The sequence below is a fragment of the Seriola aureovittata genome, chromosome 19 (genome assembly GCF_021018895.1).
Source record: "Seriola aureovittata isolate HTS-2021-v1 ecotype China chromosome 19, ASM2101889v1, whole genome shotgun sequence".
In the NCBI taxonomy this organism is placed as follows: domain Eukaryota; kingdom Metazoa; phylum Chordata; class Actinopteri; order Carangiformes; family Carangidae; genus Seriola; species Seriola aureovittata.
In genome coordinates, this window is record NC_079382.1 from 13402368 (window position 1) to 13474456 (window position 72089).

The 72089-nt window shown below is 38.2% G+C and overlaps 3 protein-coding genes across 3 annotated transcripts; all 3 read left to right on the forward strand.

Annotated features, from left to right (window-relative positions):
- The first annotated feature begins 545 nt into the window (after positions 1–545).
- LOC130187512 (hydroperoxide isomerase ALOXE3-like) lies at positions 546–8114 on the forward strand. Its single transcript, XM_056405190.1, has 14 exons — positions 546–696; positions 1764–1964; positions 2103–2184; positions 2266–2388; positions 2504–2607; positions 4161–4333; positions 4432–4575; positions 4671–4874; positions 6495–6581; positions 6718–6884; positions 6974–7095; positions 7213–7313; positions 7647–7817; positions 7935–8114. The coding sequence occupies exons 1-14, from the start codon at positions 546–548 to the stop codon at positions 8112–8114; spliced, it is 2010 nt and encodes a 669-aa protein (XP_056261165.1).
- A 4233-nt stretch (positions 8115–12347) lies between these two features.
- On the forward strand, positions 12348–17745 carry LOC130160757 (hydroperoxide isomerase ALOXE3-like). The gene is made up of 14 exons (XM_056363454.1): positions 12348–12405; positions 12748–12948; positions 13064–13145; positions 13253–13375; positions 13462–13565; positions 14181–14353; positions 14784–14927; positions 15027–15230; positions 16191–16277; positions 16445–16611; positions 16691–16812; positions 16934–17034; positions 17269–17436; positions 17566–17745. Exons 1-14 carry the CDS (start codon positions 12348–12350, stop codon positions 17743–17745), a joined length of 1914 nt encoding a protein of 637 aa, XP_056219429.1.
- Positions 17746–18918: 1173 nt separating this feature from the next.
- Positions 18919–27608, forward strand: epm2a (EPM2A glucan phosphatase, laforin). The gene is made up of 4 exons (XM_056405191.1): positions 18919–19319; positions 20262–20436; positions 24626–24870; positions 26109–27608. The coding sequence occupies exons 1-4, from the start codon at positions 19067–19069 to the stop codon at positions 26390–26392; spliced, it is 957 nt and encodes a 318-aa protein (XP_056261166.1). The 5' UTR covers positions 18919–19066; the 3' UTR covers positions 26393–27608.
- The last annotated feature ends 44481 nt before the right edge of the window (positions 27609–72089 follow it).

Sequence of the window (72089 nt, forward strand, 5' to 3'; positions counted from 1 at the left end):
ATGAAAACATCTTTATAGCCTAGTAAAAAAAAAAAACGGTTTTGGTCTCTATAGCTAATTTCGGCCTCCATGGCAACTATATGGGGTTGAAATTTTATACAACTCACCTATCTAAATTTTATTAAGATTTATTAAGTTATGCACAATTGAGGGTGTGCCGCTTTGAGTGATGGGTGGGTGAGTGTATGCTTGCCGCAAACTGTCATGCACCGATGTCTTGGCTCCACACACGCCCCACCTCATGGGTGTGGTCACAGGTTGTCATGCTGATGATCAAACACTTTGTACATGTAATAATGAATGCAGGATAATACATGACAAAGTTAAGCATGAACAAGTTTTTTGCATGCCTGTGAATTAATATTTTTGCTTAGAAGAAAATGTTTTGTTAAATGAAATATTTGCCAATTAAAAGAATCGAGTTTTGTGAGAAGTAAATGATGAACACCGTGTCATTCTAATTTTCTTTTATAGGGTACGTGAGCATTCACCCCACAACTGACTTAATTTTTTTTCTTTTTCTAGACAGTATACACTGAGTAACCATGGCTGAGTACAAGCTAGAGGTGACAACAGGCGAAATGCCATATGCAGGAACATGGGATCATGTATTTATCACCTTATTTGGAAATGAAGGACAGAGTGAGCGAATTGAGTTGGACAACTATGGCCCTGACTTCACAAAAGCAGCAGTAAGTTGAATCCAGTTGTACATAGCTCATATAATTGTTTGTGCATAAATGTATGTTTGGGTAGTCTTTGCCTCTATCTAAGGACTTATTGGAATATATTACATTCACCTTTATTAGACAACATTAGCATTAACAGCTGTGTCCTTATCAGACTAAAAAAAAGGTTATGCGTTCAACTTCAAACTTCTTTCCTTTTCTTGCCAAGAGATGTCTCCAGCACTGGAGAGTGATGCTAGTGTTAACTCTTCCTTTGTTTGTGTTCATTTTTTTCTTCTACTGAAATTAGTTTGCTAACCAACTAGCCCCTGCCCATACCATCTCATAATACTACTTTGTGATAGTGAGTCACAATGGCGTTCAGTCAGCCGTCAGTTCATCATGAGAGGATGAAGAGGTAGTGCTGCCCAGAGGGCGTATTCTAATCTCTTGTTTTGTAAACACAATTATGGCTTTAGCTCTTGGTAAGTAAACAGCTGTTGATGCTAATGTTGGCTATATAGCGATATAAACGTTACAAATAGCACCTTTAATAATTAAAGAATAAAAAATAAAGGACCATGAGGTACAGAAGCACATTTCCAGAGTGTTTTGCTTTCTTTGTCTTTTTTGCAAAAAGTATTTTGGACAGTCTTTCAACAAATTTCCACACTTTTGTAAATTTAGTTTATAAAATACTTTTTACAGGCCACACTACTTTCTAATGAGTTGCCAAAGTCTTGTTCAAGGTGTGACTTTTTTTTCACCAGCCAGCTGTTATGATTATCTATCACTAAATGTACTTTAGTGCACATCCAGGTTTTTACATTTATTATTATAATAACAATTTTCCATTAAATGTTTTGGGTTAAATGCTAGACAGTAACATACAGTACACGTTGAACTGTACTATATTGTGTTTTTAAATCTATTTTCTGTTTTTCTGACATGCTGATTGATTTTCCCACATAGAAGCCTTTACATGACTAGCTCGGCTCCAACATGTACAAATGACAGTGTGTGACTGAAGCATATAAAAGAAATGCCCCTTTCAAAACATGTTGACATGACATGTCAACTTTAATTCCCAGATAGGAACCTACATCATAAAAACCTGTTCATCCCTGGGGAAACTTCTGCTGGTCAAGGTGGAGAAAGATCCCTATTTGGTTCTCTCAGAGGATGCATGGTACTGCTCCAAAATAGTGATGACGACTCCAGAGGAAGATGTCATTCTCTTCCCCTGTTACAGATGGATCTCCAGGGGAGAACTGGTGGAGCTGAGAGGAGGGAGAGGTCTGCTTCAAATTCCCCAAATAATATATTATAAATAATTCAAATCTATATTTTTTATCTATATTTTTTTTCATATCCTTTCTTTTAACAGAAGTTTTTGACAGTTCTGATTCTGATTTTGTCCTTTTCACCTCTCAGCCATGAAGGTTTTTGAGGAGGACCATCCCCTGTTGACTGACCACCGGAAAAGAGAGTTAACACTTAAAAAGAACTTGTACCAGTAAGTCTGCAGTACAATATGCACTTATGCTCTCAGACAATTTCAGTGTTTTTCTGTAACTTTGTTTGTTTGTTTTTACAGATGGAAGATCATGGCTGAAGGACTACCCCACATCAACAGTTTCAATAATGAGTCTGAGCTCCCAGATGAAATCCGCTACTCTGACTCCAAATCAAACGAAACACTTAATACGGAAATGATAATGTGGGTCTATATAAATATTTATTATTGACATAATCAGGTTCCAATATAGTCACGTTCCCCTTTTCCTCCTTTTTTTTTAACCTTTTCTTGTTTTTTGTTTTTTTATCCTGTTCAGTGGTGTTGAACTCAAGCTTAAGGGTCTGTACGGCTCAGTGGAAAAATGGAAAAGCATTGAAGACATGAAACAAATCTTCTGGTACAAAAAGACAACAATTTCAGGTACATTTCATTTCCAGTTTTCCAGTTCTGCTGCTTCACCACTGCAATGTCACTGTCTGGTGCCATAGTAACAGGTGACTGCATTTGGCAGACACAGACACACCATCATCAGTTCTCTGCAACAACAGTTCTTTAGTAGTTCACTGATAAGTGATCTAACAGCCCAATCAGACATTGGCAGATTATTAGGACTGTTCTTAGTGAATAATATTATAAGGTTTAGCACTTTGGGGAACTGGAAAAACATCATTGCAGGTGACATTCAAACTGATTAGTTATCAGCACATCATCAAAACCAATGCATCCATGGTGTGACATACATTTTGGTGGTATCTTTCAAACCATGTTACTGAGCTCTCTGGATAACGTTGCCGTCTTAAATCTACATTCAAGCCCTTGCCAAATGAGTTTGCACAATGCTGATTAAGCCTATCAGCAGCAAGTAAATCTCTCTATATTTCGTAGAATAAGTTTTAAATCTGATGTCTGTGGTAACATTACTGTGCTGCTACACTGGTAGCAAATTATTTTATGTCAACCAGCAATGATAGCTTTGCTGAAGATTGGAGAAACCATAGCGATGGAGAGAAAGTGGGCAACAGCAACTAAGAGTATGGCAGGAAAAAACAGAAAGTTTCTATTGCTCCAGATAAACTAGAATTACTGCTTTGGGGTTGTATGCCTCCACCACTCAGACTAGTTTCAGGTTCCATCCCTGTTTATCCAGAGTCATACAAAACATTAACCATTTGTGTATTTTCAGAGGTCATCGTGACCTTGACCTTTGACCTTTGGCCACCAAAGTCTAATCAGTTTGTCCTTGAATCCAAGTGAACATTTGTACCAAATTTGAAGAAGTTACCTCAAGGTGTTACAGAGATATTGCATTCACAAAACCAAAACCATGTTTTGTGATGTCACCACGCATTTGACCTTTGACCCCCAAAATCTAATCAGTTCATTTTTAAGTCCAAGTGAACGACTGTACCAAATTTAAAGAAGTTCCTTCAAAGCATTTCGGATATATTGCATAGAGGCATAAAAAATAAACTGGAATGATTAAAGTCCACAAAAGAAAGCGATTGATGGCGAAGACATACACAGACTACTCATGTAGCTTTTTTCGTTGGAGAGGGGGGACTGACTGCGGATAAAAAATATTTGGAGGAGGCAATGTAGCTATTTACTAAATAAATTCCTAAATAATGGATTATTGTCTTAAAACACAATAGTTACTCTCACTGCCATGGGAGACAAACATTTTGCATGTTTAACACCTTACTACAAAATAATAATTGCAAAGCCACAAGCCCTGTGTGAGAGCACCATTTCCATGTCGAATTATATTACATTTTTTAGACTTTTCTTCTTCTTGTCACATAAAAGATGCTGCCCTGGTGGCTACAATGCTTATGCAAAGTAAAAACCTTTGAAGAACAAACACACAATCTTGTTTTTCATTAAATGACCATGATCATCATGTTGTACTTAAAACCTGACCCAAGAAAAACATTTAGACATTTTATCATAGTTGCCAATTGCTTTTCTTCCAGAGTATGTTACAGAGCACTGGATGGAAGACGACTTTTATGGATACCAGTTTCTGAACGGAATCAACCCCAATGTGATCAAGAAATGCTCAGAGCTTCCCCCAAACTTTCTAGTCACAGAGGAGATGGTGAGGCCGTTTCTGGAAGAGGATAGCTCTCTGGAGGAAGAAATGGAGGTATGAAAGGAGAGTGGCTTTAAATGGCTGTTAATATTTTCTTTGGGAGACAATTTGTATTTGTAGTAATGTCTGTACTGTCTTTCCTCCACATGCAGGACGGCAAGATATTCCTCTATGACCAAAAGAAGATGGATGGAATACCTGCTAGAGACTACAATGGTGAACCTCTGGATGTGACCGCTGGTCTCTGTCTGTTCTACTTGAACCCAGAAGACAAACTGATGCCAATTGCAATACAGGTATTTCACTGATACATTGAATCAGAAGTTTTCAGAAGTCCTGTCACACTACTTTAACATATAACAATTAAATGTGTTTTTATATCACATTCCAGCTGCATCAACAGCCCTCTGAGGATAATCCCATCTTTCTGCCCAGTGACCCAGAGACGGACTGGCTGCTAGCCAAGATGTTTATCAAAAATGCAGATTTCATAGATCATGAAGCGGTCCATCACCTCATGAGCACTCACTTTCTGGCAGAGGTCTATACTATGGCCACTCTTCGCTGCTTCCCTGTGATTCATCCCCTCTACAAGGTATAACTTCACAGCAGAGATCATAGAGCTGGCGCACCTTTTAATGTTCCCTGGATCTGAACTGATGAGCTGACTTTTTACTGATTATTTTGGTATTTTCAGGACATCTTATATATTTATTGGAGAGTTAATAATAGAGAGGAGACAGGAAATACAATACAGGGTACTGGTTGAATTTGAACTACTGATGGTTCGATTGAGTATCTTAAACCTCAAGACCCCCAGGACACCCCATAACTTTATAACTTAACATATATGTTATGTTGATCCAAGCATATCATACAGTACAAAACTATTTTACATTTTAACGTGTCAATGTCAGAGACATTACACCTAATTATGCACAGATAATAAGGTGATGTGCTAATGCTTAATCAAAATCAAACCAGATCCCAAAAATCTTTGGCAACAGGTGTGAAACAGGTGCTAGCAATAGCTCCCTGTTGGAACATGTACACAGGTATGTGTGTGGAGACCCACACAACACTCCACCTCTTTATGACTTTGGATTTCCTGAGACTTAGTGCATACTGTATATAATTTGTTCCATCTCATTCTCACACTTATAATTCATGCTATTAGGCAGGATCAGTTTCCAGTGACTTATTTTCAGCCCTTATCACAAAGCCTTGTAGAGTTACACCTAAAACACCTTTTTAAGAGCATCAAACACATCCTTCTAAAAGTTACTCAGCTTTAAACATGACCAGACTATGTGAATAAAAGTGACTATTTGAGCTCCATATTTCCAGCATTTGTTGGAATTTGTTGGTTCCCCTTTGCCATTTGTTTGATGTATATTGTTATTACTTTCCATTTGAACTCCCTTCAAGTACTCAAACATCAACGAATGTGCTTCAGTACATGTCTATCCAAGTATGTTGTCATAAAAGTTTTTATTTCAGCTTCTTTTTCTATCTAATTTGTAAGGAATTATTCAGATTCATAAACAAAACCATATATTATAAGACATATATTAGATATAAATTTTCTAACCTTTTAAAAAACAATTATGGGACGTCCAGTGGCCTAATGGTTAACACATTCCATATAACTGCAAAGTCTGTTTTTCCGTTACAGCCAAGGACCTTTGTTGCCTGCTATTAATGCTACATCAAAAGAAAGTGTTTTCATGCAGTTACATGTATCTAAAAAAGTTTGTCCTTGAAAGCAAAAAAACATTGCACTATCAAATATACAATAGCTTTTAAAGTGACAAATGTGTTTGAGATCAGGAACTTTGTATCCATCAGGTATCCTAAAGGAGTTTTTTAAATCGGCTAGGACTGGTCACCAGTCCTAGCCTGGTCAGATGTGTACACGAACTGATGAAGCCTCTTGGATGAGAGGTGAAACGTCTTCACAGACAAATAACCTAGTCCAGTTGTTTTCGATTTAAAAAACTCCTTTAGGATACTATGACCTGGACAAATGAGAATATACACAGGCTGTATCCATCAGGGTTTACTCTTTTAAAGGAAAAAATGCACTTCATGAAAAACCTGTTATAATTATGACTTGTTTTGGTGATCAACACAGTCAGGATGTGATCTCTGCTCTTTGTTTATTGAAATAAGGATCTTACTTTGACTTTTAACATCCTTCCCTCTTTCTGTGCAGCTGTTGATCCCACACTTCCGGTACACTATCTACATAAACACTGGAGGCCGTGAATCTCTTTTTGGAAAGAATGGGGTTCTAAGAATAGTAAGGCACATACATCTTTTTGTAATATTTGGACCATTTATATTAAACCATTGCAGGCTGAGTTTAAGCCTTTGTTTCATTTTTCTTTTGAATGATTTCTTTTTACTTAAAATATTTCTGTATACTTGATTATCAGAGTTCACTTGGATATGATGGGATGATTGAGCTCATGAGAAGGGCTCTCTCTGAAATGACCTACAGCTCCCTCTGTCTGCCAGAGAACATCACTGCACGAGGACTGGAGTCAATCCCCAACTTCTACTACAGAGATGACGGACTGAAGTTGTGGAACATCATCAACAGGTAACAATTCAGATTAAATAGATATTTATTATGCAACTGGAAATAAAAAAATCCAAATCACATTGTTCTTTGTGTTTTGTGTTTTCCAGCTTTGTGACGGCAATAGTGGAGTACTATTATCCCTCAGACAGTGATGTCCAAAAGGACACTGAGCTGCAAGAATGGATCAATGAGATATTCACCCATGCCTTCTTGAGAAACACAGCCTCTGGTATTTAACTAACATTCTCACACAATTTGTAAACACAACATGAATATACAGTGGGCTGCAGTATGATGAAATTTTCCATGGAGGTAGTGAATGCCAAAGACTAACTGCTGCCAACAGGGTTTCCAGGATGCTTTCATACTGTGGAGGAAGTGATCAAATTCATCACCATGGTGATCTTCACAGTGACAGCTCAGCATGCTGCCGTCAATAATGGACAGGTGAGGCAAGAGTAAATAGGAAAATGGAATATGTAGTGCTGTTTGATCAAATTTTGGTTAATGATTCAAACATATGGAATCATTTGGCAGATCTGCTAACTGCTTCATCCATAACAATCTTTCTTTTAATAACTCCCCTTAGCAGGATACATTACAGTGGTGCATATTTTTCTGTTCTGATCCATGTTTACATCTATTTTTCTTATTAGGCTCATTTGATTTAATTAGTTTTCTATCAAAGTTGTCACAACACCACCATGTGAAACTAAATAAAATACAAATACAAATGAACAAACTTAAGTGATACATATTGAAGCTTCTTTTATAATCTAGTTTGACTACAACTCCTGGGTGCCCAATGGCTCACTCCTGCTGCACCAACCTCCTCCGACCACTAAGGGGGAGTCAAGCATGGAGACAATTTTGGAGACCCTCCCAAATGTTGGAGAAAGTGTCAACTTTGCAGCAATGACACAGATGCTGTCAGAAAAATACACTGATGTTGTAAGTTTGTCATACCTATAAAATACAGTACAATCCTTACAGCTTAACCATGACCCTTTTGTACTACCAAACACTGTGACAATCTACATTTCTGTCTTGTATATTTCATTTTGGCAGGTTCCCTTGGGTGCATACCCCGAAGAACGATTCGATGAGCCTGCTCCTAAGCAGATGATCAAGGATTTTCAAGAAGAGTTGTCCTGCCTCAGTGAAGAAATTACATCAAGGAACTCTGAGCTTAAAGTGCCCTACACATATCTGAACCCTACTGAGATAGAGAACAGTATAACTATTTAAGAAAGTCTGAGGGAGTCATACTGTATTAGCTGATTGTATACGTACATTTCTCAACACCTGTCTTGCATGCTGGGAGGTGTGTTATGATTTGAATTTAACTGTATGTACACTAGGTGGTGTTAGAGACAGTTTGTAGCATTCTGGGACAAGACTATATTTTAGTTGTATCATGATAAGTGGGCCTATGGTATGGTAACATGTAGACTGTGTGTTGAGAAGCAACTTAACTGATTAACCCAGCAAGTAATAGCTTACTCAATAATAATCTTAATAATGATTTAATTAGGTTTTCTGCATTAGTGTACTTTACTGCCATTGGTTTTGTTGCTTTAGACTTCCATAGGTGCATAACATTAACTTTAACATATTAATAATTCTGAAAGCAGAGCTACTGTGTGTTTAGGGCTAGTCAAGATGATATGGATCAGAGTTCTGTCTCAGAGCCAGTTCTTCTTTATGTTGTTCATCAGAAATTTTACTTTAGGTTTTATTTACTTATTTCTCATTGGAATTAGATGGTGAATTAGATAAAGCTGTGAGAAATCACACACACACACACACACACACACACACACACACACACACACACAACACACACACACACACACACACACACACACACACACAGATAGTTATTCTGTATGAAATGCTTTTTTTCATGTCTAAAAGTTAAGTTCAAGCTTAATATATTATTGTGTTTATTGGAAATGCATGAGAAAATAAAATATCAAAAATAATGGTGGTCTAATGTGTGTAATTACCTCCACGTCACCTGTGTCCCACTCTAATTTAATCTCTTTTTAAAGAGTACACTAAATCTTGTGTTGGTAAATTATGTGCATAGTCCCTTTTATTATACTAGTTGATCCTGGGCCAATTTTATGATGTTGGTTACAACAGAAGACATGCTCTTTATGATGAATACTTCTGGGCAGATTTCAGGTCAGTCTAACAGACTGGAGGATGACCTCAGCCTTCCCCAATCAATTGCCTTTAAGCATTTATTGATAACTCTAATATCATATGATGTATTACTAATGTTATATATATATATATATATATATAATGTTACATTAATACTGTAATGTTATATTAATGTTATATTACTGAGCTGTTAGCACCCTACAGTCCTGAGTCCTGCAATTTGCAGATATTTTTCTTTAGTCATCCATTGTCAAAACCCCAACTGTAATTGCCCTCACCCACTAAAATATATTAGAAACACATATTTTCAATATTTTAAAAATCCTCAAATCATGGAGGAACCTGACAATCGACCAGTTCAGTCAGTTCAGCAATCTGTAAGTGAACAGTGTTCTCTAAGTAGGAGAGATGCAGACACATATAGACATATTGGATGTAGCAGTATGGTGGATGTGCTCTATCTTGTAACTACAGACTATGTTTATGCAGGTAAACATGCAACTGAGTTGGATAAACAAGTAGGAGGACAGTCAGTCACAGGACCTGTTCCTCTCAGAAGAGCTTAGTGAGGAGAGTCAGCCACATTATCGACAATCTGTTTCTTAAGTTCATCTGAGTCTTCTCAAAGTACCCAGGAATCACAAGCTTTAACTGACACCCATAAAGAATATAAGGCTTTTCTAGTTTTCAAGGAACAGTTAAAACAGATCCTTCAGTATTGCTTAAAGTGTGGCTCCTTGATTGTGAAGGAAGATGTGAAGGAGCTGCAAAATGAAGGATCTTAGTTGACACTAGAGCTTATATGTGCTAACGGCTGTAGTTAAAGATGGCAGTCTAAGCCTACTCTGAGTGGGACCATAGGGGCAGGGAACCTGGTTTTGGCAGCATAAGTTTTCTTCAGTGGCATATATTTTGCTAAATTTGAACAATTCTGTAGTATCATGAACCTCCAAACAATAAGTGAAGACATACATGGACTTTATATGATGACGCTCTGTTTGGGGAGTGCCCTTGGTTTGAGTGAGATGGATGTGGGTGCCAGGGTTCTTGTGTGTTTCCTGGTCCTCTTAGGTCTACATTAACTAGAGGCTGTGCATGTGATTTTGTGTAATCAAGAGTATATGGACAATGGCCGAAGAACAAGACACTTTAGAAAATGGTATCTGTTTGTACTGAAACAGCTTGGAAAATGCCGGAAAGTCATAGAAATCAGTATCCTTCATCTGTATGACTTTATATGGGTTGTTCATGTTCTGTTGTGTAAAACACACAAGACAGACAATGGTGAATAGAATTCAGATACTGTTGTTGCTTTTTCATATGGCTGTGTATGTTATCTACCTCTTGTACTGCACAGTGGCCTGGAGCACTTCATTGTAATCTTTTTAATTTTAGGATGCCTTGTCAAGAAGTCTGCCATAGAAAAAGCTATAATGGAGTTTCTGTTCTGAGGCACACAGCTGTCACTCCATGTTACTATCTCAGTGGCATCTGGATGATCAAGCACAACCTGTTATTTTCATTGCTGCACTGCTCCCCTCCTTGACATCGCCTCTGTCCACAAAGCACAATAGCTCTTCTTAGTTTCTGCCCTGTGGGCAGTTAAGTTTACGCTTGTAGAAAAATTATCTAATTTCAGCTCGTGGACATGAGATAACATCCTCTGGTCAAAACACACTGTTAGAGTATCTTTATCCACGCTGTCTTTTTGGTGCTCTTGACACATAGTTGTCAGCCATATTCTTTGTTTGGTTGTTTTCATTACTTTGGCTCACCAAGTTTGGTTTAAAGCATATGCTTCACACTGGTCACACCGATCTTTTTATGGGCACGAAAGCTTCGGTTGACCTCTGTGCTAAATATGAATTGATAATAAGATCCTTTCACAGGTGTAATTGCACTGCATCACTGCATTTGAGTCTGTAGAGATCATACATCCTTAAAAAATGAGTGTTGACTCAAGGTACTTTATGTTCTAGCACAACAGTAATTTGACTTAACGACAGGAATAGAATTCCTTGCATCTGGTTTTGACATGCATGTCATCTAATTTTTCTTCATGTACTCCCTCACTTTTTTAGCCTCTATGTTGAGATAGAACTTAAATGAGTAGGTATGCTTTCTTCGTGGTTAATCACAGGTTTGTCTTTCTTTTGTCCCACAGTTTGTAGTCACAGTTATGTAGTTATATGTCCTGTCTTGTTCCAACTGTGCAAAGCCTGTGCAAAGCTTTCAGCTGGGGTTATTTTCTTTGTGCATTTATATGAACATGAAGTGGTAGAGTTCTTCAAAGTTTTTGTTGGTTTGGCTGGAACCTTTTTATTTGCAATGTTGATATGTTCATAGTCACTTGCAATCAAAGAATATTTTAATCTGAATTTCTGGGATAATATTTACTTTGTGATATTCTTGTAGACCAGAATAAGATTAGGAACTTGTACTTCATTTACAAGAAATAAGAAATTTCAATGTACAATTGATTCCCTAAGGCTGGGTAAGGATGTTGCCAATAAAAACAAATCTTTCAACTTGTTCTGTTTTGCCCAGTTATGAGGATGGTCTACTTATATAAAGGCTAAATATTCAGTTTATTATGTATCACATTCTGAAGCCTTTCAGAAAAATCCTAATGATAAAGGAAATTGTACTGTTCACTACATACACGTAAAATGCTCATAGAAATCTTTGAAGTGCAGTTAATGTAGTCATGTTTGTGTTTGAGTTTTTCTGTACTCTGGGTACAATATGCATGATTACATCCTACTCAAAATCTGTCAGCTGACCTGCAGAGTCAGAGTGGCGTGAAGAATCATCCTGCAAAGCACCACGCATGGTTTCACTTCAACATGCTTATCTGGAAACTGTCATTCATCCATTCATTACTATCCTGTTCTGACTTCTTGATTGGTTGAAGCTTGTCTTAACCCATTAAGACCTAAGGTGTCCTCCAAATAGCGTTTTAAAACCTCAGCATTGTTTGAAAACAATCTCCTAAAACCTGACGGTTTTCTTATAAACTTGATGTTAGATAGAAACATGAAATAAAATCCATTTGAGAGCTTAAACATCTGACTTCTATTATAAATCTGGCTATGGCTAGAAAAATCAAGCACATTTGTTAACATCCTCAGTTCAGTTCAACTCTTTACTCCTAACATTTATGGATATTTCTTTCATCATGAAGATCAAAGGCCTAAGGTTTAAGATCTCAACTGGTTTTTATTTCACATTTCTATCTCCTTCAGAGGCTGAGAAATAAAGGTTTTAGTGACAGCATTGCATCAGGTGAATCTTTACCTCTACATAACAATGATACAAGTTTGCCGATCCCCCTCCTCTTACCCCTCCTCCTCCAACATGTCTCACCGTGAGCCTTAGCCAGCTGGTTGGCAGGTTGAAATCAGTGTGTGAAACTTCTAAATCATTGTTTTGCTTGTTTTCATCCAGGTAATTGCTGTAATCTCCCTCAACATTGCTCCCTTCACTGAGCTGTCACGTTTGTCAATCACTATGTATACTAGAATGCACATACAGGAATTTACATTTTCTATTATTATATTAAAAATTTACATTAATATAGTTTGAGTTAAATGTCTACAGTATATACTACTAAGTAATATACAGTACATGTTGAACTGTACTATGTTATATTTCTGAATTTGTATGCTGTTTAATTTTACCACTTGTATTAACCCTAACTTCCAGACAGGAACCTACACCATAAAAACCTGTTCATCCCTGGGGAAACTTCTGCTGGTCAAGGTGGAGAAAGATCCCTATTTGGTTCTCTCAGAGGATGAGTGGTACTGCTCCAAAATAGTGGTGACGACTCCAGAAGGAGATGTCATTCTCTTCCCCTGTTACAGATGGATCTCCAGGGGAGAACTGGTGGAGCTGAGAGGAGGGAGAGGTCTGCTTCAAATTCTCCAAATAATTTATGATAGATAATTCAAATTAATATTTTTGATATTATTTCTTTTAACACAATTTTATTTGAAAGCTGTAATGTTCTTTTCACCTCTCAGCCATGAAGGTCTTTGAGGAGGACCATCCCCTGTTGACTGACCACCGGAAAAAAGAGCTGATACTTAAAAAGAGCTTGTACCAGTAAGTCTGCAGTACAGTATGTACCCAGAGCTGCACTTAAGGTCTCAGAGACTCATCTGGAGATATTTCACTGTGTTTTCTGTAACTTTGTTTGTTTGTTTTTACAGATGGAAGATCATGGCTGAAGGACTACCCCACATCAACAGTTTCAATAATGTGTCTGAGCTCCCAGATGAAATCCGTTTCTCTAAGTCCAAATCGAGCGAAACACTTAACACAAAGAGGATAATGTGAGTCTAAATAATTATTTATGATTGACACAATCAGGTTCCAATATAATCATATAATATTCTTTCTTTGTTTTCCCCTTTTTCAGTGGTGTTGAACTCAAGCTTAAGGGTCTGATCGGATCTGTGGAAAAATGGGAAAGCATTGAAGACATGAAAAAAATCTTTTGGTACAAGAAGACAACAATGTCAGGTACATTTGATTTCCAGTTTTCCAGTTCTGCTGCTTAATACAACACTGCAATGTCACTGTCATAGTGTCATAGTAACAGGTCACATTTTTTTCTCTGCACTAAGACATCTGTAATCTCTTCTGAATATATCATTATTTTTTATTAGGGGAAAACCACATAATCTGTCCTGGGAAAATAGTTTTGAGTTTTGAATTATTTTCAACTTCTTTTTCATCTCTTGAATGAATTTCCCATTGTTTGATTATCTAAACCTGATAAATAATATCTGATAAATATTTGTTGAATTTATTTATTAGAATTATGATTGTGCATGGAAATGTTTACAGACTTCAAATGTTTTGTTAAAAAAAGATTTAACGATTAAAAAAAAACTATTGCAAATCCAAAAGCCCTGCCCTGCAAGCACCTTTTCTAGATCATTTGTGAAGGTTTTGACTGCATTCCATCTCAAATGTCAACATAGCACAATGTAATTTATTAAAATAAGATAACAATGTTGAACCAACAATCTTGTTTGTAGTTAAATGACCATGATCATCATGTTATATTTCAAACCTGAACAATGAAAAACATTTTAGACATTTTATCATAGTTGCCAATTGCTTTTCTTCCAGAGTATGTTACAGAGCACTGGATGGAAGACGACTTTTATGGATACCAGTTTCTGAACGGAATCAACCCCAATATGATCAAGAAATGCTCAGAGCTTCCCCCAAACTTTCCAGTCACAGACGAGATGGTGAAGCTGTTTCTGGAAGAGGATAGCTCTCTGCAGGAAGTAATGGAGGTATGAAAGGAGAGTGGCTTTAACCTCCTAGGACCTGGCGTCCACATATGTGGACCTCACATTTTGGGTTCTCTAGACCACAATACTAACTTTTTCTCAACAAGGGCCTGGTGACCACATATGAGGATATTATACTGCCACTCAGTAATAGAAATGCAAAACTAATGTCCTCATATGTGGACATAATTTTTCTCAGGTCCCAATCAGCCTAAATAGCAAAGAGAAATTAAAAATGCACGCCATGCAAGAGTTCGGGTCTTAGGAGGTTAAATGGCTGATAATATTTACTTCAGGAGTAGATTTGTACATTTAAAGCCTGTACTTATATCACAGTGGATCCCTGAATCATATTCTCTTGATTTATTACAAACACATGTGCTACCTCTTGATGCCTAAACATTTCTTTCTTCTGTCTTTCCTCCACATACAGGACGGCAAGATATTCCTCTATGACCAAAAGAAGATGGATGGAATACCTTCTAGAGACTACAATGGTGAACCTCTGCATGTGAGCGCTGGTCTCTGTCTGTTCTATCTGAACCCGGAAGACAAACTGATGCCAATTGCAATACAGGTATTTCACTGATACACTGAATCAGAAGTTTTCAGAGGTCTTGTCACACTACTTTAACATACTGTATAACAATTAAATGTGTTTTATATCACATTCCAGCTGCATCAACAGCCCTCTGAGGATAATCCCATCTTTCTGCCCAGTGACTCAGAGACAGACTGGCTGCTAGCCAAGATGTTCATCAAAAATGCAGATGTCGTGGATCATGAAGCTGTCCATCACCTCATGAAAACTCATTTTCTGGCAGAGGTCTATAATATGGCCACTCTTCGCTGCTTCCCTGTGATTCATCCCCTCTACAAGGTATAACTACACTCTGCTGTGTAGTTATCATAGAGCTGGCGCCTCTTTTTCTAAACTGATGATCTAATTGTGTTTTTTGAGTTGATAGTAGAGAGGAGACACAAAATACAATACCACTGATGGTGCGATTGAGAGCACCGTAAACCTCCAGACCCCCAGGACACTCAATTACCTTAGATCTTAACTTATAATACATGGTAATTGATTTTAAAATTTTACATTTTAACATGTCAATCTTAGAGAAATGTATTACATTGAACTGTACACAATTTGTAAATACGTAAATAAAGATTAGGAACAACCAATTATAAGTGTTGTAATAAAATAATAAATCTTTATAGAACACTTTTCTACCCCAATAGTTGAGGCATGAGAAAATGAAAAAAAAAAAAAGACTGCACAACTTTTGTGAAGCGCTGCTCAAGTTGGATTTATGAACAAACCAGATGCCAAGATTATTTGGCTGTTCCCTGTTGGAACATGTACACAGGTATGTGTACATGCTGAGTGGAAACCCAGCACCAGACTCCACCTCTTTATGACTTTATGCTTTCTGAGCTTCAGTGCATTCTCTATGGTATTTTTTTTTATCTCATTCCCACACTTGTAATTCATACATGCCATTAGGGAGGATACGTTTTCAATGAATTATTTTTAGCCCTTCTCTCAAAGCCTAGCTTGTTGATTCCCCTTTGCTTGATGTGTGATGGATATTGTTATTACTTTTATATATATTATATATATATTACATATATACAGTATATGTACAGTATATGCACATATATATATGTATATATTCATACATGTTTTCCTTTTGGAAACAGGGCATGTGGGATGTTTCAAATATGCAGACATTGTTGATGTAGACTGACGTTACTGGCTTCTTTAAATGATCATCACAGTCAGGATGTGCGATGTGTAAGTATCTGATTTTTAATATCCTTCCGTCTTTCTGTACAGCTGTTGATCCCACATTTCCGGTACACTTTCAACATAAATATGGCTGGCCGTGAATCTATTTTTGGAACTGATGGGATTTTAAAAATGGTAAGGCTACAACATCCCTTTTTGAATATTCCCACAATTCCAATTATTCTGAACCACTGCAGAATTTTCATCAAGTTTCAGTCTTTGATTTTTTTTCACAATGCAGACTTTTTTCTACTTAAAGAAACTTTTCTGATAATAAATATTTCCATATAATTGATTATCAGAGTTCACTTGGATCTGAGGGGCTGACAGAGCTCATGAGAAGGGCTCTCTCTGAAACTACCTACAGCTCCCTCTGTCTGCCAGAGAACATCACTGCACGAGGACTGATGTCAATCCCCAACTTCTACTACAGAGATGATGGACTGAAGCTGTGGAACATCATCAACAGGTAATTTTTAATTTAGGTAATAAATATTATGCAAATGTAAATATATACAATTAAAAATCAAATTGTTTGTGTTTACCAGGTTTGTGAAGGCAACAGTGGGGTACTATTATCCCTCAGACAAAGCGGTCCATAAAGACACTGAGCTGCAGGAATGGATCAGTGAGATATTCATCCATGCCTTCTTAGGAAACAAAGCCTCAGGCAAGCCTGCTCAATTTGTTGTTAACACAACCTGAATATAAATTGGCCTCTAGCATAATGAAGTTTTCCACACAGGTAGCAAATGCCAAATATTAACTGAAAATGATGGTGCTGCCAACAGGGTTTCCAGCATGCTTCAATACTGTAAAGGAAGTGATCAGATTCATCACAGTGGTGATCTTCACAGTGATGGCTCAGCATGCTGCGGTCAATAGTGGACAGGTGAGGCAGGAGTAAATAGGAAAATGGAATATGTAGTGCTGTTTGATCAAATTTTCCATATATGGAACGTTTCTCATTCAATACAATTAGTCTTTTAATAACATCTATTTTTCTGTGTTGTTTAATATTAGATTCAATTGATTAAATCTGTTTTCCATTAAAGTTTCCACAACATCAACATATGAAAAAAAATAGCATATAAATATAAATTAAAAGGCTTCTTTCATAATCTAGTTTGACTACCACTGGGTGCCCAATGGCTCACTCCTGCTGCACAAACATCCTCTGACCACTAAGGGGCAGTCAAGCATGGAGACAATTTTGGAGACCCTTCCAAATGTTGGAGAGACTGTCAGCTTTGCAGCAATGGCTTGGGTGCTGTCAGAAAAATACACTGATGTTGTAAGTTTGTTTTTTATGAACACTTAGAAAATACAGTAGATTATTATGGCCTATCCTTGTGGCCTTTACCACAAAACACTATGTCAATCTATATGTCTGAGACCCTTGTTGTATATTTCATTTTGGCAGGTTCCCTTGGGTGCATACCCTGAAGAACGATTCGATGAGCCTGCTCCTAAGCAGATGATCAAGGATTTTCAAGCAGAGTTGTCCTGCCTCAGTGAAGAAATTACATCAAGGAACTCTGAGCTTAAAGTGCCCTACACATATCTGAACCCTACTGAGATAGAGAACAGTATAACTATTTAAGAAAGTCTGAGGGAGTCATACTGTATTAGCTGATTGTATACGTACATTTCTCAACACCTGTCTTGCATGCTGGGAGGTGTGTTATGATTTGAACTTAACTGTATATACAATAGGTGAGGTGTTAGAGACAGTGAAGTGTTGCATGCTGGGACAAGGAGACAATAATTTAGTCATGATGAGTGTGCCTATGGTATATGGACCTACTGTATGTTGAGAAGCGAGCAAGTAGAGGAAGTAACAGCTTCTATTTGGTGAATAATTTTAATTTGAAGGTTTTCTGCATTGGTGTGCTCTTCTGCCATTGATTTTGTTGCTTCAGACTTCTAAGTGCATAACATTAATTTTTACATATTCGTAATTCTGGAAGTAGAGCTACAGTGAGTTCTACACTGGCTCAGAAAAGTTGTAACTAAAGTTGTAACAAACACACACACACACACACACACACACACACACACACACACACACACACACACACACACACACACACACACACACACAACAGACAGTTTTCATATCTAAAAGTGAAGTTCAAGCTTGAGGAGTATATATATCTGTTTATTGGAAATGCATGAATTTGTTACCTAAAATCCAGTAAAGGTTTTGGTTGTTCAGTTCTGCAACGTCCCTTCAGTCTTACAACATTAACAAAATTTTAGGACTTTAACCTCTGTTTACTTTACTAAACACTAAACCCAGTGTTAGTGAATTGTGTGCACAGTCCCTTTATTATACCATTAATTTAGCCTCAGCCAATTCTATAATGCTGATGACAACCAAAGTAAACTAATGCCTTACTGCTCTTTATGATGAAGACTGGATCTGAAGTTGATTCATCACTAAATTATTTTTGCTGCGGACCAGAAGAACACCTCTTGATTAGGTAGAGCAACAAAACCCCTCCGGAAAAATGCAGTTGAGAAGAATCATCTTTGTAGAATGGGAGAACACCTCTCCACAGATTTGTGCAAGACTGGTATCATCCATACCCATCATAAAAAAGGCAGACATTAAAAAATAAATAAATAAACATATATGTTTTATGTAATAAATACACTCAAAATGGAATGTCGTTAAGTTAGGGTGTACTGACGTTTGTTGCAGTTTTCTTGGATATGGACCTTTAATTGTGACAGAGTGGGACCTCATTCTTTCCTCCCCGTCTTTGCTGCAAACTACACCGGTCAAAACAAGACCCGATTATTTTTAGACTACACTACACAGTGCATCGGCCACACAGTACCACGCGCTATAATATAAGCTACAATAGCCCAAGCCTGCCATGCTGAACGACTGAGGACATCTAGTCAAGGCTGCAACGATGTTATTCAGATTCGGTGTCATTCTCACTCCGGAGTCTTACGATGTAGAGGTCTTTGTTTTGGGGTCGCGTACGGAAATGGGCCACTGGGACCCGAGCGGAGCGGTTCAGATGACAGCCTCTCACAAGCTTCTGTCACCACATGAACCGAGTCTGTGGATCGGCGACGTGAAGCTGTCAGAGCCGTTTAAAGAGACACTGTGGTTCAAGTTCATCAAAAGAGTCAGAGGCACAGGCACTTATATCTGGGAAGGTATATATTGTGCAGCAGATGTTGCCGCGTACACAAGGACGTTGCTTATAAAAATGTCAAACTGATTTAATGTAATTCCCAACGAAGGTAAAGGGGCAAAAGACGAAAACAACTCCGCCATGTTTGGTTCATATTGCGTAATGTATCCTTACCGCCACATGATGGCGGTAAAGTGACACTTAGCATTTACCAACATGATCACTGGCTGATTCCTCTGCACCTGTAGTTACATCAGTCTGCTTATATCAGTGATGTAAAAGTTGCAATTCCATAGTGTAAAAATACTACATTACACATTATATAATATGTGATAATATTGCATATTATATTACACACACACACACACACAAGTCCTGCGCTCAAAATTATACAAAAGTATGTTATAAATATCAGTAGAAGGATTTTTAGATTGTTCTATTATCATAATAGAGTGCTATATTATTATTTAAATAAGATTACTGGATTATTCGTATTGATTCTTTAACATCTCAGCAGCACTTTGAGGTGGAGTTAGTTTTACTACTTTATATATAGCTGGGTTGTTTATAAATATGCAGCATTTTTTATGTATTTGCTATTTATTTAAAATATGCAAAGTAACTAGTTGAGTAACTAGTTACTGTCCCTGCCAGATGAATGTAGTGGAATAAAAATATTTCCCTCTGAAAGCATTATGTAGAAGAAAATGGAAAATATCAGGAAAATTACAAATACTTCAAAAGTAAATGCACTTTGCTACCCTCCTCTCCTTGCCTCTACTCTCCTATCTGATGCTTAAGCAGTTGTTTTCCTGTTTTATTTTGTCCCTCAAAAAAATATATAGGCAGCCTCTAACTGTGTTTAGGAGAGACATCTTTAAAAAACATCTTTATGATTACTCTGTCCTAAATAATTGAGTAATTGGTCACTAACTTGCTAAAAGGTTGTCCTCTTTCTCTCCAGGTAGCGGTTCAAGCCATGACAGGTGGTGTACATACGATGAGAAGAACATGGTGGATGGAGTGTACTGTCACCCGATTGGTCACTGGATAGAGGAAACAGGACACACAGATGAGATGAAACATACCACCAACTTTTACTTTGGTGTGGCTGGTCAGAAGGCCATACATTTTTCCAGGTAATACAATAAAAGCATTCTTTGCATAATGTTGGATGGGGATGCTAAGAGTGTCTAAATTTCATGAAGAGTAAAACATGTCACAGTTCCAGCTAAAAGATTTTCATAGTTAGTAATTTGGCAGCCTGACTTATTGTAACTTACTGTTAAAGGTAGGCAGCATGGCTGGCATTATACGGGAATCCTGCAACATGAAACTGCTGAGGTTTACTTAAGCAAGATGCATGCCAGCATAGAGCCTCTGGGTGTTTTTTTATTGATGTTGTTGCTACCGTCATCATTGTTGTTGGGTAGGTCAACATAGTATTAAGACAGAGAAAACAAACAGGAATACTGATATTTTTGATAATATATTTTTATTGTTTTCACAGCCCATCACCTGGATCATTGAAACATGACACCCCTTACAATCCTTTGCAGTCTCTGTACTTCATCCCATTCTTTTACCTGAACATTTATGATCAATGAAGTGCCATTAGGTGACTGTGCCAAGCCAAGAAATAGTCTGGCACATGACACCCCATAAAACCCCAATTTGTCATTTTTACACTTTGGCCTAGTGTTGTGTAAACAGACAAGATAGAACTTGTCGATTAGTGAGGTTTACCCTTGGACAGAGCCAGGCTAGTTGGGATACCCCTGTGCCTTTCTGCTAAGCTAAGCTAACTAGCTATTGAAGGAAGTTTCATATTTACTGTACAGACACAAGTATGGTATATATCTTCTCAACTAACACTCATCAAGTAGGAAAACAAGTATTTAATAGATATTCCAAAATACTGAATTTTCTGTTGTGATTTTCAGTTATTTGGACATTTATATATTCTTTATCTTACATCTGCAATTTACACTGAAAAAAAGCCCTAAACTAGCAAACAAACAAAGTACCCATCTCGTAGCCTGTAGTAAATACAGAGATCCAATAAAATGCGATTTTTGTTAGAAGTTTTCTGCCTTTGTGATATGAAATCTGATGTGTACCAAATTTAATGATACTAAAAATTAATAAAAAACAAAATCATTAAGTTCCCTGGGGCCAGGATCAAATCAGCTCCTCTTTTCTTATTTTTCTTTCAGTTTTCAAACACAACCGATCTTCTTTCATAAGGCTTGTACATTAATCTACAGTATGTTCTCAGTGTAAGCTTAAATTCTACTTTGTCCTTATATTCAATTCCATCAGAAAAAATGCTCCTGCTGTACTTCAGTGACCTGTAAAAAGGGCAGGGGAGTCATGTTGTACTGGCGGGTTTTTTTTATGAAAACTGCAGCACAGACAAAGCCTCAGTCACCCTGTTATGCCTTATCACTCCTTTGTTTTTTAACCTTGTTCTCAACCATTTAGTTATAATCGCTGTCTGTCACTTTGACAATGATTGTTCTTTAAAAAAGTAGACCACTAGCAGTTGTATTATTACCTACTCAACTTTGTTAGTGATCTCAGTTGAAAGGAAAGGTCGTTCATTTTTATTTTCAAGGCAGCTCATACAGTAACTGGCTCATTTTGCATAAGTGATTGATAGTTACTCTGTGTCAAAGAAAAAAGTCTTATGGTAGACCTACTCCTTAATATATATACATTTATTTTTTTATTTTCTTTCCTATTCATAAGTATATTAGAAAGTGAGACTGGCAATGACTTTGGCTAAATTCAGTCATTTACATCTTCAAGGTCTAATCGTTGCATAAATCAATCATTTCCTAAATCATTCACTCTGTACTCCGGTCAAAATAGAGCTAAACTTTTATCGCATAATTTACAGTGGGATCCTTAACAGATACTCTGTTGTTTCATTATTATAAATGTTCCCCGCAATGTACATTTAGGAAATCCAACACTCCTTGCCCATTTCTGAATCATTTGCTACACTCTTTAGCACATTCGCAGTATAGCTCTAGAAATCCCAATGTCTGTTGAGCAGTCACCTCAGTCAGTCCATCATTTTGGTCCAGACTGAAATATCTCAACTGTAACTTGGATAATTATCAAATTTTGCACAGACATTCATGGTGCCCAGAGGACAACTCCAACTGACTTTGGTGATGCCCTGACTTTTCCCAGTGAGCCACCATGAGAATGACATTTGTGGGTTTTAGTGAAATGCATCAACAACTATCGAGTGGATTGTTGTGATATCTGGTACAGATAACCATGGTGCCCAGAGGATGAATGTTTGTCTTTGGTCAGTCATCCAATGGGTTAAATAAACAGTCCACCACCGTGTTTTATGGTTTTACTGACCATTGCACTACCCTCTGAAATACCTGCCTCTCAGACCATAATCACACATCTCTGACATAACTTTTAGGATTTTGAAGTTCAAGCAATGTTAAAGCATGAGCAATAGTGAAAGACAGGCTTAAAGGGGTAAATGTAATTTGCTAAATTTCTGGGGTTAGATGCAAGAAAAAAGTGATGGTTTGGAGGATGCATGTTCATGTTTGAATGAAATCTATATATTGGGCCTAAAAAGAGGTTAGCAAATAACCACACACAACATCCATCATGCACCAACCTATCCATGCATGCCTTCCTTTTGTAAGGCATATACACAGTGCCATGGTATACCAGGAATGGCAATAATTTACCACAGACCCCGAAAGCAGTAAGTATATAACTTGCATAAGAATGAGGAGGCTTGGCTGGTGCCATCAGGTTTTAATTTGTGTCCAAAGACCTTACAAGGCTTATGTCAAGGACCTATGTTCAGTAGGAGGCACTGTGCCCTTGTATCATGCCTATTAATAGCTTTTTAAATTAGTCTCTCAGACCTTGCGTCCGTGTAGCCCCAAGTATGATTCACACTCACCTCTGTAGTAAATCACTACATGAAAAAGAGACTTTAACGTACTTTTAGCCGCTGCCTCGTCTCTTGTGCTCATATACAGAGTAAAAGAGGCCTAAGGGTAATACAGCCATTTTTGTAATGAGTTTTTCTTATCGTTGAGCAAGTGGGGTATTTCAACATGTTGAGATGTTTGTTTTTCAGTCATAAGTAAAGTTTTTAAATCAACTTGGGACAACTAAACACTAAAGACAAAAAAGATATCCTTTTCAAAAATTAACATATAATCCTGCATTATTTAGTTAATTATGCAGTGTATGAAAAGACAATGTAAAACAACAAAACCATCAACTAGCATCAACATTTCTCATATTTCCATTTTACTGTACTAAAAGAGAGATAATAAGAAAACATTTTGTTTGACATCAAAATAATTCGAATTTTTATCTTGACAGAGACTGATATTGAAAGTAAAGCTAGTGTTATATTTTCCACATCCGCGAGTATGCGTGGGTCTGCGAGGGTCCCCTAGGGTCCATGTGACGTAAATTTTGTTATCAGGTGTACCCTCCAATTTGTTGTGTCCGCAAGGACCACAACAGTCTGTATGGCAACAACTACAAGGGCACCAACTGTGCATGCACTCTTCTAAGCGGACTAGAATGTAGTATAATAAAAAACATATTACTACACATCCCTAGTGTCTGCAGCTGTTCGTGTACATGTCCAAAAGGGAGTATAATTGTAGCCTAAGAAAAATAAGTGTATAATTTTTCAGTGGAAAAACAGTTAATTCACCAACAACAAAGCCATTTTGCAGGTATTTTTATGTAAAAAGAAACCCCCCAAAAAAACAGAGGTTATCTGGTAACAGCAAGTCAAGACCAGAGACTTTCACTGCACTGCCACTCTGGAACATCACAGATTAACAGCGTCCTTTCTTCCTTGCATGTGTCACCTCCTCTGGTTGTTGACTTTATGCATGCTAATGAGCAATAAATGGAGCCAGCCTCAGACCATAGTGTTCAGGAGGAAAATTAGAGGGATAAAACATCATTGCTATGAGGGAGAGAGGGAGGAAGGTAGCAAAAAACAGAGAGAGATGAAACCTTTTGCTTCTTAGTGACCTACTAAGCTTGCCTCTTATCTGTCTGTAATACAGATTTCAAAAAACATCTTAAACGTGCTACATTATCTCAAGTTTTTAAACCTTGCTTTTGAAGGGTATAGCCATTCCAATCCTGTGTAATCTGATAATATTCACTTTGGCATTATCTTGCAAATTCCTTTGTGTCTAATCAGTCATTGCCTAGACCTCACAACAAATTTTCAAAATGCATAATATACTATACAATAAGGACTTAATCATAAATTATTAATGCATTCCTATTTAATGCCCCCAGGGTGCTATCACGTGTTTGGCTGGGCAGCTGCCCTCGACAGGTCGAACATGTGACAATCAAGATGAAACATGAATTGGGCATTACTGCAGTGATGAACTTCCAGACAGAGTGGGATGTGGTGAACAACTCCTATGGATGCAGACGCAACGCAGAGGAAACCATGACCCCAGAAACCATGATGCATTTGTACAAAGACTGTGGCCTGGTGTATGTGTGGATACCCACACCTGACATGAGCACGGAGGGTAAGAAGAATTTTATGGAATTAATTCAGTAATAACAATAGTATTGAACTGAGTCAGAGTGATGGAGCCGACAGTTTTGAGTTGTTATGGAGGCAATGTCTTCCTCAAAGACACTTTGGCAGTGCACACGCTTTAAGCTCTAAACTTACTCATTATGCCAAGCTTCACCGTGCTGTTTTTTCACTTTAGAAAGAGAGCTAGATGAATGCAAGAAACACACCTCAAAAGGATCTGTAATTGATGAAATTATAGCCAACCATGAAGGTCATGGGGTCATAATTCTTTACCATTGCCAGTGTAAAGAATTATCTATAAAGTATAGAATCTCATGCATTGTGTTAGTCAAAAAATAAGTGTTATTTTTGCTTCTACATTGAATTTAAGCAAAGAAAAAAAGTCAGAATTAATCAAAATAGTCTTGAGTGTGATCACTTTCTGAGCAAGTCCCTGGAAACATTTACTGTATATAGTGATCTTACTACATGTGCACCTCTTGATACTTGCAGTTCATTGCTGACAGTATTGTATTTTGCTCTGTCCAGCAACCTGCACAATAACTGTGATAAATGTACTTTTTAAGTATGCATGGGTATGCCTCTAGGCAAATAACTGCCAACAGTCATTTAAGGTACTATATATTATAAGTTTCTTCTCCACGGGTGATGCAAACTGGTAAATACCCAAGTTAATCCAAACAGGTCAGAGTATGTTACAGGATAAGTATTGTGATATTCTATTTTTCTTAACATCAACAAAGCCTACTAACAAGTATCATATATGTATCAAAAGTCTGATTATTCATCTGTGCAAGAGGCCTCCATTGTTGACTATAAATGATAAAAAATGCATTGAGCATGAGCAAAATTATTGCGTTAGGTTACATGTTTCTTAACTCTGAGTCAACCTCACATACACCTTCCTGATTCTGTAAATATTTACTGGAGCACCAAGCCTTTATTAATCCACAGTAGAAAATAGTTCCCCAAAAACAAACCATTTACTTCAGTTTTAATAATGTTTCTTAAAAACTACAATACCCAGTTTTGGTTTATTATTTATCCCTTTAAAAAATGTAGAAAGCTTAAATACAGTATGAATTAGTGGGTGTGAGTGCCACAGACTAGGCAAACCAGAAAGTATTGAGATGTATTTTCATGAGATTCATTTAGATAAAAAAATATAGAATATCGCCAGCCCTCTCCTTTAAGTGTATTGTGTGTTTCTCTCTCCTTATACAGGTCGTATCAGGATGCTTCCTCAGGCTGTATTCTTGCTTCATGGTCTTTTGGAGAATGGTCACACTGTCTATGTTCACTGTAACGCTGGAGTAGGCAGGTCGACGGCTGCTGTGTGTGGCCTGCTAATGTACATCCTTGGCTGGAGCATGAGGAAGGTGCAGTACTTTGTTGCAGCCAGGAGGCCAGTAGTGTATATAGATGAGGAGGCTTTAGTCCAGGCTCAGGCTGACTTCATCCAGAAGTTTGGACAACTGCGACCATCCATCTCTTACCCAGAGACATGAGAGTTTAGTGTCTTTCTACTGTGGTCTTCAAATTTCAAGAGGAAATTTACAATTATGGAAAGCTCCAATGGAATGGACTTTTGGAAGCTAAAATGATTCCTACATAAATATATTTAGTCAGCGTGAAAGCAGCAAAGTCAAATAACCCGTAGCAAGAAAATTAACCTCTACTTAAATCTCATGTATGTAAATGACCCCCCTGGTTCATCCTGAAGTATCTGGAGAGAGTTCTACTGGCTGCCAGCATAGATGTTGCAAGCAATTAATTCTGCTGTTGTGTGTTAGCTTTTAACTTCAGGAATTACTCTCTGCCATTTTGCACACACAGTCACAAATTATGCACTTGGAGTCAACCGAGGACACTATTAGTAGTTTTCAGTAAATGTCTGCAGGGGTGTTTGGGAAGACATTTTCTTTTAGCCCTTTTTGTAATCATTAATTAATTGAGTTGACATTTTGAGAAGGCAACTTTCAGCTGATGTGTTGAACAGCAACGATTGAGAGGAGGATTGAAAGGGAAGCAGGTTAAGGATGGAGGAATATAAACTCTTTCTCTTTCCACTGTTGCTATTGCATGATTATATATCATTTAAGAGAATCCCCTTTTCTATTTCAGAGTAAAAAATTGTCCTTTTTTTTGGGAGAGAAGTCTTAATGCTGCATGAAAATGGCAGACCTTGTGAAAGGAACAAATTCCTAAAATGATAATGCCCCTCCATCTCTGTCAGACAGGTTTTCTGCTCCCAGACATCGAAGAATACAGCTCCGCCCCATCTCTCTCAAAGAGCTTGATAGCATTTCATCTTTATTTATTTATCCGACAAATGTTATTCCAGCCAATCTCCTACATAACAAAAACAACATCCCTGCCAGACCATTTTAATGCATACATAATAAGACATTATTGGAATACTGTTTGTTGTCAGTTTTGAACTTCTGCCTAGACTCTTGTTGAGAATATATTGCGTTTTTAAGATACAGTGTTTTTGTTACCTGTCCCTTATTTGAGACAGTTAGTGGATTAGCGAAGAGGGAAGATTCTTCTCCTGAAGCACAAGTCTTGTCATTACCTTTCAGTAAGTCTCTGCAGAAGACAGCACCTTAAGACGGTGTCTTTGGGGATGGATTGGTGGATTGAGCCATGCATATGTGCTAGGGGAAGTGAATTATCATGAATTTCTAAACGTGCTAAAAATAAAAACTGAATATAAAATTATTGGAATACTTTTCTTGTTTTAAGAAGCAGAATGTTTACAGGTCTGAAAAAAATGTGCCTGCCTACCATGTGCCATGCTGGGATTTGTCACTTAATGAATGCAAATGTAATTGGTAAACATGTTGCATTTATTCCCCTGGGTCGTTATCAGTGATTGATGTTATCAAGTATTTGTAGTCCAGGATCTGTCAATCACCTACACCAGTTCCCCTAGATCCTTGCATTCAAATTAGAGTAGGTATTATAGTGCATTTGCAACAGTCACTTCTGTACCAGATACCCGTTTTATATGGTGCAAAAGATTTTCCACAAACATCTAAAGTTCTATTTCAACCAGAATGTGCATTGAGAATACACTATGTACATGTGTTGTGCTTATTGTTTTAGCTTGCATTGTCCCTCCAAGCCATCAATCTGTATTTATTCCCTCTGCTTCTCCCTTTACAGACATTCATTCTGTTGATTTAAAGCATCACAGACCTATTCTTTAAATTTGCTTCTGAAGTACAACTTCTATTTATCCCTTAATGGATCCATCAACTGAGACTGACCATTTTTTAAATTCTCTGCTTCAAGGTGAAAAAATGTTTTGAAAAAAACAAACATTTCATAAATAAAATTCTTTTAAGGTGTAAATCAGGGGGTCTTGGTGATGATAATGTATTTGTAAAACAGATTAACATCAAGAATTATTCTGACAGTATCTGAATATCTCTATTGTCCCGTCATTCATATCCAAAGTTGATGATTATACTTTAAGACATTTTTAGTGTAGTCCTCACTATTCATGGCCTGTATATAAAATAGTGGGATGACCAGCATACAGAGAGTCACTAAACTATATAATCTACTAGATTACTATATATATATATATATATATATATATATATATATATATATATATATATATATATATATATATATATATATATATATATATATTTTACTATATTGGAATCTTTTTCAAGTTGCAAATATTCAGGATACACAAAATAGACTAAACCTAACCCTATAATAACTGAACGATTTGAGCCATTCATGATAGGGATGTTAATCAAAAGGAATCTTACATCCTTCCTGCACTGTTAAGGATACACCTACAGCCGGAGCAAGGCAGGCAGCTGGGCGTAATATTAACTAATATTATGATTATGTATTTTAACAGGCACATATGCTATGACATTTTTTCTGCTGTACATCAGTGTCTGTTTCATCCGGTGAATTAAAATCGGCACATGTTTGTGACAGTGACACAGCGTAGAGACAACATCCAAGAAGAAAACAAAATACCAGAGCTGAGCCCAGAATTTACTGCCAAACAACATCAACAGAATGTCTGAAATGGCAAATCTCGCCAACTGCAAAGATTGTATCCCATCACTGTTAGCAGTATAAATAATACCCATTAGTGTATCAAAGATGGCAAGTACCCCAGACAGCCCTGGCATCCCAAGCAGCAGGATACTATAGACTGTAGGCAGATCCACTTAATTTTCACATTAACCTGAGTCTTGCCACTGCTGGAAAATCACAAGGAAACAAGTGTGTCCAAATCATTAGGGCTGGGCGTCAAAAATATTATAGTAATATATATATTTTTTCATATTGATTGAAATAAATAATTACCAATATATACTGTACATGTCATACCATTTATGCAGAAGGAAACATTCAGCATATTTGTTAGAGCTCAAAGATAAGTAAGTTAGAAAAGTAACATTTTGTTGAGTAACAGTGAATGTAAATATACCTTTTGTTTGTTTAAAAGAAAACTCCACAGGATACCTTTTAATTTGAAGTGCAAAGGGTATAATGAGTATAGGATTGTAATAAATGTACTATGGTTCTGAACTATCATTTATTTTTGAATTAATAGCGTGATACTCGCCACAGCCATAAAAATTGGTGTAACATTTTGGCCTCAACAAGGAAACAGCAACAATGCTTTTACTAAAACATCACACAAAAGATCAAATTGTTATGCTACACATATTAGCACTGATGCTGGGAGATGTATTTACTTTTATGTTCCACATAACTGATATAAATATTGACTCACTTCACTAAAATGTACTATGCATGTTAGCAGTCTTTGGGCTTTACACATACTCTGCTGGATGGGGGATGAATGTTTCACATGATGGAAAAGGTTGGTTCTAGTCTCATCAGCACCAGTTGCCTGCATATCTTGCAGCAGATATCCATTTGCTGTTTATCCAGCTTTACATGTCCGAACTATTTCCAAATCACCAGCGTTGAGTGATCAATTCACTGCAATTTCCTCATCTTGTGTGGATGTCTGAATCTCCTTTTACAGTTCCAACAATGTGTTCTGTTTCCCCTTTTTATGGCCATGCACAATCAGATATGTAAGCCTATTGCTGTAGCCTAATAGAGTGATTGGGCAGACAAAAGTTGATCGAAATGCATTGTTTTATCACCCAGTCCTACATATCATCATTAAAAATATGAAACTCCAACAGCGTGAAAAAATTGGCTCCTTAATGCTTAATGTTATTATGTATTTCTAAACAAATCTTGTACTATTACAAAAAATTAGCTGTGAAATGCATGCAGGTAGGATTACTACGTGTATGTTGGTTTCCCTAACTATTCAAGTTGTACCCTACACCATGTGACTCCTGGCTTTACTATACATTACTGCCAATCAAATTCAGTTTGGTTCAGACACATAATCACGTACAGTGGAATAGTAACACTCAGATAGCAAAAGGAATGACCACATACTGATTAAATATAATAAAGAAAGCAGAGTCCTGGGTCTTAAAAGTCGTTGTGAAAGTTGCATATGAACTATGAATTACGCAAATATATCTCAACATTGTAAAGCTGCCCCTGAATTGAAGATGATCAAGAACATCTTATTTAGATTTTTTGTGAAATGGATCCCACATAATGAAACTATTACCTCCTGAACAGATGGTGCTCCACAACTCACATGTTTAGCAATATTACATTCTCCACATCATACAACTGTATTTGTGGCTGAAACCTTTGCTAGAATCAAAATCTCTTTAAATTCATTTATATATGGAGTATTACATGATTTATTTGTTGAAGAGAGCAAAAAGACACACATGCACTATGCATGACACCCAAAGTGAAAGTATACAACACAAGTCAAGTGTGTACAGTAGAGTATATCACCCTGCATTCCAAGATAATTATTTTATATTCTATGGCTAAATAATTCTCAGCCACTGCATCATTTCATCCAACAGTTTGGTATCAAAGCAGCAGACATTCAGTCCACATTTTGCAAAGGCTCATTAAACGTCCTACTGCTTTATTTTGCATATCTGTGAGATGGATGAGCAGAACTATTCAAAGTCAGTAAGGCACACTACTCACAAGAAGAAATTATTTGTTTACTTTCTGTATTAGAAATAATTATCTAAACACAGCCAGTCTATTTAAGCTTTGGAGAGTGAATTGCCCAACAAGCCTTTAGTCTTCTGAGATGCATGATGCTTTGAGCACGAACTCTGCCCTTTGAAATACTTACTATTCATCTTCCATGCAGTTCTATTAGCTTGACCACTCTGCACTAGGCATTCATTCATCATAGAGAGGTAAAGCTTTTTCACCTGCACGGACAATCCCACAAGTCACACATACAAAGACCCACAAATGATTTATATGCATCACGTCCGTCTGGGCACCCTCGGCCAATTTACTTAATAGATTCCAAGTCCAGCTATATCATTTGCATGGTCTTGGCTCACTATGTGCCTAAGAAAAATCCAGCAATGAAGACATTGCTCTTGACTTTGCTCCCGGGCAGAGCTCCAGTCACCCTGTCAGATATTGACTGTGGAGTACCGACTATAGCTCCAGATTTACAGACTTATTCTACCATGTATGTTTCAGTAGCTTGCACCAGCAGCCCATCTTGTTGGAGGACAGGTTTATCAATGCAGTTCAAGAACATTTGACTATGAGGCATTCAGTGCAATTCGAAAACAGGCATGAATAATGTTGCACAGTTGGAACTACAATAAAAATGTCCATAAATCTAGGAGGCTGCAGTGTAACATTGCTGAATAATAAATACATTTGAGATTGAAAGATGTAGAGTCACTGCATGAAGCTGGATAGCATTTCCTAATGTCTGTGTCATGCCAAAATATGCATGTATTCCTCCAGACAAACAACCACACTAGACTTAATAGATATGAATTATGTACAGGCTCTGATATATGTAGGGATACTCACTCTGAATTTTTTTCCTGACTGATAGCCGACGCTCATTAACTGTTTTTAACCAAGATTAAAAGTTTCTATTTACAATAGAGTAGTATCTGTAACCCATTAAAAAACACAGGGGTTAGAGTGGACTGCAACGACCCGGAACATCTAAACAGAGAGCGAGACGGATAAGCACAAAATGGACAAAAACCCCACCACACAAGGCGATGGTCCAGTCCTCCTAACTTCATTGTTGCAGAAGAAGCACAGTCCCACTTATCCAGGGACATGGATAAAGCTCTATGTTATAAATGTATGAGGTTATTATAAAGATCAGCTCAGTTCAGCTCAGATCAGATCAGTGATTAAAAAAAGAGCAGAGGAGCAGAATCGCTTCTTGACTGGTACAGAGAAATGCACTTCTGGTGTGAACAGCCAGGCTACTGTGCAACAAAGAGTCAGACTGGCATTAAACCTCAAAATTAAATAAACAGTCCTGGTTTACCTCAGTCCTCAGCATAGCAGACAGCTTGTCTACGTGTTTTTTATCAAGAAATAGCAACATATCAATATGCTGTAGGGTAAGGCTGGTTTACAGTCTGTAAATTGTGAGACTCATGGCAGAGAATACACACTCAGATGGCACTGATGTTCCAGGATATTTTAACTGCTTAACTAATTTAAGACCTAAGTGAAGTCTGGAGAATGGTCAGCATTTGGCGAAATGCAAAACCTGTTGGAAATGTTAACCATTCTCCCCATTTACCTCCACTATAGCAGTTCAGAAGAATGCTCTGATCAAAGAGCCATTTTTGATGAAACAAAAGATACAGTGAGGTTTATTGGAGTGTCAAGCAACTTAATTTTTTATCAATGTGGTCCAAGCTGATTTCATGATGTGGTGATAGCAACATTCAAAAAGTCTGGTGGGAGTTGTAGTTTGTAATTTATGAGAGACCTTAATCAAAAATCTTGCAGTTTTCCCTCATAAACTTTGCAAGCATTGCGTTGTTACAGTAGCTGGGTAGTTTCACTTATGTTGATATATGAGGTGGGTATAGAGTTAGGAAGAGAGAGCCATCATAACATCCACCAGAGCCAATTGGATGGATTGTCCAAGCAGATGACATCTGTGAAGCTGGTCTATTGGCCAATTGAACTTTAATGCATTATTTGCAGCCTGAGCCATTCCCTTAGGAGCTAGTGGCAGTAACCTACTGATATTCAATAATATCCAGCCTTTGTCTCTGAGGGACCATAACAATGACTGGGCTGATATATGCAAACTCGACATTTCTCAGACTGAGTGAATACAATCTGAGAATTGTTTATTGCTGCAACACATAAACATTGCATCCAATTAATTTCCTAATCAGTTGGTGGGCTTTTGCCTTTATTGTGGGTGCACTTTCCTTTTTTATCAAGAACCTTACTGAGATTTGAGTTTGGGGCGCTCTGCTGCCCTTTCCATTATGCATTTCTTTTTTACAGATACATTATACCATAAACCTCTCTTTAGAAAATCTGCAAAAACAGGACATTTTGTTTGTCACACATTACCTATTTATAAATGTCTTAACTTGGACTTTTTCCATCAGAAAGCATAAGCATATGAGTGTTTGAGTTTAATGCTACAAAGTAAACATCAACATTATTAGAAAACTGCTGTTTTTTGTTTTTATGTTTGTTTTTATTGTTGTTTCTAATGTTTCTTGATAATTAGCTTTTTTAATGGTGTAGATTTCTATGCATGAACTGAATGATTGGATTTGAAATTCCTGTTTCAGTGATTGGAAGGTAGCTTATCTACATTTAAAAGCTTTGGCTGATAAATGTGTGCTGTGAGCTTAAGTGTGTAGGTTTTGACAAGACTAATCTTTGTCACACAAAGATCGCTTATGCTCTCATTACATGCATGTCTGAAGTTATTTAAATTAATGGCACCAGACTGTTGTTCACTGTTGCTAGACTCCAAAGAGATTTTTAATTTAAAGACACAACCCCATGCATTATAGATGGATTGTTGGTGGTTGTAATGATGGCCTCAATTTACGACAATCAAGCACTGCACTCAATTTAAGCACATTACTGTTCATCACAGAGAAAGGAAGAGTGGTGGGTAAGAGAAAATGAAAAATGGGTGAAGTAAGTCATTTGCTTTGACAAGTCCGCACCACAGCCAGTCACTGTGCAACTGTACTGACTGGCTTCCTGTAAAATCCATTTCTTGCTGTCAATACCTCTGTTGTTCCCTCCATCTTCCACATTGGCACTGCCATTGATCAATGTCAGCAGGACAGATTCTGATATGAACAAGGGAGGGGGATACATAGCTGTTGAAGCATAGTGAAGACTAAGAGTAATTGTGTTTCACTGGAAAAAGCAAAGCAGTGTAAGGGTTGTGTGTTGGACACAAGCTCTGACTGGTGTCTTTATGTGTACTGTCATGAAATGTTACTATGATGTATCAAATTCTGCAGGTTTATATGGATAGGATGTCATTTATCATGCTCAGGACAAACTCCAACACTTCAAAGATAGACGCTGGGTTCAGTGACCTTGGACTTGGCTAATAGAGATATATCCCAATCAATAAGCTCCATCTGTTCCCTGGAGCTTTGCTCTTGGTCTATGCACACACTCCTGACTGGACTCTGTATTTCACTCTACTTCTCCATCTCATTTCTCACATAAGAAATAAGGCAAAGATCTGGAGTCACACAGAGGATGAAGGAAACGTCCGAATAACTGCCGTATGAATTATTTTTGATTAAATAAGAACTATCACTGATTGATAGCTGGAAACTAAAGTCACTTACTAGGTGATTATAATCTTATTGATTATTGATCTATATTTATTATAGCTATAAAGAAACTACCAAATCTAAGGTTTAGCAGCCCTTGTTTATCTGTTTACAAGGACAAATGGGAAATTGTTAAAGGACCATAACAGTGGTCTTGTATGAATTTGGCCCAATATCTTGCAGGCATTAATGTTTTCAAAACGGTCCTTAGTAGTGTATTAAAGGACACTGCAATGTACTAAAGTGATACGATAGTTCCTTAAATTTAATAGGAATTGATTTGTTTAACCACTATCATACCTGCATTGTTTTTTGTGTTCTAATCAAGCTAAAAGGGTTTTGATTAGAATATTAATCAAAATTTGGACCCTTGAATGATTTATGATGCAAGGTCTTTGTGTGCAAGGAGGAAAGATGTGGTATTTTTTTTCATGCCACGCTCCAATTTACAGCATAATAAATCTGAGCCTCAGATTGCCTAAAATAGTATCATTAAACCTTTGGTGGTGGGAACATTCAAAACCACTTCTCTCCGATTATGAAGGTGAATAGGCACGTTTGACAATTTGACAAAACAATCATTCAGATGTCTATGCACTCCAAATCATGTTTAATGCGTTTTCCTTTCAGTCCATTTTTGTAAATTGTCTCCTGATCCACTAATCCATCATATGGTTTTGCAGTAAACAACAGTGGTAATGTATCATAAACAAATGAGATCTCTCATCTCTGCATGTGAAACGTATGTGTGCTGCTTGTGTGTGTCTGTACGATCTGTTTGTATTCATATTTGTCATCCTGCTCAAACTAAACAAGATTGGACAGGTATACATTACGTTGTGAAAGGAGCTCATTTGAAGATGTTTTTAGCACGTAATTAAGCTGGCTAGCCTTAAGAGAAGGAGAACAGAGATTGTGTGGCCATGCATGATAAGTGGTCCTGCCTCCCTAGTTTCTTTCCCCCTGCCTGAAACAGTGATGCCAGATGCCAAGGCTGACAGCTTAGTTAACATAGTAATCATGAGATCAACAAGCACTAAATGATCCAATGAAAGAAATGTCCATCATGTTAGCATAACTCTACAGGGAAAAGGCTGCCATGTGATCTGTAATACTGGTTTACTCTGAATTTTTGATCATTAACTTATGTTTGTTCACAAATACCATCCTCTGCCTGATAATGGAAACACCGCTGCATTCATATATAGTATGCTTTGTAAGTAAGAATCCAAATCAGAATGATTACATTTGCTTAACTCAATGCATGCACAGGACACTGTCACTGTTTTCAACTTTGTTTACTTCACTCACATCTTCTCTTCATTTTGTTGTGGTATCAACAATTTGGTCAGTGCCAAATAACAGTACATCCTGAGATTTGATTAATCTCTGCACCCACTTCTTGTGACATTTTATCTGCAATATTTTAAAACAGAGAGATTTCCCAGATGACAGCTCTAACAAAACCATGTTCCAGAATGTCCTTTTTCAATTATTAATCCTTGAGGGGGCTTACTAAGGAAAGGAGATCCTACATGACTGCCCTGATCCCATCTGAAGTACCAGTATGCTTGAGGTGTCCATGATTACAGTGAACAAGCAGGCCACTAGGGGCAGAATGGTGACCTGCAGTATGCTGACAGGGGACAGAGTGGGACTATAACCTGGTTCGTCACCCTCCTCACCCTTAGACTATTTGACGTGGACTCCCTGCCAGAACAGATAACATTTACTACAGAGCAGTGAACAACCCAGCACAGATGGACCAGAGTCCAACACACAATCACTGACCTCTTTTCACCACTGTGGATATTCATACAGCCTGTATTCACATGAAAGAAGATGCTGAAAAAAAATAGTCCGCTCAATTAGTCCTCTCTAATTAATTAAAGGTCTCTGAACTGACCAGACCATCAAAATAAGCATTTACAGTGAGGCATTACTTTGTAACATCTTATGCAAATGTATTACACATATTTGGGGTATTCGCTGTGCAGAAAGCTGATGATGCTCATCTTATCATTTACATGGTATTAGGGCGCTAACCAGATAATGACTCACTCAACACATTGGGAAGCAAATTTAGATTACCCACAAGCTAATGGACATTTTTGGACCTAATGTGATTTTCTCTATTTCAACCTTATACCACACTGGCTGATGAACAATTGGAATAGGGTAATTTCTCTGTATGTGTTTGCCAACAACAAACTTTACATGAGCCCAAATTTGCTCTATGGAGCTTTTTCTTTCCCTAATCAAGTCTTTCTTTTAGGCATGTTTAGCAGAGCTGGGAGTTGAAGAAAGGGAAAGCTCTGGTGCTGTAAATACCATTAAGAGTTCATTTGGTATGTTTATTGTGTCTTTGGATGATGAATCCGAACATCATTAATAGGCCGGTCCTGTGTGTGTAGGGATGGGCAGACATATGGCTGCCAGTTCCCTGGACCACCAATCTCATAAATCACAAATGACAACAGATAATGAATGCAGGGCTATCAGATTGGTTTGCCCATCTCTACATCAGCTCTGTGAAGTGAAGGTAGAATTTATATTTACAAGAAACTGTGTTCAACATGAAATACATGCCCCAATGTTTAAGCATGAATAAGTTAAGACCAGGATGAAACAATTATTTAGCTACAGTATGCATCATGTGGCCCCCCAAACAATTGTGAATTAAATCTGATTTGCTTGTTCATTTGTTGTATTTAAATTACATATACACACACACACATATATACACACTGCAATATAAATGTAGCTATGAGAGGTTTAGCTTTTACACCACTCAGTGCATTTTGCTCACTCTTGTCCTGAATTTCGACTCTCCACCTTGCCGTCATTACTGTTCCTCATCAGCACATCTGGGCCCCACAGCCAGACAGATGGAAAGTAGATGAGGCCTGTCTTTAGTCTGGGGACTAAGCCAGGTGTTCAGACCTTACTTCACGAATATATTGGTAACATCAAGTCCCAAAAGATGTTACTAAGGGTCTTTGGCAGAGCCTTAGAGGCTTTAGTGTCTGGTTGCTGAGCCTGAATATGACTGCAAAGCCTTGAGGCAATATTCATAGGCAAATTAGTCTTGCAAAGCAGACTAATATTATACCACAAGCTGTCATATACTGTTAAGACGGATGACATATTAAGGGAAGAGTGTTGGTGAAGTTCATCTAGTAGTTAATGAGGCAGTTGAAGACCATACCGTTTACCATAACCGTCAAACACTTACACTATGACTAAGATTGGTCTATAATGAATTTGCAAATCAAGCAGTAACACGAAGAAGTTTGTGCTGTTGGACCTCACCTATCTGTCTTTATCTTAAGAAAGAAAGTTCCATTCCATTCAATGTCAATCTTTCAACCTGAGTATACGAGTTTTCTCGCTCTCTCTCTTTCACACTCACAGACACATGCACGCACACACACACGCACACACACAAAGATGCAGACGCATACACACAATTTCCCTTGAAATCCCTACCTAAATTATCCTGGAAACTGGGGGGGGGGGGGGAAACTGCCAAGTTGATGGGAGGGCAGAACGGGATTGTGGGTAATTTCATGTCACATTTCGAGCAGACTGATGTCTCTTTGGACAGATAATAGCCTACAGCATACAGAGACAGAAAAGGGAAAGTCACAGTGAACCCTCACTTCAAACACTTTACCCCACATTTCCAGAAATGCTTCTATGTATTTTCTTCTGAGGAGTATTTGAATTTTCTCCACATTTATAAATTTGCATAGGCAAATGAAAATTGCTTGTGTCTCTGAACACTTACATTATTGGCTCCCTAGTCTCATCGCCTCTGCTAATAATACACTTTCATTACAAAGCAAGGAGCATCGATAACCTACACAATGCACTCATCTGTGGACGTGTTTCCACCCCATCAAAAGGGCAGAATGAAGTCTACCTGTGATGAAGTGAAACTTTTGCTGTCAACAACGTTCCACTTTTTTTTTTGTTCCACCAAGTCTTGGATGGACATGAATGAAAAACTCACGTTTGAATCATCGGAACAAAAGATTAATGACAAATTAGAAAATGTCTAGGTTTTTGTTTAAAATAAAAAAAAAGAAAATGAAAAGATACAAGTATTTTGGTATGAAAAAAATAAGAGGAAAAGTTGATTATGTTCTCCCAATGCATTTTGATAAGAAACATCCAATCTTAGAGCTATATACTCTGTTACATATGCTGCTAGCAACAGGCAGAAGCTATATATTAGGCTTTTTAGAAAACTGCTTTAGGATTCACTTTTAAATTCTGAGCAACTGGCAGCTATTCTGTGTCATTTTTTCCCATCTGCAACAAGTATTAAAGTGAATTCTGTACACATCCAATTTGTGCCTCTGACTGGCTTCTTCTACTTCTCAAGCAACAGTTTTCAACACAGAAAAAGACCAAAGCCACCACTGGTTTTGAACGAAACTAAACCTGTAAATACAGTATACTGCACAACACAAGACAGCTCACTGGAAATAATCTCACAGGGCCCAACCAAAGCAAGGAGTGGTACCCATTCACAAACTCCCAGGTCTTACAAGTTTCACAGCTTGAGTGGACAGCAGTATGTGCTGGCAGAAATAGCAGTGACGAAATTGTGCAAAGCCAGCAGTAATGAGACCGAAAAGATGGGGCTAATTAAAAATAATGAGCTCTGTGTTTTGTCTCTCTACCAGCCATCTCCACAACTGACAGGAACCTGATCACAGTCTAACACAACTTTATTTGAGATCTGTAAAAATTCTTGTTTACCACTGAGATCCATCAGCCTCCAGACATCAAATCACATATACCTGCAGCTCGTGGACAGAAATTTGAGGGCAAACACTTGGTACATTTTGTTGCAAATAAGGAATTGTCTCCACTATGCTGTCTAATTTTCTTTATTGGCGTATTTGACCAATTCAAACTCCTTATGCGTAAAAGTAATAACCCTAAATTTTAAATGCATTATTAATTATGCCTAATATGCTGTGTGTTACATTTCTGAGCACTGCAGGAAAAAGTTGTATGCAGATGGGAAATCATATAAACAAGCACTGAAACATTTTTAAAAAATCTAATCATCTATTTACTACTTGTGTGAAGGAGGGATATGAATTCTTTACAGGCTGTATAATCCACCATCATGTTCTCACTCTTAGTTTTTGCTGATAAATAAAATGAAATACATAAATGAAATAACTGAATGTCAATCAACGCATAGAGAATAGCTGTGTATAAATGTCATTTGTAGAAAACAGGGTTACACCATCTCTAACCGCTTTCTCAACTCCCGTTTTGCCTTTTGGTTTCTGCACTAAACTTTATTATTTTTAGTTTCCACCATCCCCCTATACAACCCTCTCCCTCATCTTATTCTCGGTTTCTTTCTCTGGTCTTTTTGCAAATTGCTCAGCAAAAGCGTTTGCTAAAGCAGAAGAGTTTGTGATCTAATCTGGGCCCTCTCCTGCCTTACAATGAACATCATTCCCTATTCTACCACTCTCATGGTCCCTCTCATCCTGTGCCTTTACCCATGCATTATTTTTGTACTACTCTCTTCACATTTAAAGTCTCATCATTCTTTTCCCTCTTTCAGTATACTTGCACATTTTGTTTCCTCACACATCTCACTCTTTCCAATCAGCCAGTTCTGTTTTCCTACATATCTTTAGTAGACGTTATACTACTGCATTTCCTGGCTGATAACACATCCTTTAAAAGCTGTATTTTCAAAATAAACAGATGATTTATAATGTCTATTAGTGGTAAGACTCAAGGAAGAACACAAGAGCGGTGGGTGCTCCATTGACTGCCAGGGATGACAACACTGTCTCATTGTTTTGTGTCTGCTGTTAATTTAGTTTGGCATCTTCACGGGTAGAAAATTGGAAAATGTTTGGGTCTGTGCTTCAGTGGACACAGTAAATGGTGCATCCTCACAGATGCAGTCAAACATGAACCACCACCACCACCCCATACCCCACCCTCCACCGGCACCATCCACCATCCAACACACACACACAAACACACAAACACACACACACACACACACACACACACACACACACACACACACACACACACACACACACACACACACACACACACACACACACACATTCAAGCATTTTACTCTTTGGCATGAAGATTGTCATGGCATTCACAATATCGCCTTTGCCAAGAAAATCAGAAATGTTTTTTTTCTTCTTATTGTTCACTCGTGTGGAGGACAAGAAAATGATTAAATTGGCCTGAAATGAATGGATGATAAGGACTTGGTTAAATGCCTTCAAAACAATGGCTTTAACCTACACGCAAATCCCCACATTAAAGGTTCACAAAGTTAAGTTACAGGGGTTTACAATTTTCATTCTTGGGTCTAAAAATAAAAATTCCACTGTGTGTTGAAAAGTGGTATCAATATGCAGTGGAGGCAGAAAACCATCATTACACAGCAAATAAGATTGAGTGAACACCAGATTTATAGATATATTTTACTACTCTCAACAAATGCCTGGCCTATGTTATAGGAACCAACCGCATCATTTTGAAACTCCTTGACAAGTAGAAACAAATAGTCAGTATTCATTTTAGGCCTGGTTGTCTTTTCTCAGGGGACTTGTCACAAGCCAAAGTTGTATGTGTATACTATATTTCCAACTTTCGAGGCATAAAACAAAGCTTCCTCCCAAAGCGCTTGTCTTTCAACAGGTTCTCTCACTGTACACTCTTTCATTTGCACACAGCAGAATGATACATCCTCAGCCTTATTTTTATGATGTATCCTGGTCTGAAAAAACAAGCAGGTGTGAATTCTAACTGTCAGTGCAGATGATATCCAACTGGGTGCTGAGCATCTATCACCGTGAGAACCCCATGGTGTCATGTTTGGTAGGTCGACTTTAAAAGGCCAGTACAGATTCCCGTGCACACACTGAGCTGTCAGCAACTGTTGACCCTACCACTCACTCTCACTAACAACCATCTCCTCAGCCCACTGTGAGGTGTGGCTTTGCAATTTCAGCACTCGTGCTGCTCAGATATGTCCACCTCTCCATGTGCTTGTCACCCACAGCCATGCCAAATATTGCCCCCCGTTCAACAGCTGCCCAATCAGCATCAGAAAGGAAGATTGTTTGGCTGAAAAGGAGAGAGAGAAAAGGAACTTGTAGATATATGTTTATTTATGGTCTTTACATTCATGTCATGGTGGTAGAAGTTTTCCTGACTTACAAATGCAGCATTTCCCATTGTTTATTTTTTTCGGCAATGGATGGACAGACACACACACACGTTTTTATGAGTGCTCTAATGACAGGCACGCAGAGAGGGCTGGTAGAGAGACTGATACAACAGGACCTCCCACCAGGATTTGTCTCAGTATGCCCGATGGCCAATCTGACTATGATGATTTTTTTAATGTACCCGGGTGGTGCATGGGTGTTGAATATCAATAGGTTATAAAAATCAATCTAACTTAATGTTTGCCAGTTAAATCTAACTCTCTCTTCTCTTTTTTCCCTCTTCTCTTCTTCTTTCTATCTCTCCCCCTTTTGCCTCAGCCAGCTTTTGCTTCATGTCTCCACGTTATCTGGCGTTTCGAATTAAAAGCCCTCTACAGAGCCATGTAATTGCAGCTTCATGATATCAATTTTGCAGCGGTGGGCTCCTGCTGCAAAATGCATACAAAGGAAACACTGAAATGTGACTGTGTCTGTCCTTCTCTGGGCATTTGTCTTTGTGTCCTAGTCCATGCAAGAGCAGTCCCATCCAATTCCCTGCTGTCAGTTGTAAGAACTTGGAGGCAGCACAAGTGAGATTTAGTTGAGTATTTGCAGGACAAAGTCATACTCGCACCACTATGAGATGCTGAGGTTTTTGTCACCTTGGGCATGTAAACAACAGCTCCAGAGCTACGTGCTCTTACACAACGATTCTCAACAGCCTTGTGCTTCATTTAATAAACAGACTTCTGTGGCATCATTGAAAATATCCTAAGGCAACATAGCAAGCTGAATGAATTTCCCTAAGTAGTTGTAGTTCTCCTATTCTCAAAGAACAACAGAGAGCTGGTTTGGGCAGTGAGGGTGGTCATTAATCAGAACTGAACATCCTTTTGCTCTTAAAGTTAAATAAAAACAAAATTTAGAATCAAATATTTTGGAGTGGATTAAGATAGCAGTTCAAGCTGAGCATGAATTTGAATTAATTCATATCAACATTTTTCTAGCACCTTCTGAAGCAGCAGAATGAGGCTGGGTTACATGTAAATGACCTCTCTTTCTCTCTGTCAAATACCAGATTATGTTGATGGTCCAACCATTCACTAGTCTCACCTTTTTTGCTACTTCTGAGAATATATTTTTACTTTTATCTTCTATTTATTTTATCAACTACAAAAGTAGGGGTGTAATGATTCTCCAAATCCACCGTTCAGATCAGACCTTGAATTTTGAACCACAGTTTGGTTCACATCTTGGTTGTCAATTAAATGGCTTAAAAGGACTTGGACCTCGACTTGAATGTGCCCCCAGGGGTCTACAATTTCAGGCTTATTGTCCGTCTTGAGCTAATAAAACTAATCTAACTTTTACTGCAGACATGATTATTTTAACTCAATTGGACAAATAAAAGTCACCTCACACACAGTCAGAGGACAATAAAATAGGGGTATTGCCAGCCTAACTTTAAATAATATAACAATTTTGCGGGTCTGTGTTCCCAAATCCAAGATTGTAAACATTAGTATTGCGGTTTTGGCCTCAGTTTTAGAATCAATACACACCTATAAAAACAGATAGATAGATAGACAGATAGATAGACACAATATTTTAATTGGATTTTTACATGTTTTACCATGAACAACAATTGGTTTCTGTGTCAAGAATGTGGGTTTCAAACTTTTCTATTTTGAATGTGTACTGGGGTCTAATTTGAAAGAAGTGATTAACTATTATCTAATGCTAATTATTTGAGTGTATGGAGATAATAATCGACAGAAAAAACGCACACATATTCCATACTAACTAACAAGGTTATTCACAGGAGGTGTCTGGTCGGTCGCAATATTTATATTTTTAGTATCATTATCTCTCCAGCCACTGCGGGTCAAAGCCACTCATCACTCTATGCTTTTGAGAACATCTTTTGAGAACATCTGGGAAGATGAATAAAAAGTGATGTTAAAATCATGTAAATGTCGTTAATACACTCCTGAAGACTTGGTACTCTTGCCTTGACTCCTCTCTCGCGCTCTGATCCTCTCCTCCACCGGCACCTTCCACTTGTGGCTGAGAACTACGCCTACTTTCAGTCCTGACACATTAACCGTATCTCGTCAGTAACATGAATTAACATTTTTTCCCACATTAGAAGAACTAATGATGTCTGCACTCTGGACTGTTTCACCTGTCCTCGTGATTCTCCTCATCACAAACTCTCTTTTTAAATTATTATCTGTGATTTGAGACATTTCTACCAAAAAAAACACACGATGGGATGTAATGTTAATTTGGGGAAAGTTTTCAAGAAGCTGGGTATGCTTGGGTGTAATAGAGATAATATTCACTTGTTTGAATAGCCGCAAGATCAGGTCACCACCTCCTTCTGCAAGCAGAAAATGTAGCGCGTTCGTATTCTTCTACTTTAGCAATTTCGGATGGCTCTGCCTGATGCATGGATTACGATACAGATGCCACTACATTGCCGTACAGCCACAATTGCAGTTACAAACGTCAAATCCACCGAGTACCAAGAAAACAAGTATGCCTTCTAGAATTTGTTTGGGAGGCGGAGGTGGCAAGAAATTTGATGGAGGCGGCTGCCTCACAATTCTCTATGCAGGAAAAACCCTGATAGAGTGAAGAAAAAACCCATCTACAAGATCATGTAATATCCAGGAAAATGGGGAAAACATGATTTAACCATTGATTCTGAAATCAGGAATTAACATTCTCTGATCAAAACTTTGATATATGAAAATAACGTATATAATATGAAGTTGATCATGTGGCCCAAATAACCCCTCTACTGGAGCAAGATTGAGTACATGAGCAGAAGAAAAAACCTGCAGACAAAACTGGACAAAAGGGAGACAACTATGAGACACGTTTCATCAATATAATACACTTCACAAGAGTGATAAGGAAATAATAGTCACTATATAGATGAAATTGAGAATCAACAGGAATATACCATGATGATGAGTATGAGATTGGTTTTATCCATTTGCGTGGTGCTTGAAAAGAAAGATCCACCCTGCAGTCCACCAAAAAAGTGCCCCTGATTGAGTTCTGTAATTTGGGGGCACAGACAATGTCAGCCTCTGATTGCTGGGAGGCACGGAGACAAAAGAGCGGCAGGAGGATGACGACGAAATGGAAGAACAAGAAGAGAGGACTGATTTTGTACAAGTGATTGGGCTTGGGCCCGGGGCTGTCGGCCAATTTCATATAAGTGAAGATACTGATGGCTGATGATGAGCAGACGTTTCAAAATGGGAAGCTTCAAAATGGAAAGCAGAGGGAAATAAATTTGGGTAGCAAAGGGTAAGAGTTTGGACACAGTGAACGAGGGAGTGAGAAACTTCTTTCCATGTCGCTCAGAAGTAATTGCTATAGAAACCACTGCATGCAATGGCAGTGATACTTAATCTAATTTAAGTGATATAGTTAGGGAGCTATTTAACATGTGCTATGAAAAAAAAAAACAGAAACTTTCTGCTTGCGTGTCTGCACAACAAAGAAGAGTTGTTGGCATGTTTAATGCAGCTTTTCTGCATCAGTATACTGATGTTAATATTTATATTGTACATCTATATCTAATATTTATTCAGTCCGGTTATTCTCAGAGGACTTTACAATCTGTACAATGTTTAATACCAATGCTGTGTGCTTGAGTTTTTCTTATATAATTACACTACTTCAAACTCAATGCAATACCTTGGCACCACCTTTAACAGAAAATCAGATTTTGCTTCTATAATTCAAATATTAATGACTTTTGGCTTGCAAATGATTTCTGCTCACTATGAATAAATTACATTTTGTTCAGCACAACAATTTTCAACATAAGAGTCAAAAACATTGGTAAAAGTAAAAAGCTGGGATTTTACAACAAAAGAAGTGAAAAAATGTGTGAAAATTTCACTTTTTCAGTCCAATTAACAATTTTTCTAGAAATGACTGTCGATCTTGAAACAAAACATGATAAGGCGGATTACTGCAGTGGTGTTGTAAAACTACATACATAATTCTAGAAAAATAGTATCTTGATTTATCAGAAACAAATGAAATTTTTTTTTTCTCCTTTTTTTCTTGTTTTTTGTAAATCTTTTAAAACAAAGAGATAAACAAGATAATAATGAGACAAACTGACTCAATATGATTTGGGTGGAGATCTTGGTCCCATACTGCCCACATGCAAACATAGATACCATGCACTGACAGCAGAGGCCTATTTTAATGAGTCTCTTTCACTGACAAGCACCCCAGTCGCAGTATGGTTCATTAGTAACAAATACACAGCTTTCATGTTTGTTTTCTTGCCAGTATTTTATTATCAATTCCATCTGTGTCATTCTGTTTTCAGCTCTCTGAGGGTGTGATGGCCGAGGCTCTGGTTGATTGCATCAGGTTTTAATATCTGTCTGTTAGTTGTTTTCATCGACAGTGCACAATGGGTGAGAGAGGGAGGATATTGAGTCTGCCAAGAAGGTGGTCTGTCCCATTTGCAACCCACATATCAGCACATAGTTCCCATAACTAACACAGCACATTGGACACACACACTCAAAGAATTCCCCAAATTCTTCTATTGATTGTAAGTGAGATGATGTGTGTATGTGTGTTTGTCTGTGAGTAGAAGGGATGTTTTTTAGGGTTTCGGAGAGAAATGAGCCAACAGGCACCAGAGATGATACTATGTGTATCAGAAAACACAATGGCACAGTAATACTGATGATACATCACAGTCAGTCTGTGTACCAGAGCAGCTGGTGATGTCAATGACTTTGCACAGAAATATCCACAATGCTGCATGCCAATGTATTAAGATGCCTACACAATGCTACCTACAAGAATTTGCACACTATATGTATTTTAGTTGCTTTTGCATGTTGAAATATAGCTGCTTTGGTTCCACCCACAAAGAAGTATATTATAAGTTCCCTGCATATGTGAATGTGAGTGTCTGTGATGCCCAAGATGTCTGCCCAGTGTATGCTGGGATATATCTAGTCTCCAGTAACTCTGAAAACTTTCAAGTGGTTTTAAAAATGTTATGGTTAAAATTTGAAACGGAAAGAAATGTCTTACTCAGACTATAAAATGACAAATTTGCTGGAAATTAGCTCCGTGTTCTCTGATTGAGGATTATACTTTTTAGATGGGACACATCAGAGCAAACATAGGCAGCAAGAGTAAAATCTTCTGCTTGATAATGTGTTCATTAGGTTATAAATGGCCTGGAATTTGGTTGTAAGGCTTCAGCAGCTTGTGACCCTTACAAGAATAAAGTAAAGCTTTTTTATAGGGTTGCGCAATTAACCCCATAGACATTTAAAACCTCTCACCGACTTAATCTCGCTCATGTAGGTTAATTTCGTTAATACTTTCCCCAATGTATGCATTCATGATGGTCCCATTAAAAAATTGTGTCCAGTCATGTGCCTCTGCCGGTCCAACTAACCTTCGTCCATGGTTACTCAAAGCAAAGCTGGCGATATGGATGACACAAGTGCAAGCACCAAGCCTCAGGCTACTTGCACACTAACGCGTTTTAGCTTGTAGCTTTGCTACGTTTACACTTGGCGACCACAAGTCTGCAGTTTTCAGGCCTCTAAAACTAAGGCTTGGATACACTGTTGAACACATTTTAGTCTGAAAACAGTGAGGTTTTGTTGTTGTCTGGACAGGCAGAAAACGGAGGCTTTTGGAAACAATAATGCAGACATCTGCCTCGCCTCCTGATTGGGTCTCATCAGTCACGACTACCATACAGTGGTGAATGCAACGTGGACACCACCAGTTTGTTTAAACACTTGGAACACAATCATTTTATTAACCAAAATCGAGGTACCTTTTTTTATGGGCAAAGGGAATTTGTGCTGAAATGTTTTCTGAGATTAAGTGATTTTTTTTCTCTTTTCAACATGTAAAATGGTATTATTTTTATTGGTGTTTTTATCAAAATTATATAACATTAAATTAAAACAAACACTGTAAAATGAAATTATGTACCGTGCAGGTCAATAGTTTGGACACACCTTTCCATTCACTTGCAGCATGTGCATCCAAACTTTTAACTGGTACTGTATATTATATCAATATTGCAGTGTTTTCAAGATGAAGATAAGAAAGACTGACTGACTGCAGGTACACACTACTGACAAAAAAGGAAATAGCTACAGTATAGACTGAAGTTGTTCAGTCCCTCAGTGCAGCCTGAAGCCCATTTTCGATACTCCCGCCATGGTCTACCAATTCTATTGTAGGTTGGTCCTGCTACAGCAGTAGTATTTTGGGTATCTGGGTAGTTTCCAGAGCCTGTAGCAGTGTATGTGTGTTTGCTACCAAAAAGAGCCACATCACTATTACCTCTTCATTTATAAGTTGTGTATGTAAACAAACAATCAAGACTAACTGACAATTATGTCAGCCAGGCTTAGTTGCACCAACAATTATGCCAATTTATGCTCAACTGCTAGCTATACAGTGAATGCTACACACAACTGTAATTTCATGTAAATGAACAATTAGTAGTTACACTTACACTCCACAGATAGTCAATTCACATGCACACAATTACTAAAATGGTTGTACAATTTGTCTAGAACTGAATATACTTATATACAACACTGTTGCATATGCAATTTCACTGTCAGAGCAGATGACATCAAAGAGTAAGCACATGAAATTTAGGTGTTCTCTTGAAACCTTTTCAACTAAATTCAATCAGTTTATTTACATAACTAAACTTAAAATGTATCAATTAAATTAAAATATACATTGCAATGCAATCAAAAACTCCATATCACACAGAATTACAGACAAGAAAGAACAGTGAATCACTGTTGTTGGGAACTGCATATAATCTTGAAGCTCATAACTGAGATTTAAATTGTGAGGGTTGTTTTGGGCAATGCTTGTTGTAATAATTTCCCTAAGTGTCTTCAAAGCAGGAGAAAAATGCAGAAAAGAAGAAATCCATTCCATAATCCTTTACCTTATCAGTTGCTTTGAGTAAGGTCACCATACACTGTGTACAGGCTCAGATAGGGATTAATGCAGTACAATACAATACAATACAGTTAATGTTAAGTGTGTTTTTGTCTAAGCAAGACTATAGTCAATTAGTCAACTTCTCATGTGCTCTCTCTCTCTGTTTTTTCTCCCCCTCACACAAAAACACACACTCAATTCCATGTACAGAACACAGACACACACACAAGCTGAACACACTTGGCTTCGGATGGAAAGTCATTCCACTTAGCTGCTCTGAGCTGGGTGCTTCTTAATCACAGTAACTAAAAAGGCTGTGGAGAATGGCCCAAAAACCTCTTATAAGCTAAAAGGGGGGCAATCTAGTTATTACAACAGTGACCAAACACACACACACACACACACACACACACACACACACACACACACACACACACACACACATACGGCAGACAAGCTGATATGCATGCACACAAACAACCAGACAACAAGCAGCACAAACAACGTCACAGAGGGTAATTTTCACTGAAAAACACATAAATGACTATGAATATCGTAGAAATGAGAGAAAAAATAAGAGAAGATAAAAGCCATCTTGTTATACGAAAACAGAGATGAGTTGCTGTTTTTAATTCAAGCTGATGCCAAAAGTTGAATAGACCTTTGACAAAGTCACAGCAACATTGTGGCTATTATGAATGGCTGTGCAGGGAGGATGACATATTGTCAGAGCGAGACAAAGAAGAACAGTAATTAAGTTTATATAACAGACAAACCTTGGTGAAGGCAAGACTTCAGAGAAAATCTTTAGGAAAAAAAATATTTAAAAAGAAAGAGCTTTTTTTCCCCGTGGAGTAATACTTTGCAAAGACAAAAAAAAACGGCTTAGAATTCTTATTCCAAAATAAAGAATTTCACCTCAACACAACAATTTCAGATTTTAGGAAGTGTCATCAAATGAGACAAAACCTCCATGTCTTGCGTTGACCTTCAAATATTAAATGATAAGGTAGATGTAAGTAGATGTTAAAATACGAAAATATTTAAAATATGCAGCCAAGTTTATCGTTTCCTTATTGTCACATTTACATTTTGCAAAAGGGTATGACAAACCAATGTGTTTTGGCACACAGTCCAAATCTTGGCATCTACAACAAATCACCCCCTGTTGCATCCTATCAGTCAGAGCTCTGCGGCAATGCATATAACTAGTGTCTGTGTGAGGCCTGTTGTTTACCCCCAGGCGCCTTAAATACTCAATCATGTTCTGTAGCGACCAGGGTGGGAGAGAAAAAATAGATGTGGGAAATCATATTTTATGGTTTCTGGGGACAAAATTCTGAATATGTTCCAGGAATTGATGTTGGATGCTGCTGAATAACAGACAGATCTATTGGCAGCAGACACACCACATCTCTCCTTTTAATAAGAGGACACCAGCTCGTGCACTAAACTGAATGCAAACAGTTACAGCACCAGGAATTTGATGCCAAGGCACCATTGATCTGGCAATTGTGACTTGTCTTGTAACATCATTGATTCAATACACAGTTTATCATTTTCTGAGAATATGAGCCCTTGCTATCTGTGCTATACCACTCTCAATTGTAAACTTTAATAAAACCCTAAATCAGGACTTACGATTGACGCAACACTATGTGAAGACACATGGAAGGCCAAGCGCTTCAATAGAACAATTTTTTTTTCTTAAATGTGACCGCTCATTTATTCACAATTTTCATTTGAGTGGGGATGTCAGAAATAATTTTGGCGATAAGAAATCGAGTAATCCTAATTATGGATGTCAAGATACCAGAAATTTGGTACCAATACCATTGAAATTCCATGATTCTCGATACCAAATTCGATACAAAATAACAGGAAAACACAAAACAACATAAGCTGCTGCATATTCAGTATAACACATTTGCATGCACAGTGTGCAAGCAGTAGTTTTAATGGAATAACATGGTGTCAGAATTGTGATGTGAAAATGAAAAAAGACAGCATTTTATTCTGACAGACAATGATGATAATACAGATAATGATGGACGCCTACGAATGTCGTGAGCACCCAGCTCCTGTTATGAGCCGTCACTACATTAGCCTAAACAAGATAATGTTAGACTTTGTAAATGTTGTGTGTGGAAATGTCTAGTTGAAAACTGCTTTGGAACCACTGTAAACACCTGACATCATTGCATAATATTTGCATTCTGCCTAGTGTCAACCAGGTTCAGCCCTTTATCTGTTTGCTTCTCTCCTACTCTTTGTGCTCACATATGTAGTATTTCAAAGTTCCTTTCCAGACCTGTTTTAAGCTGTAAAAATACTATTATTATTAACATTTTGGTAAACATGGTTTTCCCACATAAAAAGTTTTAAAAAATTGGGAAAACTGGGGCTGGAAGCACATCTACACTTATTACCACATTGAGAAATTCTGGATCAGGCCTTGTGCCTTGCACACCACCGCTGCTTACGCTAGGTTGACAGGTGAAAGAGCAGAAAGTATCAAGATGGTTAGCGGAGGATACATCAGACAGACTCAGCCATATGTTTGGGCCTCAGTCAGACCCAGACTCAGGAGTTTTTGAGGAGTGAGGAGTTTGTTGTGACCCAAAATCAGCGACTAGAAGACATAGCAAAACAATAAGTGTAGTTATTTGTTTGTGTTGTTTGATAGCTTGTAACTGGCAGTGGCTAAGACAGATTTAGTGGCTGTGCTAATGCAAACTCTTGCTTTCTGTACTGACAAGGTTTCAGTGACCAGTGAAAGAGCAGTGCGTATCAAGATAGTTAGGAGCGGACACGTTAGAGAGACTCAGCCATATGTTTGAGCCTTAGTCAGACCCAGATTCACGAGGATTCTAGTGTACACCAAAATCGGTGAGTAACAGACATATCAGAATGGATAGCGTAGTTAGTATCTTTTATTTGTTTATGGTGTTTGTTAGCTCACAACTGGCAGTTGCTGGCACAGTCATAGTGGGGCGGGTAATGCAAACTCTCGCTCTCTGTACTGACAAGGTTTCCGGTTTATTTTGGCCACCCCCTATTTCTGCAAGTTGATGAGATTGGTTACTTACGTTACATGACATTGAACGATGGCTGTCTGAAGGCATTTTTTATTAGACTGTCATTGGTTCACTGCAGCTCCAAGGTGGAGATACACAATCATGGTGTTGACTGGTTATTTCGCTCATGAAATCTCTTGTACTGCAATCCTGATTTTATAACCATGACGTCGTCTGACAAAATCATCATAGATGCATAAGTTAAATACTAAGACTGTGCTGTGATTTGGGCTATATGTACGTGTAAAATGGTTGCTCAGAGAGAAAATTCCCATCTCTCAGGGAGCCTATATGTTCAGAAACAAGAATTATGAATGCCAAGCAGTAGAGATACTGTGATAATAAGCTGGAATTGTCGGGGTCTGAATCACCCGGTTAAATGAGGCAAAATATTCTATCACATCAGCAAATTGAGGGCAGACAGAGTATTCCAACAGGAAACTCATTCAGTCCCTAAGGATCATAAGAGACTCAACAGAGCTGCTTTTTCAAAAATCTTTTACTCCAAGATCACTGCATCGAGCAGGGGTACAGCCATTCTCATACAAAGAGATGTCTTATATGATGAAGTAAATGTAATAACCGATTTAGATGGGATGGGTTTGTAATGGTCCAGGGAAAATTAATATATATTATTTATTATTATAATTTACTTATAGCCAGCAATTTTCTGGAATTTATTTCAATTTTGCTTTACACCCAAACTGAGACAATCTGTTTAAGCTGCTTTTATAGCAGAGAAACAAACTCTCACAGCATAACCACTTATCAATTATCAATTAACTATTAATAACCAGTTTTAGACATTCTACGAAGAATTCTAGACTTAAAAGTTCAGTGATAAAACGGAAACAAAATGATTTCTTTGACAAAATGGAATTCCCAACCATCGGTGAACAAGAAAATCTTGATCGGCCTATATCAGTAAAAGAAATTGAGCAAGCAATCACACAAATGATAAGTAGTAAGGAACCTGATGGATTCTCCATCGAATTTTATAAGAATTTTTCACAGAAGAATGGCTCCAATCCTCAGTGAAGTGCTTACAGAATAATTTCAGAGGAAGTCATTACTGCCAAGCCTGACAAAAGCTAAAATTTCAGTTCCCTATAAAAAGGATAAGGATCCTCTGAGGTGCAAATCATACACACCTGCAAGTTTGGACTCAAGTGATTATAAGATTCTTATTAAGGTCCTTGCAGCTAGGCTGGAAATAGTCATGAACTTCTGTAAGATTTACACAAATTATTTAACATTCTCTGTATGTCCAGTGGATCATCTCCGGAGGTGATCATCTGTCTTAATGACCACAAAGTGTTTGACTGAATAGAATAAAAATATCTCTTCACAGCTTTAAATAAATTGGCTTTGACCCAACTTTTTATTCTTGGATTGAGATCCTATATGCCTCACCGAAGGCTTGCATTAGAACGAACAAAATTGTCTGTAATTATTTAGTCCTCTACCAAGGCTATAGCAATGAGCAGTAAAGCAGTCTTGAAGGGACTCAGCAGAGGAGGCCAGACCCACAATTTATCCTTATATGCAGATGATTTAACCCTGCATCTTTCCCCAATTGTACATTGCTATCCCTTAAATCCTTGCCATATTCACTAGTTTCGGCAAAGTTTTAGGTTATAAAATTAACCTGTCAAAGAGCAGAGTATTTCCAGTTAACACATAGCATAGACCTTGACCAGTTTTGATTTAAAATATCTCATGAGGGGCGTCGCGTAGCGCAGTTGCCCCATGTATAGAGGCTACAGTCCTCGCTGCAGCTGGCCCCCGGTTCGACTCCTGGTTCGGACGGCCCTTTCCCGTGTGTCATTCCCCCTCTCTCTGCCTCCCCATTTCCTGTCTCTCTACTGTCCTGTCCATTAAAGGCACAAAAAGCCCCCCCCCCCCAAAAAAATAATGTACAATATATATATATATATATATATATATATATATATCTCATGACACCTTTACATACCTGGGAGTCTCAATAACATGCAAATTTAACAATTTACTGTAACCAGTGTTGGAGACGGCCAAAAAGGATTTAAATTGATGATCATTACTCCCAATCTCTTTAGCTGGTAGAATAAACAATAAATAAATGTTGAACATTATCTAATGATACTAAATGATGAACATCTTGCCACAATTTTAGTTTTTTTTCAAACAATACTTGTTTTTAATCATAAAATCTTTTTTTAAAGAACTGAATAAATGTATCTCATTCATCCCGAGGATTAGTAAATCATATCTGGAGAGACATGAGGCAGATGGGGGCTTGGCATTGCCAAACATTTTACAATTGAGCTTCCAATATTCACAAGGTAATACACTGGTTATCACAATTTTACCACAATAATGGACCAGTATGGGCTGAGATGGAGCAGGCATGTAATCCAGTGTTTTGTGATTAACACACTGAAAAAAGTCAGAGTAGGTTTCACTTCAAGTATAAACAGGCACTGCCTATTCTACCTGGACAATGCAAGAGGAATAGGGAAAAACAACCTGTCTTATGAAGTAACAATACAAAGAAAAGTTGTGTGTGACTTATTGTCAAGGAGCCTGTTCTAATAAATTAAAGGACGGGGCTGAAAATATGAGAAGAAAAGGGATTACTCTCAGTAATGTAGCTGTGCATTTGGCTGTGCTTAACTGATAACCCCAGCCTAGCCTACCGGTTCTTGTTCTGTATATCACTGTTCAGTCATGGAGAACTAGTAAAGTTTTGTGAAGTTAAGTTTGAAGGTCTTAATTGTGATTGTTGTGATTGGGTATTTAGGTACAGTAGACTGATGACTGAAAAATCAGGCAGTGTTAGACAACAAACTATGATTTGGGCTTGCAAATGATCCTGGTATGCCAAACAAGGTAACAAGGTACAATGGTTCGGAATGCCTCTGGTCTGTTGCTAAACCAACACAAGATGAGGAAAGCCCAAAACCCCTTTGAAAAGCACATCAGATTACTTTTAAATGCCCGACTCTAACTGTAAAATATTTACTTTATGATGGGAGTAAAACATTGAATGGTCAACTAACTTACTTCAGTGACTTTAATGCTTGATGACTCACAGTAAACGAATAGTGTAAGAGCAGGAATGTACTAAGCAAGAATAGGAGGCTGAGAATAGCTATTTTCTCCCAAATGTTGAAAATAAACATCCAATCCAGTGTTTGTATTTGTGTTTGTAGCTGAGTGGGCAGGGTTTTCCTAATCATTAAATACCATATATAAGCTGCTACACTACTTTGTAACACAAGAAATAACAGCACAATATACACAGATCCTATGTTTCACACTGTATCAAACGAATAACCCTTACCAACTTGGGTCAGCTCAGTGAGGGTTGAATACATATTGTGATTGGCCAGTGAGCCCAGTCCTGGCACACACACACAGCACGCTTTGCGCACCAAGAATCCCAAGCACACAGGGAGGGCTGGTAAAGAGACAGACAGGGATGGTAAAAACTTTATGGATTTTTTTCACATCCCACCAGCCCACAGATGCGGCAAGATTTCTCCCAGTGCTCTGATGACCATTCCAACTATGACAGACGGTCAGTAGAAAATGTGTTGGTGTGTGTGAGCGAGAGAAAGAGCGGGTCAAGGAGGGGTTGAGCTTATCAATGCAAAATAGAAAAATTAGTATATGGCAATCAATGTCAATATTGTGGTGGGCCACTACAAATAAATGAATGTATGGGAAACACTGCTACCTTCTACTCAGTATTTTAGGCATTCAACATTACTTTGAAAGAATGATTCATGATCGGAGAGAGTGCTGCCTAATTGGTGCCTGCTCTTTAGCATCACTTCAAAGCGTGGATGTTACTGCTGATGTTCTGCAGTTTGGGCCCAGAGAAGGAGAAAAGGGAAAAAGAGACATCTGGGGTACAGTGAGTACAGGCCAGTGGAGACAGTCTTATTAAAAACCAAGTGAAGGGTGCTGTTAATCGTCCCATAGGTATCTGAGGGTCTGTGTGCACCGACCCCTCTTTCCACCCATGGAATAATGAAAGCACAAGTCAGTGTGCCAGTGTCCTGATAGCACCCTTCCGTTCCAGGACAGTGGCTGTGCTCTCACCCTCAGGCCCTGAGCAGGATCTCTTTATTCCGCTTGGATCCCTGTCTCTTTGCAGCCAGCTGCTGCCCTACTTGGATTTCTCATTCTGCTCCTTTGATTTGCCCCTCTGCTTAAAGCCTGTGCCACTTTCATCAGAGGGCTATTTCAAACCATTCCACCTTGAATAATTGCGCAGGTCAAAGCTCTGTGTGGAAGCGCACAGTTTGAAAATGGTTCGACATGCAGGTTTGACTTCAGTTTCAAGCATCAGGGTAAATTGGTTCATTTGGAAATGCTGCATATGGCAGATAGGGTCTTGGTCTGGATATAAATGACATACATTGATTTTTCCGTCTTGTAAAGTATTTCTCAGTCAGCTTATGAATCAGCTGTCTGTTTAGTATTCAGCTTGAGCACCTCATGCAGTAATTGAACCTGTATTACCCTGTTACATCAGCATGGGCCATTTAACATTACTCACGCAGGCTTGCAACTCATTTTAAGAGACAGGGGAGAGATTGTTGAAAAAAGCGTAGCATGAAAAAGTGCATTGTATTTATCATGAACACAGTCAGAAGGAACAGAGAAAGTGAAACATGAGCCTTGTTATGAATTCTGCACCAGGCAGCAGATTCAGTAGAACATTCTGTAAGACGTCAAGACGACCTCATTAAAGCTCTCTTGCTATTATCATTAGCTAGGTGAATATGTGTAGCTGGGAATAGATGTGGTTCTGTGCTCGTTAGGCGACCTAGTGTACATTTGTCACAAATTAACGAGTAGCTGTGTTCATTAGTAGATAATCTCCAGATAGAAGGTTAACCGATGCAGTGCAGAGGTCATACCCTTCAAACTTCCATTCGAGGAGTTGGGTGGGTGATATATCTGAGACAAGTGTGTGTATGTGAATGACTTGTTTTTTTTCTCTTTCATTCATTGTTAACATGTTTATGACCATTTGCTGAGACATACGCTAAGATTTACTGTGATGGAACAAGTTGTAAGTCAGACGTAGAAGGGACAGGGAAAAACAGCTAGTGCAGTCATGAAGAAACAGTCATTCTTTGCATTCGCTTTGGTCCTTTACTGTCCAACCCTGATGCAGTGATAGAGACATAAAGCTCCTCTCTCCTGTATAATCAGCACTTCCAGCCACTTCCTGCCTGAAACGTTTTCCTGAATTTCTCATTTTGTGCTTGTCAGAGTTTACACCTTCAATTCGACCTGCCCTCTTCCCATCTCACACAGTCTGCATCTATATTCATTAGCAGAAGGGTCAGGCTAATGCTTTTTCTGTCATATGTCCTAAAACTGACATTTTCCTCGCAGATTTCAGTGTGGACATGTTCCGGATATGACTGCATCAGACAGGATGCGTCTATGTTTTTCAGTTTTGAAACGTGTGTATGTCTGAGTGTGTATTTTGTTGTGTTATGAGAGTGGCGAAGGAAAAGGGCAAGGTTCAGTGAAATTCAATACTTATCCTGGTAGTAAATGACCTTTACAATAAATGTATTCCTTTTTTCAGGCCAGAGACGGATAAGCAATTCATCCAGTCAGGCACAATGAACCAAACTTAAACTTTAACTTAAACTTTAAGTTTACTCTTACCCTGCAGGTAAATATGAACTCAGGGCACCAGAAACAATTCCTGTGCAGCCAGGCCTGAACACAGTGCACACACACATACACACACACAATCCAATTCTGTCGACCAAAATAATGCAAAAATCTCCCATTTCCTCGGGATGGCAAACTATAGGCCTGGGCTGCGGTCATAACCACTTTTCCTCAACCTCAATGGAAAACTTCATGAGGTAAAGGAAAAATGTGAAGGAGAATTCATGAGGTCTTAGGAAAAGACAACTACAGTGCTGAGAGAATGTTCAAACAAGATACCATGAGAGGAATATACAAGAAGAGAAATTGAGCCATCAAAATAATGATTAAATAAAAATAAGGAAGCGGGAAGAATAAATTATATTCAGGCATTTAAAAATAGAGTTTCTGTTTGTTAACAAGAGAAAATGACCTTTTAGTGCATTCCACAATTAAGGGTGGGGTATTGTGAACTATATTATTGTATTATATTATGTTACTATATTGTTAAATTCAATATATTTCTTCAAGATGACTTTAACTGGATTTGAAAAAAAAAAAATAAATATATTTATTGATTTCGAGCACAGCCAATCATATAAGGATTTCCATAAATTTTGCATGGCGTCACAAGCACAAAATAGATGCTCTGTTGTTTCAACATTTATATGGGGCCAGGGTTTAATTACAATGGTGCGTCACTTTAAATTGTGGGATGGCATTATCTCCTTTCATTTCATACAATTAGATACTTCCAGGTCATTTCACTAAGTTAATAACCTTCCTAAGCAAAGTTTAGAAAAGTCTAAGCAAAGGTTAGCCAGTATGCTCACAAGTAACATTTTATATAATTTTTAGGAAGACAACTAAGAGTCTTACATATTGAACATATTGAACTGTGAACATACTGGACAGAACAAGTCACTTTTTTTGGCCAAATGATTGATTTTTGTTAAAAGAAAGTTTTAGGCTTTAAGCACTAAGCACTCCTTTTGAACATATTAAGCTAAACTAGTTCAACTGAAATAGTAATAACTTGCCCTAGTACTGTGGCCCAGTGGGCTAGTGTCCAAAATCCTTACATTCCACCCCTTGGATGAGAGATATTGTGGACTGCCAAATAAATGTCACTCTCATATAATTTATATCAGTTGCTTTAGTCTCAGTTTATGTTAGCAACTTTTGGCAAAGTAAATCCAAGAAAAACTCAATAACAAAAAAGCATAGTCTTTTCAAAGTTATTTCACTTCACAGGTAGCAGCTTAGTTCATTATTGACTCAGCCACTTTGGTGAACTGCACCGGCAGATTGCTGGCATTTTGTTTTTCTCTCGCATCATTTCTCAGAAGACTGTTCCAGCACGATATGGATCAGTGAGTGTGAAAGCGTCCCTAAAATGATTCACACAGTGGGTGGAACTAACTATATTTATAGATGGAGGGAGAAAAGGACATCTGTGAGGATGAGAGTACTTTATTAGAGGCAAGTTTGGCATTGTAATTTTGTCCTGCTCTCACCAAAGACTCCAGTTTGCCGTGAAAATGTTTCATTCTATTTGTGAAACCTTAACCAGCCATTATTTACCCGTCTCACTTCATCTCAGCACAGACACCGAGTGAAGGGAGTGGAATGACTGTGGCTGGCCAGAATCTCATTGAACTGTCCAAAAGTGGCATTAGGTACCTATTTTTGGCTGTTAACAGGGTGGATGCTGGCTGGCTTTTGCGTCCAGCCCCCAGAACAGCTGTTTGATGTTTGAGGAATGCCATTACTGGCCACAATAATGTGCGAAGTGAGTACACTAAAGTCATTGTAATTATTACCTGCTTCGTGTCTTCACAAGGCCGGAGGTGTTGGACAGAAACAAGACACCTATTGCATCATATTATTCCCTGGCCTAGGAACAGTTGGATGATTCAAAAACATAACAGATTCAATTAAAATATGTGTTTTCATATGTGCCACTGTGTGCGTATGCTCATATAAATTCAATTTCCTCATAATTTCCCCATCATGCCAGCAGAGATTGCAATTACTTATTCATGACATTAATGGAAGTAATCTATCTAACTCTTAAGTGGGTAAAAATGACTGTTGAGAATTCTTACAGGGATGAATAAAACAGACCTAACCATGCTTTTTATACAGTCACTGTCGTATTAGACCCACCATGTTATGCTCACTTAAAGGTCTGATAGTTTTTATTTTCTGCTGTTTTTTTTAATACCCCAAATACAAAACTAGGTAAGAAAGCTTCAAGCAGTTTGTTTGAGAGTACACAATTCCTGGTGGCTTTTTGTTCACAATTACACATAAACTGTTTCAGTGTGGCTTTTTTATAACAGGCAGTGGCATTTTCAACGGAAATGACAGGAAAAAAACCACTTCAGCTATTTTGGTTGGAAAACAGCTTCTGTGCTGATTGATGACATAAAATACATGAAATGAAATTGTTTTAGAGGATGAAAATGTCACAAGAAGAACTGAATGTGCACATATTGTGCAATATTGACCTGCAAAAAAAATGTAGTGCTTTCTTCCCTTTAATAGTTAATAGTTTGTACAGTATGGCCAATTCCTGTAAAAGTGGTTACTTTTACAGTATTGTACCCTCACCATCAAACTGCAATCAACATTACACTTTTACATTAAAGGTCACGAGAGCAAAAGCAGCAGATAAAGAAATGAAATGGGTATTAGCTATTAACCTCAGTCTATGTCATGGAAAACAGTAAAATGATTACGTTTTGTTCCTAACACTATGTAGGTCAGACAGGGAGCACACAGGTGTGACAAGCAACCTTAGATTTAGAGACTCAGCAACTGCAGCCACTCACTGTAGCTAATGTGGTCAAGACCTGAATGCCTGTGTTGCTGGTGGGAAGATGTCAGATAGCCATGAGCAGCCACTGATGGGCTGTTGTCTGCAAAGAAAATGCATTGTGACTTTGGCAGCCAGTAAGTGCACATCTACAGCCCAGCCCACTGTTGCCCACGGCAAAGGGACCATATAAAAGTGTGAAGGCTTATTAACTTTACCGGCAAAGAACCCAATTAAATTATCTTAAAACCGGAGGTTTTCTGGCCACTGTTCAAAACCACTTTTCTAGATAGTTAGGAGGGCAAAAGCCATTCAAAACTGAAAAGGGATTATGGAAAATACCATAAAATACAACTTGTTTCCCTAAGTGATGTGCCATAGTGCAATTAGTCTTGTCAACCCAAGCATCTAAAAATGAATGTGCTCTGTGTTTATTTATTAGGTGGCTCACAGACAGATTTTTTTTTTTTTTTTATAGGCGAGTACCCACACATATATACACACTCACTAGTTGAGATACTGACTACTACTGTTTTATTTTGTCTATTATGAGCAATAAATAGATGTTTACTCGTTTAATAACCCTATGAAATGTTTTTGGGTGTAGTTACTCTTTAAATCTCTGGTATGTAACAACACTATCCAGCTGCCACAGGTATTCCAGTCTTTGGAGAGTACAGAACATCATTCTGAATGATGATGCGATTGAGACCACTTTTCTCCTGGCCTCCTGTCACTGATGCCTCCCGCCAGCTAGGAGTAAAATAGTAAATAAAGTACATAAAGGAACATTGCAATGATGCCTGCAAATAAGAATGTAATTTTGATTGATCTTTTTTAATAAATGAGATAGTAGCCCAGCATCAACAGCTTGAAACTGCTACCTGCAGATAAATTGTTCATTAAAAAGGAAAGAGCTCAGGGAATATAAAAAAAGATACAAACAGAACAAGCAGTAAGTGGCAATGATGTATTTGGCCTTCTTCCATGGAAGTAAATTGGATTGTTGAGGTAAGTGAGAGCCTTGGGCTCACTCTCCGAACTACAAAGTTGCCACAAATCAGTTTCGAAACAGTATCAGCTAAACATCTTGATTTCTTGTTTTCCTATGAAACTGGTGTGAAACAGAATTCCTCCTCAAACAGAAAAAAAGATATTCACTGTTAGGGTTGCTTCTTATCCTGTCCTTTGTATTATCATTGCATTTATTCAATGGAAATACAAAACAGAGGGGGCAATGTCAAGTCTTTCCATCTTGCTCCGTCTTGACTAGAAGGGGTGGAAGTAAGAAGTTACATTTACTCTCATTAATGCAACAAAGTCAGTTTTTGTGCAGTTGTCCATTTTGTTTTATCTTTAAAATCACCAATTTCACGGTTACTTAAATATTTTTTAACTAAGAGTTAAAAAAAAGTATTTTACTACACTAAAAGTATTTTACTACACTACATTTAACATCAAAATCATTACAAAATAAAAAACAAAAGTCATAAGATGAAGTTATAATTAACCATGTGAGAACATGACTAATGAAAAGAACCAAATCAGCAGCTGCAGCAGAGAGGAAGCGGCTCATTTGATGCACCACCCGGCGACCACAGCAAGTGTTTAAAATCAAACACACCTGCCAAGTTGCACAACCAACAGGTGCACGCTGAGTCTGGCTAAATGCCAAATGCTAAAATACTGGAGGGGGATCCTTCAGCTGTGACTTCCACATTCATTTCAACTGTCAGTGAAGTGTGCACTACCTTATTGCTGTTTTCAATGCTCCCTGTTGTGACTGCAGAGCTCATTCAGCTCAGTGTTTGAAAACTTGGGAGGAGCGCAGTGAGACAGAAGCTGAGTGGACTGGTTATATTTTGCATTGAGAATGAACGAGCGGAGAAAGGGGAAGACTTAAAAAGGGAAGATTTATTGCAGGACTGTTATATTCAACATTTTAGCTAGATGTACCTAATAAACTGTCATTGCATATTTCTGCTGTATGTACAGGCTGCAAAGTGCCTGACTGGAATTTATTGGCTGCTTTTAGTGCTGTTCTCACCAAGAACAGCACATATTGATATACTTGTCCACATACGCCTGCATATATACCTGGGAGCCTAAAAATGTTAATTAAGAGTTTTATCATATAACCGTTATCATCACCACACAACATTTTTACCCCTGCCCTTACCCCTTTTAAAAATATACAGTACATTAGTACATTTTAATTAACTTACTCACTAACTTTTATCCGGGTAAATTTTTACACAAGGATTGTTACTTCTATTTGAGTAAAGTTTTCCAGTACTCTTTGCACCCCTGTTGACTAGTGTGCTTTGGCTTGAGATAAGTGCCTAAGGAAACTGAAACTGGTATGTTACTAAAGCCATCACATCTTTTATTTATGGAGAATATTTAACTCTTCGCACTTTAAGAGGGTTTCCTTGTTCCATGTGCATTCATCCATAAGTTAGATTGAGCCTGGTTTCAGGAATAAACAGCAGTATACAGTAATACCGTCATTTATATAGTCCACAAGTCTCAAGAGATCTCTGTTGTTGTGCAGTGTTACCAGGCTCGGACTAACTGTGGTAGGATCTACTCATGGTCTGTAACCAAGGGAATCCAAAGTACTTGTCTGAAGATGTAGATAAAGAATGTCACCTAGCCATGATTGCTAGAGCAACTGCACACACACAGACACACACTCCACATTCAAAGAAAAAATTGAAACAATGTCCGCATCAGCCAACCATGACGAGCCTGACAGGTAATCTTGGGAGAGCAAAGAAAAGGGCATTCAATATGTCTCTGCCTTGAGTCTGTGAGTGTGTAAATATGAAGATGAGAAATGGATTTGGTCATGTTGGTGTGTGGGAGACCCAAAGGCCTCGCTTAGTGTGGGCACCCTCAAACCTCACAGCAACCTACTATGAAAAACTATGTCAGAAAAGAGAAAGATGTGAACATAAAAATGTGTTTTAAATGATTTTACAATGCTCGTTATATTATCAAAATAAACCCAATACTCATAATCATACCGGCAAAAATATTACATTCGTATATACAGTAGGTTTCATCTAAAATGTTTATTTAGCTAATCTATATCCTGGAATGATGCAACACCTTTGCAATTTTCACCAATAGCAAAGTTCATACAAGCCTATAACTCTTTCCTAGACTTCACCCACTCACCAAAAAAAAAAAACTCAAAAGTTTTTAAGCCACATCAACAAGCACGACACAAAATAGCCATGTGTAACACCACTTTGCTGAGGTCTTCTGTATTTAAAGAAACAGGTTTGCAGTCATTGTGCATTCAAAATATCACCATCAAGTTACTACTAAAGATGCACTGAATGCAATTTTCTTGGCCGTTTATGAATTTGGCTGATTATGATTTTCTATCTAAGAACTATAATTGATGGATACACAAACATTTTGTAACCTTAATTTGACTGTGTGTTCATAATGTAACACTGACTATTATCTATCAACTAACTAGGTGAAGGCTGTTCTCTCTCTCGCTCTGAATGAGGGAAAACTAAAATTAAGTGACTGTTTTCTGGTTACAACTCTACACTTTTCAGACCACACATGAACAATGGATGATTATCAATGATGGCCAGTTTGCAAGGCACAGCAGCAATGCTGGCAGTGTGGACATGTGTACATGCCGTGGCAGCGGTTCAGTAAGACAGCCGTCATGCACAGGTGAGGTAGTACTTTTAGTCGCTTTGGCTTTACGGGATGATGGACGTTTGTTGTTCCGAATGTTCCTCCGACAGCTTACTTTGGCCAAACAGGTATTACAAATTGCTAGCTTTGTGTCTTCTTCACTCATAGTGAAGAATTTCCACGCTGACAGCATGTTGTGTGTGTGTGTGTCTGTGCGCAACATGAACCATCATGTGGCACATGAGTGTAAATTTGACCAGCACAGAATCAGATATCTGAGACTGATCAGCCAGTCAACGATCATGGCCAATCGCCAATGAAAACTGGCCTTCTCAGATTGCCAGCTAATCAATCAGTGCATCTCTAGTTATTACATAGTTCACACTGTGAATTATTATACTGTCTCCATGTCTCACAGCCCAATCTTCATGCCAAAAATAGCCAAATCATTTGATCAATTTTCTCTACCAAATAAAAAAACAAATGCAATCAATTATTTTCCTGTACAGGCAGAGCTGGTCTTAATTCAGCTGAGGCCCATCTTCCACATGATTAGAGCATCTCTATGTGATACCATTATGAGGGATAGTCCTCACTGTGCAGTGTATCTACTTCCACATAAATAAGAACAATAATTTGCATGGTTACAAAAGTAAGCAAGGGGAAAAAAATCACTCTATTATTTTCCGTCCAAATAACCACACATACCCATTGCACACATGTGGTATATACCCACACCCAGACTCACAAAGAAAGCAAAACTCAACAAATACTAATTAGTTTTCTAGACATCCTTCTGTTGGCGAGGAATGAGGTGTATGAGGGGAGTGGAGGTGTGTAACATCAATTCATCTTTTCCCACATAAATGGGCAGTGAGGAGGTCTGAGCCCATCCCATTAACATGAAACTGTTGTTGACAAAAACAGCTAAATAAAACAGCGGGTTCCCAGCCACCCAGAACACATCACACACTGGGATTAGTCCCGTGCTACTCCATAACTTGGCTGGAAAACAAAAACAGTGCACTAACACAGGGGTGTGCAGATTTTCACACTGCACAGTATACCAACGCTCCACACGGTGCATCATGCACACAGCCCCTGAAGTGTACTTGGGAACTGAGAGAAAAAAGGTGTCAATTTGTCATTTAGTCGTGGCAGGCAAGAGGGAAACTGGAGAGGTTCTATACAAGCTAAAAATATATGTGTATTCTATTGATATGTATGTCTGCATTCCTGTCTGTATTTGTGTTTTTATTTTTTTCTGGATGTTAGCATGCACACAACCACATGAAAAAGTGTATGTGGGTGTACATAGAGTTGTTCTCCTGTGTATATCTCTGGGGCTTTTGTTACTCTAAGTTCTTTATTGTTTTGCAGAGAAATGTTGTTCTTGTTTTTCTGGCACAGGCCTGAAAGTGATCAGTAGCATATTGGAACAAGTTCAAAATACCTGTACACAGATATATCCCCTTTAACAAATGCTATCAATTCCATCCCAGAATATTAGGTGTCACCATGACAACCTGCTCTGACAGACCCTGTCATTGGCTAGATTAGCACGGATCAGTGTTAGCTGCTGCTCTGATTGAACTCAACTGGGCTCTCTGATGTATTCTGTTGTCTCTGGTAAACAGTGGTTTGTACAGTGTCAGACAGAGATAATCCTGTACATAGGGAGGGATTAGCCTAAATCAATAATGACCGCACACCGTGTGCATGTTATGGCAACTGGCATCTACCTCACAGAGGTGCACAGGGGCCTTTGCCCAGGCTTTGTTTCGAAATCAAGGGGGGAAGAATTAGCGTTCAGGATGCAGAGGTAAATCTGAGGATTATTATGCAACAAATGAGGATACTCGACAGAAAGACTCACATTCTGTCACAGATTTAAACATTAAACCCAATGTGTAATTTCACTTGTCTGTCTCCTTGTTTCACAAGAATTGAACAGATCCTCAGTCAGGAGTGAAAATGAAAGTTATGATTAGGCTTTGAATGAGCTAGTTAAAAATTCCAGCTAATGTATGCAGTCCAGCTTTTTGTCTGGCATCCAGTGAAACAAAATCCAACACTGAAGCTTCGTCTATAAGATCTAGTCCAAGTCCCAATCTTAAGCAATTAACCTTTCAAGCGAAACTACTGCTAGGAATAGCGGTCCACACAACCCTTCTCCACAGGTAATGTAGCATCAATAGACTCCTGTCACTTGCCCCTTTGGCACTTCATGATGAAAAAATAACATAAAGGATGACTAGGGAGTTAAGGTTCTTGGAGCTGATGGCCAGGAAACCAACACAAATAACACCTAATAAGTCTCCCACTTGTCATGGTACTCGGTAGTGCCCATATTGGAATGTGTTTGTATTTTCTGAAGACAAAGCAAAATTTTGAATCTTGGTCTTAGTAGATTGTTTTTTATTGTGTGATTATGTGATGCGTATTCAAAGCCTAGTGGAAAAAATGGAGAATCATTTTAGGAATTGAGTACTGCAAGTGGTTCTGAAGACATTTACAGAACACACATTTAATCATCAAGCCCTATCTTGGAAACATCATCATTTCTTTGGAACACAGGAGGTCTGGACCATTGAATAAATGTGAGACCGTCTCAGCAGTATTTTGTTCACGCAAGGAACAGCAAAATGAAGGCAAGAAGGAAAGAGGAGGGAGCAAGAGAGAGAGGTAAACTGAGAGAGAAAGTGGTGCAATGATAGAAAAGGTGGGGAAAGTGAAGGAATCAGTGCAAGAGAGTGAGAGAAATGTGGGAGCGGGATTAACACAATTTCAGCAGAAGAGATGCGAGTTTGAGGATGGTGGAGGAAAGGGAAAAGGGAAAAGAAAAGGATAGAGATTCATTAAAGCAGGGAATGGATATGGCCCATTAGGTGATTCCCAATAAGACTCTCCAGGCTGACTAATTCACCTGCAATCATTCAGTAGGTTTGATCACAGGCACAAAGGCTGCATGATAATCAGCATGAAGAGGAAATAAGACCGTCTCTGCTGAATACATGCAGAGGCATGTGTGCCCACATAGATGACACAGCGCAGGCACTTTCTATTTTTCTCTCCTTCTTATTGTCTCACACAAACTCACTGTCACCATGTCTCAAGGTCATAAACAATTTTTGTTTCCTTCCTGCTGTGCTATTGGTGCTTCTTCCATGTTCTGTGATAATTAACAATTAACCTTTAATCGAGAATGCTTGTCAGAGATCAGACTTAACATGTCCATTAGTTTCATGTCAGTGCACAGCCAATATTAGCAGCCTTCACACACTTAATATTTCACGCAATCCAAAGTACACAAAGTCTGACCTTCTAGCTATTGAAGAGATGATTAACCTTTATGCTCATTTAGCCTCTGGTTCACTTCATTACTTGATGAAATTTTAATTACAAAGCTGAAATCATGTTCCGAGCCCTCCCTAGAAATCCATATCTAAGCTCTCCCTTGAAGACTATCAGCTGATGTGAAAATTGAAGCCATCAACACACTTTGTCTCAGTTTGCTACTAGGGACGAAATAAAAAAAACTTTAGCTGGATTTTAAGTTTAGAAATCTGTCAGTTCAAACTTTTGTCTGAAAAAAATCTCCCGACACTTCAGAAACCTCTTGGCTTGTCATTTTTTTTTTAAATTCCCAATGCCAAAAGTTGTGCATTCTGACTGTTCAGTCGCAGCAGGAACGCCGTATCAAATGGTTCTTCAAACCTCTTCACTGATTCTTGATCCAGAGCTTGACAAGGAATTCTCCAAAGCAGATGTTGTTTTCAATAGTTAATGGAAAAACTGAACAGACATATCCCAGAGTAGAACTCACAAAACCCCAAAGCTATAGAAGTCTAATACACCTAAACAATATTCACGGCCACAATGCACACAGCTAAACAAAGCTCTGCGTCGCATCAAAGAACACAATACATAAGCTTATGTAACTGCATTCATGTTTGTATTAATTCATGATTAAGTAAAAATACAAATATGCATCTACTCACAGCCAGACATACTGAAGATGCATTCACACAGGGGTACATTACTCATCACTGGGCAATAAACAGGTTTATGTTATATTTAGCTGTTTGCTCCTCTTTTGCTCTTTGGCTTGTCCCTTGTCAACAGAAAACAGATTACGTAGAGAAGACAAGGCTGGCAGCTCTGGTTCAGCTGATGCCAGCGCACAGCATCTATTGTTCACCTACGGATTTGGAAACAAAAACAAGGTGCGGTGTCGTGTCATCCCAAGCCTCTTCTTGTGAAAGACTAACCTGTTTTCCAATCTGTATCACAGACAGAAGCCGGATTCCCAGCTAATTCTCATTAAGACTACAGCAATGGAAAGGGACTATGAGGAAACACAGAGGATCTTGAGCCAGATTGGTTTCCAACGTTCTTCAACATGTTTTGAGAGGTGGGGAGGGGTAAAGTGGGGCAACACTTTCACTGGCATCTCTTGTCATGCATGAATAATGGAATACATACATGTACGGGGAGTGAGGGAGTGAAATTGGGATTGAGAGTTGGAGACTGGATTGAGATTCCAGATACAACATTTTCATTTTATCATGAAAATAATTGACAAAAAACACTTTCTCTTCCCCACAGTTTAGGACAAAACTAATACTGTGCAATATTGGTTTGCTGTGCTCATGGACTTATACATTGTTGTTCGAAACAATCATTTACTGTATGTAAAACCCCTTAATCATGACTTCTTCCAAATTTGTATTATAATCCTGCTAAAAAGGGACATTATTTTTGACTGACAAAAGGACATCTGACAGCTGAATTCTGCTGTCTTCAAATTTCTTCAAAGGAGCTACAGTATAGTGAATTGAGAAATATGTTAAGTAGGTCATCAGCCTCATCAAGAAGTAACACTGGGAAATAGATAGAGACAGTAGAAGGAAGAGAAATACAGTATAGATGGTAAGAGAAATGAACAAACATCCAGATGCTAAATCAAAGATGCGAGTTGGCTTACAATAAGGAGGGACCTTGAATTTAACTATGAGCGTTCAAGGAAGCCTGGGAACATCTGAGGAGAGTGGGTTGGAGAAGAAGAACAACAGGGGAAAAGGAAGGAAAAAGAAGAGACGAAGTGCATCAGGAAATACAGAATAGCAAGAGTTTTAGCACCTCAGGTTGCACAGCTAGACAGAATCACTCCAAACCTGCAGCTTCTGGAAATGCCAATTAGTGAAAATGAAAACAACGCAGGCCAATGATGGATAGACCCTCTACTCACTTGCAAATAATTGAAAGCATTACTTCTTCAGTTGTTATCAAAAACTCAAGCAGAACACTGTTTCTGTCTCAGCTCACATACTGTAATACAAAGCCAGGAATATGAGCGAGAATATGAATCAAAAGTTATTCAGTATTCAGTTATTCTGATGAAGATGGGCTAAATCAGAAGTGGCTGCCACAGGCTGTCAGCTAGGTACCCTACTTACCTTTCCCCTGTCTTTGGTTTTGGCTACTCTATTCCGCTTACATTGTACAATCTTGCTACCTCCTACCCTGTTTTTCTTTTTGTGCTCTTCTTCGGTTTTGCTTTTTTTTTCGTCAATTTAATTGCTATTCTTTGCTGCAACTGTCAGGTGAAAAAGTTGTATCTCAAGAGCCTTGTTTCTAGAAGAACCGAAATGCATTTTCAAGTTTAGTGTAGCTCATTGAGAAGCTTTGAGTCTATCAGACAAAGTTAAAACAAAACAATAAACAAAATTGAAGCTTTGAGGTTTTCAAAAATGCACCCACAGTGATCTGCACACACAGCCATACAAGCTCTTTAGTGACAAGTCAAATGAGCATATCAAACCACTCTCATACAAAACTCTGACTTACATTCACTGACATCTTCTCCCTTGTTTCTCGGGTGGTAACATAGATACCTGTTCCTTTGACAGATGACAACTCCCCTTCCTCCCATCATCCTGCCAGCTGAATTTGACAGGCTTTTTAAAGGCCTCTGTGAGTTGTGTTTTGTTCATTAATATCCCATTTCTCAAAAAGAATATGCATAATCTAAAAAGAATTTGGAGGAAAGCTTCATCCCTTGCAGCCTCATCTTTGAGGAGCACATCTCCTCCTTTTGTTGAGGAATCACATACTTAAGGTGTGCTGCTCTCACCCATTAAGTCTTTTTGACATAATAGAAATGAAGGCTGAACAATTAATTGAATTACTATCGCATTATGGCAGAAGCAATATGGCAGAAGCTGCAATTGTTTTGATAAAGTAGGATCCACAGGTGTTACTAATAACATCAACAATGGCTGAAGTGGTAAGCCATGACAATGTGTCACTCAGCAAGAACAACGCTAGGATCACAAAACTCTGCCCCTGTACACCTGTGACTATGTCCTACTTTGACATGTCAAAATGTCTCCTGTGAAAAAGGCCTGATGCTCTTGTTGCGTCCTGTCCAGTATATACATCTGGTGCTGCACACAGCTTTGTCTCTATGACAGAGTGACAGCTGAGCTGTGGCTGGTAGTGCACTTACATGACAGGTGAGTCCCCACGGCTCAGTCATGTCAGGTAATGGCAATCAAGCACAATGACGACAGATCCATCTGAAAATACAAATGATCGTCCCAGCCTAACCTCTATCTGTTGTCACTTGTTACTATCTGCATTTCTTATCTGTTATCGTCTCTAAAGCACTTGCAATAACGCTGCACTGTATGCTGCACATACAGTTGGTTCATTAATAAACTTATAACATGGGTTTACTACAGAAAACCATTCAGAAGACAGAAGAGATGTCATTTCATATACACATCCTCAGGCTAATTTAGAGCTTGTAACTGAACCTGTCTAGCATGAAGGTGTAATCATCATTAGATTTACTACCAGCGGGCGTATTTTGTTTTATTAACATGAAGAACATTGTACAAAGCCGGGGCTTCAATCACTGTTGTTTGGGGCAATTTATGGAGGTGACAATGAACAAAACAATTGCGAGCACACTTCACAGGCCAAAAGTTCAGTCCCATTTAAACATCAGAAAATCATCTGCATACCAAACAACTATGATTATGCAAAAGTGATTAAAAATCAGAGTGCCTCCAGTAGCAGAAACTTTTTTTGTAATTTCACAGTACCCTCTCCACTCCAAAAAAATGAAAATTCCAAAATATGGACCTTATACCTCCAGGTCACATTTTCCTTTCAGTGACTCAAAACTCAACCAATTCTTCTATCGTTTTTATTGTGCATTCAGTGCATTACCCTCATCAAAATTCTGGTGTTTTGGCAACTGGGCTCTGAGCACTATGACCAAGAGCCATCTTTTAATAATTCAGAGTGTTTCTCATTCACAATCTGCAGTGTGGCAAAGGATTGTGGTGCATCAACCACAACCTGTCAGCCACAGAGGTGTGATAAGCATTAGCTTTGCCTCTGGCAGATGGTTTGTTATGAAAATAAAGTGTGAGGAAAAACACCTAGGATATTTTGCCACAATGTGAAATGTGCAAATCAAACTGCTATCAGTCTGCACAAACTGGATGTAGGTACTATGAATAGCAATTCTTTTTCCTTTACACAACACTTTTTCCTTTTCTTCAGGAACTAAAAGGTTCCTGTGGCCCATTGTTGTCTGTGTTTCCACCGTGGCCTAAAATCCCGGGAAGATTATGCAAAATTATTACTTGACATTATATTATTCACAGCACTTTGAGGACATAACATGAACGAAAATATGGGACAAATTGCATCCAGTATATATTCAATAGCCTACAGGACACAGCATTTTATTTTCAAATACGTGACGATCCCATGTTATATGTGACGGGTGGCAAGCCTAGCCACACTGATTGTTGTGGTCCTTTATTTTTTTGAAGTCCTTTTTCGTTTTTTTTTTTACCTTCTCCTGGACCTGTTTCGCTGTGTGGAAAATATGTTCGCTCGGTGCTCGCTCGCTGCAGACTTTTAAACATCGCGGGTGAAATAAAATGCAGCGAGTACTCGACCAGTCAGAAATGTTCAGGTCTGCAGACCACAGA

Coding starts and splice junctions, on each gene's coding strand:
- LOC130187512 (XM_056405190.1), top strand. CDS start 546: ATGGCTGAGTACAAGCTAGAGGTGACAACAGGCGAAATGCCATATGCA. Junction 2,389..2,503: donor CTTAATACGGAAATGATAAT/GTGGGTCTATAT, acceptor TATCCTGTTCAG/TGGTGTTGAACTCAAGCTTA. Junction 2,608..4,160: donor CAAAAAGACAACAATTTCAG/GTACATTTCATT, acceptor CTTTTCTTCCAG/AGTATGTTACAGAGCACTGG.
- LOC130160757 (XM_056363454.1), top strand. CDS start 12,348: ATGATACAAGTTTGCCGATCCCCCTCCTCTTACCCCTCCTCCTCCAAC. Junction 14,354..14,783: donor CTCTGCAGGAAGTAATGGAG/GTATGAAAGGAG, acceptor CTCCACATACAG/GACGGCAAGATATTCCTCTA. Junction 14,928..15,026: donor TGATGCCAATTGCAATACAG/GTATTTCACTGA, acceptor ATCACATTCCAG/CTGCATCAACAGCCCTCTGA.
- epm2a (XM_056405191.1), top strand. CDS start 19,067: ATGTTATTCAGATTCGGTGTCATTCTCACTCCGGAGTCTTACGATGTA. Junction 19,320..20,261: donor AGGCACTTATATCTGGGAAG/GTATATATTGTG, acceptor CTTTCTCTCCAG/GTAGCGGTTCAAGCCATGAC. Junction 24,871..26,108: donor ACCTGACATGAGCACGGAGG/GTAAGAAGAATT, acceptor CTCCTTATACAG/GTCGTATCAGGATGCTTCCT.